The sequence below is a fragment of the Phyllobates terribilis genome, unplaced genomic scaffold, assembly GCF_046119375.1.
Source record: "Phyllobates terribilis strain yellow unplaced genomic scaffold, ASM4611937v1 Scaffold_232__1_contigs__length_3120203, whole genome shotgun sequence".
NCBI lineage: Eukaryota > Metazoa > Chordata > Amphibia > Anura > Dendrobatidae > Phyllobates > Phyllobates terribilis.
The window spans coordinates 2743955-2816043 of NW_027362992.1; positions in this window are offsets into that span (position 1 = coordinate 2743955).

Sequence of the window (72089 nt, forward strand, 5' to 3'; positions counted from 1 at the left end):
TGCTCTGCTCCTCCAAGCTAATTACTCTAAAGGCAAACCTGGGACTGAGCTTTATATTAACTCTTCTCCTCCCGCCTTCTGGATGCTACATAGCTAATCTGTTGGGTTAACCCTGTAGTGTGTAAAGTGCTGAATTATACAACAGTGATATGTCTTCTACTCACAAAAATGGTGTAAGTGTGATGAGTGTTTTTGATCAGTTTCATCACAGTTTGGTCAGGGTTCATTAGCTTTTCTCAGCTGAAAATAAAACTGATGAATGTTTCTCCCCCTTCTCATAACCAACAGTCCATTTCATGACTGGCACACAGATGACATCCAAATGCTGTCCACATTTTTTGCGGCCTAATAGACTTGCATTGGTGATACTGTATATAATTTCGTGTGGACCACTTAGGCCTCATTCAGACATCAGGTTTTTTCATGTACGAGAAAAATGGAGCGAGTTTAATCAGTGATTTTTACCTTAGGTTGGTCAGAATTACATCAGTACTTTTCCCATCGGTCAGTCAAACACAGACAAACTTCATCCGAGTTCTGGCCCATCTTTTAACAGACCCGGACACTTTCATTGATGAATTTGATCTGACACTTGAATCAATATAAAACATATCTCAATGAAAAATCATGGACATGTGAGCATCCCCATAGACTGTCATAGGTACACATGCTACCTGTGAAAAAAATAAAAAATAGCACTATACGTGATAGCACAGAAACTAACATGTGAATGAGCCCCAAGACTGTGAAAATACACTGGCATGTAAACAGGCCCATAGACATGGGTGTACATAGAAATCATGGGATCCCATAGCAGAAGGGCTAGTTGCCCCCCACCCAACAAAAAAAATAACATTCGACGGGGTCACAGAAGAGCAGATCTCACAACTTTCCAGCCTTTAGAAAGTAATTTTCCTCCTACTGAAGCCCCAGATTCCCCTTTCATTGCATGTTTAACCCCTTTCCAACCCTTGCCGTATTAGTACGCACATTTGCGTACACCCGGTTCAGTGAGGGCTCCTGCGCTGAGCCCGCACTGAACCGAGCACATGTCAGCTGATTCTTACAGCTGACATGTGCCCGCAACAGCCGCGGGTGGATCGCATGTTAAATGCCGCTGTCAATCTCCGACAGCGACATTTAACGCGCGCTTCCGGGTTGCGCGTCATAAGCCCCGCCCACCGGCGACCCCGTCACGTGATCGCGGGTCACCGATGGGCGTGCATGACAACCCAGGGTCTGCAGCAGACGCCTGTGGTTGTCATGATCTCGTCGCTATAAGCGCCACCTAGTGGTCGGCGCTCATAGCACAGGACCATTTCTGCTATATGCAGGGGATCTGCTGGTCCCCTGTATGTAGCAGAGACGATCAGACAACTGCTGCTTCTAGTCTCCTATGGAGACTATTGAAGCATGCAGTAAGTGAAAAAAAATGTTTTTAAAAATATAAAAAAAATATAAAAGTTTAAATCACCCCCCTTTCACCCCATTCAAAATAAAATATAAAAAAAAAAAAACCCACATACACATATTTGGTATCGCCGAGTTCAGAATCGCCCGATCTATCAATATAAAAAAAGAATTAATCCGATCGGTAAACAGTGTAACGAGAAAAAAATTCTAAACGCCAGAATTGCGTTTTTTGGTCGCCGCAAAATTGCAATAAAATGCAATAACGGGCGATCAAAACATCGGATCTACCCCAAAATGTTATCAATAAAAATGTCAGCCCGGTGCGCAAAAAATAAGCCCTCACCCAGCCCCAGATCCCGAAAAATGGAGACGCTACAGGTCTCGGAAAATGGCGCTATTTTTTTTTATTTTTTTTTACCAAATTTTGGAATTTTTTTTCACCACTTAAATATAAAATAACCTATACATGTTTGGTGTCTACGAACTCATAATGACCTAGAGAATAAGAATGGCAGGTCAGTTTTAGCATTCAGTGAACATGGTAAAAAAAATAAATAAAAAACAACTGTGGTATTGCACTTTTTTTGCAATTTTACCGCACTTGGAATTTTTTTACCGTTTTACCGTACACGATATGGTAAAACTAGTAGTGGCGTTGAAAAGTACAACTTGTCCCGCAAAAAATAAGCCCTCAGACGGCCATATTGTCAAAAAAATAAAGACGCTATGGCTCTGGGAACAAGGGGAGCAAAAAATGAAAAAGCAAAAACGACAAAACCCAAGGTTGCGAAGGGGTTAAAGTATGATACCAACAAAAGTGCCCAACAAACACAGTATGTGAATTCTTTCACAGTACCCTCCACATGCACATTATGATAACCCTACTGTACTCGACTTCAACTCCCCCGGCAAAGTATGGTGACCCTGACACAGTGTGATCCCCCAGCTTTGGCCCCCACACGGCCCTCTATAAAGTATAATAGGTCATCATACAGTATAATGGCCCCACACCTCATCATGCTGTATAATGGCCCCCACTAGCTCCCCAAACAGTACAACCAAACAGTGCAATGACCCCCACACTGCCCTCCACATGGTATGATGGTCCCCACTCAAACCTTCACACTGTATAATTGCTTGCATACAGTATATTGGCCCTCACATAGCCCTCCACAAAGTATAAAGGCTCGCACATAGCCCTCGAAATATTATAATAGCCCCCACATAGCCCTCTATATACTATAATGGGCCCCATATTCCTCCATATTGTATAATGCAAAATCATAATCTTTTATATAGTGTGCTGAACCCTATAGTCCTCCATATAGTATCATGCACTCCCCATAGTCTTCCATATAGTATAATGCACTCCCCATAGTCCTGCATATAGTATAATGCAATCCACATAGTCCTCCATACAGTATAATGCACTTCCCATATTCCTCCATCTACTATAATGCACTCCCCATAGTCCTCCATATAGTATAATGCACTCCCCATTGTTCTACATACAGTATAATGCACTCCCCATAGTAAAATGCATTCCTCATAGTGCTCCATACAGTATAATGCACTCCCCATAGTCCTCCATATAGTATAATGCACTCCCCATAGTCCTCCATATAGTGTAATGCACTCCTCCATATAGTATAATGCACTGCCCATAGTTCTTAATACAGTATAATGCACTCCCCATAGTTCTCTATATAGCATAATGCACTCTCCATAGTCCTCCATATAGCATAATGCACTCCTCCATATAGTAAAATGCACTCCTCATAGTGCTCCATACAGTAAGATGCACTCCTCATAGTCCTCCATATAGTATAATACACTCCCCATAGTCCTCCATACAGTATATGGCACTGCCGATAGTCCTCCATGTAGTATAATGCACTCCCCATAATCCTCCATATAGTATAATGCACTCCCATAGTCCTCCATATAGTATAACACACTCCCCATAGTCCTCCATATAGTATAATGCACTCCCCATGGTCCTATATAGTCTATACAGTATAATGCACTCCTCATAGTCCTCTATACAGTACTATGACCACCACAATGTGTTCATTGATTTAAAAAAAAAATACTCACCTCTCCTCCTTGTTCTCCGCTGCTCTGGTCTATGCAGCAAGCATTCTGAAGTGCCTGCACATCTCAGGGCGGTGGATGTCATATAATGATGTCATAGGGCCCGCTGTACTGAGACGTCAGATGCTGAGGAAGAATGACGAAGTAGGAAGTCACAGGCCCCATAGTACTCGCGTGGCCTATGTTCCAACAATGAGCTTTTGGTTTGTTTTTGACACTAATTATTTTCTGTGGCAAAAACTGAGTGTTTTACAATTCAAGCAAAGTGGATGGGATTTATAGAAACCTCATGGCCACTATGCTTTAATTTTATTCAGCGTAAACTGAGCTGCTGTGTGTGTATCAAATCCACATCATGTCAATTTCTCTTGTGAGTATGCTGAGTTTTATGTGTGGATTTTCCCCATAGATTTCCATTAGATGCCGAAAATCTGCAGGTAAAAACGCACATACATAGTCCTGCATATAGTATAATGCAATCCACATAGTCCTTCATACTGTATAATGCACTCCACATAGACCTCTATATAGTATAATGCACCCCATATTCCGCCATATAGTATAATGCACTCCCCATAGTCCTCCACATAGTATAATGCACTCCCATAGTCCTCCACGTAGCATAATGCACTCCCCATAGTCCTCAATGTAGTATAATGCACTTCCATAGTTCTCCATATAGTATAATGCACTACCCATAGCCCTCCATACAGTATAATGCACTACCCATAGTCCTCCATATAGTATAATACACTCCCCATAGTCCTTCATATAGTATAATGCACCTCCATCGTCCTCCATACAGTATAATGAATTCCCCATGGTCCTCTATACATTACTATGACTACCAAAATGTGCTCATTGATTTAAAATAAAAAATACTCACCTCTCCTCCTTGTTTCCCGCTGCTCCGGTCTATGTAGCAAGCATTCTGAAGCGCCTGCACATCTCAGGGCAGTGGGTGCCATGTAATGATGTCATCAGGCCCGCTGTGCTGAGACGTCAGACGCTGAGGAAGAATGATAGAGGAGGAAGTCACAGGCCCCATAGTACTCTTGTGGGTTATGTTCCCACAATGAGCTTTCGGTTTGTTTTTGACAATATTTATTTGCTGTGGCAAAAACAGAGTGTTTTGCAGTTCAAGCAAAGTGGATGGGATTTTATAGAAACCTCATGGCCACTGTGCTGTAAAGGGGTTGTCCACTACTTTCACATTGATGCCATATCCATAGGATAGGGCATCAATTTATGTTTGCCCGGGGTCCCGCACACAGCACCCCCGCCATCAGCTGTTTTCGGTGCTGGCGGTGGCCGCCGGCCGGAAGTGCTTACCTTCCGGTGACTGTTCGTCATGTTGTAATGGTCGGCACTTGTTAGTGCACATCTGCCTCCCATTCAATTGAATGGGAGGCGGATGTGCAGTACCCCGCGGCGGCCACTACAGATGGACGGCCAAACACCGCAGGCAAGTACTTCCGGCCGGCGGCGGCGGCCGCCGCCAGCACCGATAACTTTTGATCGGCAGGGGTGCTGCGTGCAGGACCCCGGCCGATCATACATTGATGCCCTATCTTATGGATATGACTCGCCCCCTGGGCTGTGGGGTACCCGGAACCGGGCAACAGTGCAATAATGGGGGTAGTAGTGGCAACCCGGTCCATGGCTCAGGGTGGTCATACCAAATGTTGTGGCAGTCTATTTGTAGGGTTTTAAATGTCCGACTACGCCACCCGTGGATTGCGGTCAGGGTTAACCGCCGCTGCAGTGCAGACCGCTGGGGCAGATGTTGGTGTGCAGCACTAAGTAGTATAACTCCCCACGGGAGGAGTGTGGCCCCAGGGCAGTATATAGATGGATGATGGAGGGGATGATTCTGACCGCAATAGCCAGGAAACGGAGGCCTCTTAAACAGTTCAGGGTCTTTATTAGAACAGGTGAGACGACCCAAAAACAGTCCCGGCTAGGAGGGGGCCTGATTGTCTGAGAACAAGTGGGAAGCTGGCCCTGGTCAGGGTGAGGGTGAAGGCCTACCGTGCTCTCTGCGCTCTTTCTGGCTATTTCCCTCCTTGTGGTGTAACAGCCCACGTTCCTGAGCTCACCGTGTCTTCTCGCCCGTATGGCTTGCAACTTGGGTCCCTTTCTACTCTTGGCCTGGTGAAGCTTTGCTGGTCCCTTCTGCTGTGGCGGAACCTCCGGGCTTCTTAGGCCAAGGAACATACAGTCCTCTGCGGGCTGGTTATTTGCTGTAGGACTTGGATTCCTAACAGCCTCGGACACCAAGTCCAGTAGATCAGTTTCTCTCTCAGCCAGGACAGGCTATTCTCGCCTTCCGTCACTGGCTCGTGGCTCCTCTACTGCCACAAGACCTCCTCAGCTTCAGCTGAACTGGCTCTCCCTTCTCTGGGACACCTCTCACTCCAGAGACAGGTCGTCCAGAACTCTCTAACCCTGCCCCCAGTTCCAGCTTTTATAGGGGCAGCCTGCTCCCCCTACTGGCCTGGGACAGGAGGTGCTGCATGCTAATGGTCCCTGACCAGAGAACCTCCCCTTTGCTCTCAGACACAGCTTTATTATACATTTGTGGCATCCAGGCCAGGTGACACATTCCCCCCTAGTAAAACTTAGTACTCCGGGACTAACAGGAAACACAAATACAGGTTATAAACAACAACATAACATATGTACAAGTGCATTTTGTCCTTAAGGCCACGGCGCTTCCACGACCGGGTGTCCATTTCACCCAACAAAGCGAAGTCTTTGAGCGATGTGGGGACCTGTCCAAAGCAAACCCCAAACGTTGGCCCTGGGAGTGGCTGCAAGGCAAAACTACCTACTTTGGACCACACGGGGCCACGCCAGACAGGTTTTTGTTCAGTGGCCGTCATCGCAAGAGGCACCAAGTGCAACTATCTACATGATCGTTTTGGTTATTCACCGTCCATAACCTGTCAGTCCATGAGCTAGAAAAACTAGAAAAACATAATTAATAACCAGGGTACAACATAACACATTAAATACATACATTATCCACTTAGATCTTCCAGCGAGCTGGCATTTGCCCCTTAGTGCTTCGGGTTGACCTACGTAACCCACTGTCTGGTGGTGGTCTAACCTGGTTTTTCTCACTAGCGCTCGGGGTGCAGTCACTGGCTAAACTTACAGACAGGGCAGGCAGCTGTCTGCGGGTCCTCTGGCTTACCGCAGGCATGGCAGGCTCACTGTCAGCAGAGGGTTGACTCTACCGGGCTGCTGGCACAGGCTCTTCTGCCTCTGGAACTGCTTGTTCTTCTCCATCTTCCTGCTCTGGTGTAGGTTGTTGCTGAGCCGGTTGCAGGAAATGCAGGACGGGTACCACTATGGCACCGTTTGTTCGAGTCCAGGACTGAGGGAATTCTCCGAGAACGGTGCTGATCATTTCTTCCTTGTTCTTTGCGGGTTCAAGGTCACTTTGATCCTCTTCTGCATTCCGTAGTTGCTCGGGGCACCTTTTTAGGTGGTCTCTGGAGACGGTACTAGTGGTTTCTCCTCCATCCTTAGTGACCACGCACACCTTCGGGTTGTCGTGATCAGACTGCAGTACTGTGTAGGGTTCCCTTTCCCACTGGTCGTCCAGCTTGTGTAGCCTTCTCTTTCGCTTCAGGACCTGCTCAACAGGTTCCAGGGGACCAGCAGGGGCATGTTGGTTGAAGAGTCTCTCTTGCTTTTCTCTCGCCTGAGCCAGGCTCTTCTCCACACTCTCCTGTACCTTCTTGCACTGCTGTCGCCTTTCCGTATCCCAGTCCGCATCTGGGAGGTGTCCTCGGGTGTTAGGACTCCCATCTCCAGGTCTATGGGCTGCTTACCTGGTCTGGCTCGCATCAGGTACACCTGGGTGCAGTTTGTAGCATTCACCAGGATATGGTTGTATAAGTCTATCAGGTCCGGCAGTTTTTCTGGCCACAGGCTGCGTTCCTCCAGGGGCAACGTCTTCAGGAGATCAATGACTATATTGTTCATTTTCTCACACATCCCGTTGGTTTGTGGGTGGTAAGGCGTTGTCCGAATCTTCTTACAGCCATAGAGGTTGCAGAACTCTTGGAAGATTTCGGCCTCGAATGCTGGACCTTGGTCTGTCAGGACCTGTTCCGGATATCCGTGTGGGTGGCAGAAGTTTTGCTGGAAGGCTCTGGCCGCCGTTTGAGCTGTCAAGTTTTTTACCGGGACCACCACTAGAAAACGGGAATAGTGGTCCACGATTGTCAGGGCATAAACGTATCCTAACCGGCTTGGAGCCAATTTGACGTGGTCCAGAGCTACCAGCTCAAGAGGCTGCTTGGTGATGATGGGCCTCAAGACTGTCTTCTGGCTGGTGCGGTCCTTCCTCCTTAGATTGCAAGGGCCACAGTCTCTGCACCACTTCTCTACAGCCCCTCTCATGCCGATCCAGAAGAACCGTCCTCTTAGCAGGAACTCCAGTTTCTTCCAGCCGAAGTGCCCCGCTCTGTCATGGTAAGCCTCCAGGACCATAGCTGCATCTCGCCTTGGGACCACGACTTGCCAGGTCAGCTCGTGCGTCCGGTGGTTGACGAGTCTTCTGCACAGCTTACCTTCATAGAAGAACAGCCTGCTCTTCTCTTTCCATAGCTGCTTGGCTTCCTCTGGGGCATCCGGATCTAGACGGGCGTCTTCTCGGGTCAGCAGGTCTTTCACCATGCGGACTACAGGGTCACTATCTTGGGTCTCGGCCCAGCAGTGGTGAGGTAGGGGATTGATCATGATGGTTGTTAAGTCTTCCTCCTTCACGTGGTGGGAGTATTGAGTGGCCCCATACCGGTGGAATGCAGGGAGCTCTACTTCCTCCAACTCGTCCGGATCTTCTCCCTCATCGGGTAAGTGGGGCATTCTCGAGAATGCAGATGCCCTAGCATTGGCTCGGCCTGCCCGGTACTTGATGGTGAAGTTATAATTTGCTAGCCGGGCCATCCACCGCTGCTCTAGGGCACCAAGTCTCATTGTCCAGATGCGTTAACGGATTGTTGTCCGTGTACACAGTGAACTTCACAGAATCCAGGTAATGCTTGAAACGTTCCGTTACGGCCCACACCACTGCCAAGAATTCTAGCTTGAAGGAGCTGTAATTCTCCGGGTTTCTCTCCGTGGGCCTCAGCTTCCGGCTGGCGTAAGCGATCACCCTTTCTCTGCCCTGTTGGTTCTGTGACAGTACGGCTCCCATCCCCACATTACTGGCGTCTGTGTGGAGGATAAAAGGCTGGCCATAATCGGGGTAGGCCAGGATCTCATCCCCTGTGAGGGCCATCTTCAACTGGCGGAAGGACTCCTCTTCCGGCTTGTCCCACTTGAAGGGTGGCTTTTGGCTTCTGGACTTAGACTGTCCTATCAGGAGGTCCTGCATAGGGGCTGCCATCTTAGTGAACCCGGGGATGAACCTTCGGTAGTAGCCTACCAACCCGAGGAATTGCCTCACTTCTTTGATGTTAGAGGGGCTTGGCCAGCTCTTAATGGCTGTCACTTTGTCGGGGTCGGGGGCTACTCCCTCAGCACTCACCACGTGTCCCAGGTACTGGACCTTCGGTTTCAACAGGTGACACTTTGAGGGTTTCACCTTCAGGCCATAGCCTGCCAGGGCTTCGAACACCTCGGCCAGGTGCTTTAGATGGTCCTCGTAAGTCTTCGAATAGACGATCACGTCGTCCAGGTAAAGGAGGACCGTCTCGAAGTTTCGGTGCCCTAGACAGCATTCCATCAGCCTCTGGAAGGTCCCTGGTGCGTTGCAGAGCCCAAAGGGCATACAGTTGAACTCGCTCAGTCCCATCGGGGTGGTGAAGACGGTCTTCTCCTTGTCAGCCTCTGCCACAGGAACCTGCCAGTACCCGCTAGTAAGATCCAAAGTAGAGAACAAGTTAGCTGATTTTAGGGCTGCTAAAGACTCCTCTATCCTAGGTAGCGGATAAGCGTCTTTATGAGTGATGCGATTGACCTTTCTATAGTCCACGCACATTCTCATGGTACCGTCTTTCTCTTTTACCAGAACCAAGGGGGCTGCCCAGGGGCTACAGCTATCTCTAATGACCGCAGCTTCTTTCATTTCTCTCAGCATGCCCTTTGCGTTCTGATAATGTGCAGGGGGTACAGGCCTGTGTCTCTCTTTTATTGGTGGGTGGCTCCCCGTGGGGATGTGGTGTTCTATCCCTCTTACTCTGCCGAAGTCTAGCGGGTGCTTACTAAAGATTCTCTCGTACTCCTGTACCACCCGGTAGACTCCTTGTTTTTGGTGCAGGGGAGTGGAGTCAGCACCCACATGGAGTTCCTGGCACCAGTCCTCCTTGTGTGTCTGTGAGCCATTACTCTCCACTGGGGAAGATGGAGGCAAGGGTTCCACGACCCTGATAGCATTGTGTTGGACGGCAAACAATTTGGCTAGTGTAGCGTACCGGGGCAAGTATACTTCCCTTTCCCCGATGTTTAAGATCCGGACGGGCACCCTTCCATGGTGGACATCAACCACCCCCCTGGCTGTCAAAATGGTGGGCCTGCTGTCTGAGTACACGGGTTCTACCATGGCTTGGTAGTCTCTCCCTCTTAACCCGATTGCAGTCCGACACCAGATCATCATTTCACTTTTGGGAGGCATGGCAATGGGGAACGGGTCGCTCATCCTCACGCTACCGATCTCACCACCAGACAGTTCTACCTGTTGCCGTCTCATCAGGGCTCTTATCTCTTTCTGGAGGACCCTCTGTTGGCTGGAGCCTGCATTCATCGCCACCTGCTGCAAAATCATAATTACTTCTGAAAGACAGTTTTCAATCACGTTAGTACCCACAGTTATTTTAGGGTGACTCTCACGGCGATCAATGTCCACAATGATCACTCCCTGTGCCGGCAGTTCAACTTTACCAATCTTGATGGTCATCTCTCTGAACCCCACTTGCGGCACAAGTTGGCCATTGCTGGTGATGATGCTTAAGTCATCGTCTGGATAACGGGTTATATCCGCGTCATTCCAGTACCGCTTGAAAAGTACGTAGGGGATGGTAGTCACTTGAGACCCGGTGTCCAGCACTGTACTCATGGGGATACCGTCCAGCACTACGGGTAAGACCGGGGGTCCCCCCACATACTTATCACGCCAATTAGACGGGCCTGGTGACCTTATGCCTGGGGGTTGGCCCTCTGCCCCAGGTTGGGCCCATTTAAAGTACAGTACCTTGCTAGGTGTCCTGGCTGACTGCAACGGCGGCAAATCGGCTGTCCATCCTCAGTGTAGCGGTTGGCGGGCCTCCCTCTGAATGGTGGGATCCTCCTCTGTCGACGCCACGGGACATCCTCCGGACTGGAAGCCAGCTTGATGGGTCCTGACGGGTCCACCTGTAGCGACTGTACGGTCCTGGTCAATGCAGCAACACTTCTGGTTAGTACCTGGACCTGATGGTGCAGGTCTGCAGGCGGGGATGGGCTTGAGACCTGCGCATCAGCCCCCACAAGGTCTGCAGGGTAGGGCGCCTCCCCCTGGTGGTAAGTAATGGCAGGGCGCCGGGAAGCTACAGTGCCACTTGGTGGGGGTTCTCGGAGCACCCGGGTGGCCCTATCCTTGAACTGCGCAAAAGTCAAATTGGGGTTCTGTAGGGCCATGAGGCGCAGCTAGGTCCTGTGGGCGCTGGACAGCAGACCTTTTATGAACTGGTCAGTTAAGAGCTTATCATTATCCTGCACACTACCAGGGTCAGCTTGTTTGATAGCTCTCAGGGCTTCTTGCAGGTTCAAGGCATAGTCTCTGATACTATCCTGGGCTCGCTGCTTACAGCCATAGAACCACATTTTAATTTCTGCTGAGGTACGGGTATCAAAGGTACTCCACAGCCGGGTCAGAATGTCCTTTACTGTCCTTTTCTCCTCATGTGACCATGATTTCACCTCCCGCTGTGCTGCACCGGTGAGCTGCCCCGTCAGAATGCTCACTTTCTGTTCCTCTGTCAGGGGATAAACTTTAAATAGACTGTGCAGTCTTTCTTTAAAATCAGTCAATGTGACTTCCGGGTCAGGCCCTGGCTGAGAGGCGGTAAGAAGAAATAGCTCCGCAGCCCCGGCAGATTTCACCCCCTCAAAGCAGTAAAAACTGTTAAGAAAACTTAGGATCAAAAGCACAGAACAGTGAGAAGCAGATTAACCATGGAACGTTATCTCCTCCGCAGCAGTAAAACCCCGCTGAGTGGTATGACGGGAGATTCAGGAGATATCCAAAATGGCCACCAATGAAGATTCTCAGTGTGCCTTGCCTTTATCACAGACGCCAGCACAGAAGCCAAGAAGGGAGGAACTGTGTACAGACTCCCAGCAGGAGATGGGGGTGAGAGAAGATGGGAGAGGACAGAGAGAGTCTGGCCAGCTAATGGGAGAGATGCAGGCAGACTTCAGCAGTATAAACTACAAAGAACTTACTGAATCAGTAATCGAACACCTCACCCCACAGATAAGAGTTTCCCTTGAGAATGCAATGAAACAGACACTGATGGGTCTTAAAGAAGACATCTCACAACATGAAGTGAGAATAGAGGAGGCAGAAGGCAGAATTGGGCGCCTGGAGGATATAAATAAACAGGCTGATAAAGACATCAGTTTACTGCAGAAGCAAGTTCATATTTTGGTAGATCGCATTGAAGATCTTGAAAACAGATCACGTAGGAATAATTTAAGGGTCGTTGGACTCCCGGAGACTATCAAGCCCAGACAACTTCAGAGAATATTTGAAGATGATTTACCAGAGGCTCTGGGAATAACCTCTCACAGGAGGGTAGAAAGGGCACACCGAATAGGCCCTCAAAGACCGAACAATACGCCAGAGACAAACCAGAGACCAAGGCAAGCAATAGCCAAGTACTTGGACTTTAACGATAAGGAAAACATTCTGCGAGCGTTTAGACGTCGAAGAGAGCCGTTAACTTTTCAAGGACACAAAATTATCATTTTCAATGACTATTCTGTGGAGCTTAATAAACGGCGCAGAATGTTCAGTGACTGTTGTTCTAGACTATTTAAAAATCATATACAGTTCCAATTACTGTACCCGGCCATATTGAAAGTAAGGCACACAGATGGCTCAACAAAAAGCTTTCAAAATCAGAAGGATGCAGAAGAGTACATATCGAAGCTGCTGAGGAAAAACGGACAAGATGAAACAGAGGTCGGAACATCGCCGAAGCAGGGGAGAAAAGCAGAACAAAGTACAGAGAGAGAAGAGGAATCCGAAAATTGGAGGTTGAGCCCACAGACCCAAAGGCAAAGAACACCCAGACATCACAAGATAATCCAGGAAGTGGACATTGAAGCAGATAAGTAATACACATTGGAGGGGATAAAGCAGGGAGAAGGACACTTTAATAAGACTGGCGACCCAAGGACTCTCCTATTTGTAGTCACTTGAGGGGGTGACCACTTAAAGAACTTAGAGGTGGTTTAACAAAAGAAATATTGCCGGGGAGGAGCTTGTGGGGGAATAAGCCAGAAAAAGGAAGTCACAGAAAAATGCTATTGAGTGATTGTTTGTTGTTGGTTGTTAACTTGTTTTTTGTTCAAAGGGGAGACATGCAGGAACACAATGTAAGTCAGAACAAAATTGTGATTATTTGGTGTGAGCACCCAACATATAATCAAAAATGAAAATATCATAGTATGCACATTGTATCATGGAATGTAAAGGGGCTTAGAGCCCCGACTAAAAGAATGATGGTTCTGCGACATTTAAAGAAACTAGAAGCAGATATTGCATTACTGCAGGAAACGCATTTGAGAAATGAAGATTTGTTTAGGATGAAAAAATTGTGGGTGGGAGAGGTGTATGGTTCAGAGGGGGTGGAAAGAAAGGCGGGTGTTCTAATATTGCTGCACAAAAATCTACCGTACAAAGTAACGCAGGTAGAACGGGATACAGATGGAAGGTACATAATGCTAAAGCTAGAAAGAAATGAGGAAGAAATTGGTGTAATCAATATATATGCGCCCAACACAGACCAAAAACCTTTTTTTGAACAACTACGTTTTAAGATATTACAAAACACAACAAAGAACATGATAGTAGGAGGAGATTACAACAACACACACTCTATAGAGGAAGATCGATTGAGTCACGTGAGGACAAGAGGGGAAAAAGCTAGTGGGAAATCAACTCTATTGGCAGAGTTAATAGAAGACACAGATTTGTCGGATAATTGGAGGTTGGAATCACCCAATGAACGAGAATTTACACACTTTTCCCACCCACATCAAACTTGGTCTAGAATTGACTATATATTGGTGAGTAGAGGGCTACTAGACAGATGCAAAAAGTCAAAAATTGAGGAAATGGTGATTTCGGATCATGCGCCAATCTCTCTAAATTTAATTGAGCAATATCCAAGGGGAACGGACTACATATGGAGATTCTCATCGTTTCTTCTTGGAGACGAGCGATTTAAAGTGATATTACAGCAATGGTGGGAGGAGTATTCTTACCACAATTCGGTGGATGGTCTGAAACCACAAACATACTGGGAAGCAGGAAAGGCGGTCCTGAGAGGGAAACGAATAGCGTATGTGCATACATTAAAAAAACAAACACTAAATATGAGGAATTTAGTAGGAAATGAAGGGAGAAATGCTTGCACTTTCAACAACAAAAAACAGCTAAAAATAGGGATGAATGGAGGGAGGCCAAGGGATTTTGACATATGGGCGGGAAAAAAAGAATTATTTAGAAAGACGGAAATGGAAATAGAGTTGAGGAGATACGGAGATAAAGCAGGAAAGCTATTAGCAAACTTGGCAAAGGGCAAGAAGGGAAAGAGTAATATCTTAAAGCTTAAGACTAGAGAGGGTTTAATGGTGGATAACCCTAGGGAAATAAACTCAACCCTGCGGGAGTATTATGCTACCTTATATTTAGAAGAGGCCAAGGGCACAAGTAGGGGTGAGGACTTTCTAAAAAAAATTAACATACCTTGTGTCTCAGAGCCACAGTTAAATATGCTAAAAGCTCCCATTACAGAGGAGGAAGTGAAGAGTACCATTGGGGGATTGCCAGCTGGAAAAGCACCTGGGCCGGATGGGTTCACGGGCGATTTTTATAAGGTCATGTCCCAACAAATAACCCCTACTTTGACTGCATGGTATAACGAATTGTTACAGGGGGGGGATCTGTTGGTGGGCACTAATGTGGCTCATATTAGCTTAATACCAAAAGAAGGGAAAAATGTGGAGGACCCAGCATCTTATAGACCTATATCCTCGATAAATCAAGATGTTAAAATAATATCCAAACTCATGGCAAACAGATTAGCAGAGATACTCCCAACATTAGTAACACCCGCACAGGTGGGCTTTGTGAAAGGTAGGAGTGCAGTTACAAATGTAAGACGCACATTGTTAGCCATAGATGCAATAAATAAAGAAGAAAACAGTCGAGGTAAGCCGGCTCTGGTTACACTAGACGCAGAGAAGGCCTTTGATAAGGTGAAGTGGAGCTGGGTAGGTCAAGTTTTGGACAAAATTGGGCTTGTGGGAAACTTCAGAAATTTTATAAAAGCCCTATATGCTAACCCCGCAGCAAGAATTCAAACCCCAGGTCATTTATCGGCAAATTTCCCTCTTGAAAAGGGGACACGTCAGGGATGTCCTTTTTCCCCGCTAATGTTTGATCTGGCATTAGAACCCCTTGCGCGATACCTAGAACAACATGAAGTTTATGAAGGGATACCAATAGGGGGCATGAAGCTTAAGGCCTCGTATTTCGCAGACAATATCATACTTTACATGGCTGAGGTGGCAAGAGATCTGCCAGGGGTCCTGGATCTTATGGAAAATTTTGGTAGGTATTCGGGATTCACTCTAAATAAAAGCAAATGCGAAATTCTCCACTTAACAAATAGAAACAGAAGTAGTATGGTGGAAAAGGAAATGTGCAGTATTCCAATATCCAAAACACATATAACATATCTGGGTATCAAGCTGGGGAGAAAACCAGAGTCAATATATAACTTAAACTTTCCTCCAGTCATCTCCAAAATTCAACAGGAATTAGAAAGGTGGCAAAATTTGCCTTTGAGTCTATTTGGCAGGATTCACCTTTTAAAAATGATGAGTTTTCCGAAACTCATGTATCCACTGCAGACCATTCCAGTTCTCCTAAAACATGTAGATGTGCAGAAAGTATACTCAACTATTAGGAAATTTATATGGAGAGGTCGAAGACCCCGTATAAAACTGAATACATTGATGGCTTCCAGGGAAGAGAGAGGGGTAAACTTGCCAGACATAAGAGGATATAATCTAGTGTGTATTTCCCGTCACATAGTAGATTGGTTTAAAGACACTAGTGGGTTCTCTGATACGGTCCTGGAAACATCGTATGCGTACCCGTGGAACTTAGTCGCCTTATTACACACACCACAAAGCCTAATGCCTAAAAAAATAAAAAACTCAATAGTGTATCGGGATACAATAGCTACATGGAAGGAACTTAGGAGAAAACTTAAATTATCATGGAGAATATCGAGAGATTTACCCATATGGGGAAATCCTGTGTTCCAACAAATAGCAGAGAACAAACTATTTCAGGAATGGAGGGTGAGGGGGATCCATAAAATAGCTAATCTACTACATGAAGAAGAAACTAGGTGAATGAGTAGGGAAGAGATAATATTAAAATTCAAGCTAAGTGAAGAACAATTCCTACAATTCGGACAAATAAAAGGGACAATTATGACGCATTTGATAAATGTGAGTGAAGAGAAGAGAAGGAATGCAATGGATAATCTATTATTTGACCGAACAGGTACATGCAATATATCCGCAATATACAGAAATCTGAAAGGCATCCTTGGAAAAATAGATACAGAGAAAACATTCAGATCCTGGGCCAAACAAATAGAGGGTGAGGAAATCGGGGAAAAAATGCTGGCGGGTTGGCAGGCGGTACGGAAAAACATCTTAAGTGAGGTTTGGAGAGACACACAATTTAGGATTTTGCACAGAGCTCTACTGGCCTTCAACATACCAGTATCTAGAACAATGAGGGATCGTCTGGTACATTGTCCAAAATGCAAACTCGGAAAATCTGATCTGTTACATGGACTCTGGGGATGCCCTAAAGTACAGGAATTCTGGGAAGATATAAAACATATGATGGAAAATATAGGTATGGGGAACATATCATTGCACCCATTACCGTTCCTCTTCCATTACTGGAAAGGAGAAGAAGCCCCACAACAAAAAGGAAAGGACACATTAACTCCAATGTTCCACTTAATTTGTATGATAGCCAAAAGAAGCCTATTAAAGGATTGGTTGAGCGATTCCATTCCAAATCGGAAAGTTATAATGAAAACTTTGTTTCACTTAGAATGGTTGGAAGCCGAGTGTAACAAGGAAAAGAGTATAAAATCGCTCATAATAAAATGGAAAAGCTTCTTACTTAGACATTACAGAAACAAAGAACTTCAGGAAATTATGAAACCCTTTGAACAGACCAGTTGGTACATACTGGAAGACTTGGGTGGAACATTGGGGAAGTTGAAAATAGTTTATCTGAATGTTGATGGAAAAGGTTGAAGAGAAACAGGTTAAGACGTTGTATAAAATATGGATACAGACTAAATATTCAATAATGTTTAAGGGATTAAGAAGAAGACGAAAAGAAAGGAGAGGTGCACACAAGAAATATACAAGTGTTTCCTGCAGGTTGGGGAAGAGGGAGGGCAATGGGGAGGGTTTGTTTTTCTTTTTTTTTTCTTCAATGTTTACTTTGTTCCTAGACCATACAATTAGTAAGGTGATAATCAAAACTGAAATGATGAACACTTAAGCTAAGAATAATGCATTGGAATGTACATTTACATACTTATGTTATATGTTAAAAATCAATAAAAATTATTATTTAAAAAAAAAATTATTCTCAGAAGCAGAGGTGACTCTTGGTCTTCCTTTCCTGGGGCGGTCCTCATGTGAGCCAGTTTCTTTGTAGCGCTTGATGGTTTTTGCAACTGCACTTGGGGACACTTTCAAAGTTTTCCCAATTTTTCGCACTGACTGACCTTCATTTCTTAAAGTAATGATGGACACTCGTTTTTCTTTACTTAGCGGCTTTTTTCTTGCCATAATACAAATTCTAACAGTCTATTCAGTAGGACTATCAGCTGTGTATCCAACAGACTTCTGCACAACACAACTGATGGTCCCAACACCATTTATAAGGCAAGAAATCCCACTTATTAAACCTGACAGGGCACACCTGTGAAGTGAAAACCATTTCCGGTGACTACCTCTTGAAGCTCATCAAGAGAATGCCAAGAGTGTGCAAAGCAGTCACCAAAGCAAAAGGTGGCTACTTTTAAGAACCTAGAATATAAGACATATTTTCTGTTAAGTATGTGATTCCACATGTGTTAATTCATAGTTTTGATGCCTTAAGTGCGAATGTACAATTTTCATAGTCATGAAAATACAGAAAAATCTTTAAATGAGAAGGTGTGTCCAAACTTTTGGTCTGTACTATATAATCAAAAGATGTCAGCAGAACATCGGTTGGAGTCAGTTTATTATCTGCAATGGAGCAGCTTAACATTGTATGTACCTTTCACATTGCCATGTAGTCCAAACCATCATAGCAGTTAAAGACCACACACTGCACGGCCAGCGCCTTGGCCAAATCTTTGGTGGTCTCGGTTTTTCCTGTGCCTGCCGGACCTTCTGGAGCTCCACCAAGATTTAGATAAAAAGCACCGATCTACCAATGAAACATGAAAGAACTGGTATGAAATATCAATAAACTTTCTAATAAGTTTCATGCATCATACAAAAGTCAAAAAGATTTCTGAGCATAACCCATCACCTCATACCAGAGTCCGCTAGCATCTGTCAGTGAGCGGAGTGATGACCAGGCGTGGGGAGTTGCCCAGGTACTCATAGGCGGACTTCACATTGCAGTTGATGATTCGCACTCTCGCATTCTCATTCTCCCAGTAATAGCGGAGTTGGGCAAGCCACTGGAAGTCTGTTTCATGAGAAACTCCTGAGCAATGTAGGAAAAGATAGTCAACCTCTAAGACACTGCAGAATCACAAGGGAGAGTTTCTAAAGGGAAGGCAAATGCACATACATTATAGGACAAAACTCCTAGTCACCGAATTCTGCTTTTTTCATTTAGTCCCATTGCCCACGGTGTATAACATCCGGACTCTCAGCCCCCAGTTTATAAAATCCGGCGTCTCGCCTCCCCCGGTGTATAACATCCACCCCTCGCCCCTAGTTTAGTATAACATCCATCCCCTCGCGCCCCCGCCAGTGAATAAAATCCATCCCCTCAACCCCACTGTATAACATCCAACCTCAAGCCCTCCATTGCATAACATCCGGCCCCCAGGGTATAATATCCGGCCCCCAGCCCCGGTGTATAACATCTGTCCCCTTGCTCCCTCCCCCTGGTGTATAACATCCGGCCTCTCGCCCCCCCGGTGTATAATATCCGTCCCCTCGCTCCCAGTGTATAACATCCATCCCCTTGCCCACGGTGTATAATATCCGTCCCCTCGCCCCTGGTGTATAATATCCGTCCCCTCACCCCTGGTGTATAATATCCGTCCCCTCGCCCCTGGTGTATAATATCCGTCCCCTCGCCCCTGGTGTATAATATCCGTCCCCTCGCCCCTCAGTGTATAACATTCAGCCCTCGGACTTGTATAACATCTAGCCCCTCGTATCCCCAGTGTATAACATCTGGTCCCTCGGCCTTGTTGTATAACATTAAGACTCTCGCCCACCCCACCAGTGTATAACATCAATCCCCTCGCCCCTGGTGTATAATATCCGTCCCCTCGCCCCTGGTGTATAACATCAATCCCCTCGCCCATGGTGTATAATATCCGTCCCCTCGCCCCTGGTGTATAATATCCGTCCCCTCACCCCTGGTGTATAATATCAGTCCCCTCGCCCCTGGTGTATAATATCCGTCCCCTCGCCCCTGGTGTATAATATCAGCCCCTCGCCCCGGTGTATAATATCCGTCCCCTCGCCCCTCAGTGTATAACATCCAGCCCTCGGACATGTATAACATCTAGCCCCTCGTACCCCTAGGGTATAACATCTGGCCCCTCGGCCTTGTATAACATTAAGACTCTCGCCCCCCACCAGTGTATAACATCAATCCCCACGCCCCCCGGTGTATAACATCCGCCCTCCCATGCTGTGTGCTGTTACTAACATATGACAGAACGGCTGGTGGTGCAGAGCTCTCTGATACCAGCGCGGTCCTGTAATAGGAGCCACCGGGGTAACAAGTCTGGATATTACATTTCTTCCCTCCTAAATCTTCCCCCATCACATGTGAGTGATATTATTAAGGAGTGGAAGGAACTGCAGCAACTCAGGAGACCCCGGAACATTACAGAGCAGGGTCACTGATTGCTGAGGAGCAGAGGGCAGAACGCTCTCCTGACTCCATAACTGCAGAGTCCAGATCTCCTTTGGTAACAATATCACCACAAACACTGCGCCCCCGCCAGGAGCTTTATGGCCAAGCAGCTGCATGCAGCCTTACATAATAATAATAATAATAATAATAATTTTTATTTTGATAGTGCCAACATATTCCGCAGCACTTTACAAATTTTAGGGGGGACTTATACAAACAATATAGAATAAACATAACTCAGATCGAAAGGAGTGAGGGCCCTGCTCGCAAGCTTACAGTCTATGAGGAAATGGGGGAGACACAAATAGTAGAATGTACATACTGTATATTGTATAATGCAGCCTTGATATACTACAGTATATAGGATAAATAATACATGTACTGGTCACCTGCCAGTATGTGTGCAGTCCTGACCGAGGCTATTATGTGCATGGTTGGTATGAACCTGAAATTGAAGAAGATTTTAATATGAGGGAAAACTGGGATGGACAACTGGGATGGATAGATAGTGTGTGGAGGCGATACGCCAGTCTAAAGAAATGGGTTTTTAGGGTCCGCTTGAAACTGTGGGTATTGGGAATTAATCGAACTGTCCTGGGTAATGCATGCCAAAGAATTGGCGCAGCACGCAAGAAATCTTGGAGACGAGAGTGGGAAGTTCGGATTATGGAGGATTTTAGTTTTAAGTCATTGGCAGAACGGAGGGCACGTGTAGTGTGGTAGACTGAGACAAGGGAGGAGATGTAGGGGGGTACTGAAGCATGGAGCGCTTTGTGGGTAAGTGTGATACGTTTAAATTGAACTCTATATTGGATGGGTAACCAATGCAATGACTGTAAGAGGGAAGAGGCATCGGTGTAGTGGTTGGCGAGGAATATGATCCTGGCTGCTGCGTTAAGGACGGATTGGAGAGGGGAGAGTTTAGTAAGAGGGAGCCCGATAAGTAGAGAGTTGCAGTAGTCCAGACGAGAATGAATAAGAGCGACCGTAAGAGTTTTTGCCGAGTCAAAGGTGAGAAAAGTCCTGATGTTTTTGAGGTGTAGATGACATGAACGAGCGAGTAATTTGATGTGAGGAGTGAAGGAAAGATCTGAGTCAAAAATTACCCCAAGACAGCGGGCTTGTTGCTGGGGAGTAATGATTGAGCCACAAACGGAAATGGCAATATCCGGCATAGGTAGGTTAGTGGGGGGAGGAAAGACGAGTAGTTCAGTTTTTGACAGATTCAGTTTTAGGTAGAGGGAGGACATAATGTTAGACACAGCAGAAAGACAATCACTGGTCTTTTGTAGTAATGCAGGGGTGATGTCCGGAGCAGCGGTGTATAATTGGGTGTCATCAGCATAGAGATGGTACTGAAAACCGAATCTGCTGATTGTTTGTCCAATGGGAGCGGTGTATAAGGAGAAAAGGAGGGGGCCTAGGACTGATCCTTGAGGTACCCCGACAGTAAGGGGAAGGAGAGAGGAGGAGGAGCCGGTGAAAGACACAGAGAAGGAGCGGTCAGAGAGATAGGAGGAGAACCAGGAGAGAACAGTGTCCTTGAGGCCAATAGTGCGGAGCATAGCGAGGAGGAGTACCAAGGATCTCCAAGCACGATGCCGAGCGTCGGATGGAGTGGTGTGAAGCCGCCACCACAGGACTCTGGAGGAGACCTGTTCTGTGCAGTGATGGATCACACTTCTCTATCTGGCATCTGATGACGAGTCTGGATTTGGTGAATGCCAGGAGAACGTTACCCTATTAACTGCATTGTGCCCGCTGTACAGTTTGGTGGTGGAGGTAAGGCCTTGTTTTTAGGGGTTGGTCTAGGCCCCTTAGTTCCAGTGAAAAGATATCTTAATGCTTCAGCACAAGACATTTTAAACAATTGTAGCTTCCAACCCTAAAGGAATAGAAGAGCAGAACTGTTTCACACACGTTCTCAACCTCAACCCCACTAAACACCTTTAGGATGATTAATTAGAACAAATACTGCACAATAGCAGCATAAATATGTCACCGCAACATAGGGAAGAACAATGTCAGTTACACATCAATTAAAGTGACATATGTCTGTGACGCGCCCCCTGGGCCTGTGCTGTGCAGGGGGATACCCGGAGCCGGATCGCTGGGGGTTGTAGTCCTCCGTGGCGGTGACCCGGTCCGTGCCCAGGGCGGTCAAACCAGTGGCAGTCTGAGTGTGATAATAATGTCCGACTACGCCACCCGTGGATTGCGGTCAGTGGGGACCGCCGCTGCGCTGCCGACCGCTGAGGCTGATGTTGTTTGCGCAGCCGAGTATGGGATAACTCCCCACGGGAGAAGTATTGCCTCAGGGCAGCTAATGTGGATGATGGGAGTGATGGTGTGAGCGTCCCAGTAGTAATGGTGCTGGCGCGGCAAGGAATCACAGAGGCGTGTGGTGCAGTTCAGGGTCTTTACTGATGGTATAAAGCAGACCCTCCCGGGAGTACTGGTTAGCAGTAGGGGCCTGGTCAGTCTGTGAGCAAGCAGGATCTCCCCTGGCCAGGTGGAGTTGTAGGCCTCCCCGACTATCTGCACTCTTTCCTGGCTACCTTGCTCTATGCGGGCAGAAGTAGCCCACGTCCCTGAGTATACCGTGTGGTGCTCACCCGTATGGCCGGTGACTTGGGGCCCTCCGTTAGCCTTCGCTTCACGATGGCGGTGCTGGTCCCTTGCTTGTGACCGTGCCTTCGGGTTTCTAAGGCCAGAGGACATGGAATCCCCTGCCGGTTGGATTCTGCTGCTGGACCTGGATGTCCCCACAGCCTCGGACTCCGTGTCCGGGTTAGTGTCTTCAGCCAAGGCGAGCTCTCTAGCTTCCAGCCTCTGGCACTCGCTCCTGCTCCTACAGAGCTCCTGTTGTCACTTTCCCTCTGTCTGGAACTTCACTCCAGGCTCTGACTGACTTAATCCCGCCCCAGACCCAGTTTATAAGGGCAGATTCCTCCCCTCCCAGGTCTGGGTGGGCCGTGTTGCATGCTTAGGGCTCCTGACCAGAGAAACCTCCCACTTGCTCTCAGACATAATATCTCTATTACTGTGGCAACCAGACCCCTGGGGTGTCACATTCCCCCCTAGTAAATTTTAGTACTCCGGGACTAAACACATTTACAATAACATATTTACAAGAAGCTTTAGTTCTTTAAAGGTCACGGCGTGTCCGCAACCGGGTGTCCATATCACCCAAGGTGAAGTTTTAAGCGAAGTAGGGGACCTGTCCAAAGCAAACCCCTTGCGTTGTCCTTGGGCGTGGCTGCAAGGCTGGAGCTAGCTACTTTGGGCTGCAAGTAGGCCACGCCAGACAGGTTTTCTCTTCTGCGGCCATCTTCACAAGAGGCACCAAGGTGCAACTATCTACAAAATTGTTCCTGTTATCAGCGTCCATAACCTGTTAGTCCAAATAAATCTGCAGGGTAACTGAGAAACATAATTAATAACAGGCAACAAACATAAACCATAAACAGTTAAACAGAAACAGGTAAATTTACAGTGCATTACTTTAGATTTTCCAGCGAGCGGGCATCTGACCTCTAGTGACTCTAGTGGACCTACGGAGCTCACTAACTGGTCCTGCACTACAGGGTGTAGAAGGTGTTATGGGTAAGCTGGGCAGCTGTCTGCGCACTCTTTGGCTCACTAGGGGCACGGCAGGCTCACTACTAGCAGAGAGTTGATTCTCCTGTGCTGCTGGTGTGGATTCTTCTGCCTCCTGGGCAGGCTGCTCTTCCAGCTCTACCTGGTCTTCTGTAGGCACTTGAGGGGCTGGCTGGAGAAAGGTGAGGACGGGCACCACGATAGCGTTGTTTACTTGTGTCCAGGACCGGGGAAAGTCTCCGAGTACGGTGGTGATCATTTCCTCCTTTTCCTCTACGGGTTGAGGGTCTTCCTGATCTTCATCCGTGCTTTGCAACTTCTCGGGGCACTTTTTTCAGGTGGTCTCTGGAGACAGTGGCTGTGGTCTCTCCTCCATCCTTGCTGATGACGTACACCTTTGGATTATTGTGGCTTGAGGGCAGTACGGTGTACGGGTCCTTTTCCCACTGGTCGTCCAACTTATGGAGCCGCCTTTTTCTTTTTAAGACCTGCTCTCCAGGTCCCAGGGGAACAGCGGGAGCATGTTGGTTATAAGTCCTCTCCTGCCTTTCTCTTGATTGACAGAGACTTCGCTCGACGCTCTCTTGTACTTTCCCGTACTGCTGCTGCCGTTCTGTATCCCAGTCTGTCTCTGGTGAAGTGTCCTCGGGTATCAGGACTCCCATATCCAGGTCAACAGGCAGCTTACCAGGTCTTGCTCGCATTAGGTAAGCCGGGGTACAGTTGGTGGAACCTACCGGGATGTGGTTATACAGGTCCACCAGATCGGGCAGTTTCTCAGGCCACAGACTGCGTTCTTCCAGGGGCAATGTTTTTAGCAGATCTATCACCACCTGGTTCATCTTCTCGCAGAGTCCATTGGTTTGGGGGTGATAGGGCGTTGTTTTTATCTTCTCGCAGCCATACAGGTTGCAGAACTCCTGGAAGACCTCTGCTTCGAAGGCTGGTCCTTGGTCTGTCAGCACTTGGTCCGGGTACCCGTGTGGGCGGCAGAAGTGCAGCTGGAAGGCTCTGGCTGCTGTCTGAGCCATCAGGTCTTTGACAGGGACCACCACCAGGAACCGGGAGTAGTGATCCACGATGGTTAGGGTGTAGACATACCCGCTTCTGCTTGGAGCCAGTTTAACATAGTCCAGAGCGACCAGTTCCAGCGGCTGCCTGGTGATGATGGGCTGCAGGGCAGTCCTCTGGCTGGCACGGTCCCTTCTTCTTAGATTGGACGGGCCACAGTCTCTACACCACCTCTCAATGGCTCCTCTCATGCCTATCCAGTAGAACCGTTCACGCAGCAGGAACTCCAGCTTCTTCCATCCGAAGTGCCCTGCCCCGTTGTGGTAGGCCTCCAGCACCATAGCTGCGTCCCGTCTCGGTACCACAACCTGCCAGATCAGTTCATGTGTCCGGGAATTGACCATTCTGCGGCACAACTTCTCCTTGTAGAGAAACAGTCTGCTCTTCTCTGTCCACAGTTGCTTGGTCTCTTCCGGAGCGTCTGGGTCCAGGCGGGCGTCAGCCTGGGTCAGCATCTCCTTCACCAGACGGACTGCGGGGTCACTGTCTTGCGTCTCCGCCCAGTTGTAGTGGGGTAAGGGGTTGAACGTAGCGGATCGCTGGCCCCTCACACTGTGGGAATACTGGGTAATTCCATGACGGTGGAACGCAGGGAGTTCGATCTCTTCCAATTCTTCTGGATCCTCCCCTTCGTCCGGTAGGTTTGGCATCCTGGACAGGGCGTCCGCGTTGGTATTGGAGCGTCCTGCCCGGTACTTGATCGTGAACTCAAAATTGGACAGGCGGGCCATCCATCTCTGCTCCAGGGCACCCAGTCTTGCAGTGTCCAGGTGTGTCAACGGGTTGTTGTCCGTGTACACGGTGAACCTGGAAGAGGCAAGGTAATGCTTGAAACGTTCGGTTACTGCCCACACCACTGCCAGGAACTCTAGCTTGAACGAGCTGTAATTCTCAGGGTTTATTTCTGTGGGTCGCAGTTTTCGGTTGGCGTAAGCAATTACCCGTTCTCTCCCCTGCTGGATCTGGGACAGTACGGCTCCTAGCCCGATGTTGCTTGCGTCCGTGTAGAGGATAAAGGGCTGGCTGTAATCAGGGTACGTCAGGATTTCATCCCCCGTGAGGGCCATCTTCAGCTGGCGGAAGGACTCCTCTTCCAGCTTTTCCCATTTGAAGGGTGGCTTCTGGTTTTTGGCCTTCCTGGACTGGCCTATCAGGAGGTCCTGCATAGGAGCTGCCTTCTTGGTAAAACCGGGAATGAATCTTCGGTAGTAGCCTACCAACCCGAGGAACTGCCGCACTTCCTTTATGCTGGATGGTCTTGGCCAGTCCTTAATCACGGTGATCTTGTCAGGGTCGGGAGCCACTCCGTCAGCACTCACCACGTGTCCCAGGTATTGTATCTTTGGCTTCAGTAGATGACACTTTGAGGGTTTTACCTTTAGGCCATAGTTTGCCAGGGCTTCAAACACTTCTGCCAGGTGTTCCAGATGGTCCTCATAGGTCTCGGAATAGACGATGACGTCGTCCAGGTATAATAGGACCGTCTCGAAGTTCCGGTGTCCCAGACAGCATTCCATCAACCGTTGGAAGGTTCCTGGTGCGTTGCAGAGCCCGAACGGCATACAGTTAAATTCGCTGAGTCCCATCGGGGTGGTGAATGCGGTTTTCTCCCGGTCCGCCTCTGCTACAGGAACCTGCCAGTACCCGCTAGTGAGATCCAAAGTAGAGAAGAAGTTAGCAGATTTTAATGCAGCTAAGGACTCTTCTATCCTTGGTAACGGGTACGCATCTTTGTGTGTGATACGGTTGACCTTCCTGTAGTCTACACACATTCTCATGGTGTTGTCTTTCTTTTTCACTAAGACTAGTGGAGCTGCCCAGGGGCTACAGCTGTCCCTAATTACCCCAGCCTCCTTCATGTCTTTTAGCATCCCCTTGGCGTGTTGATAGTGTGCAGGGGGTACGGGTCGGTATCTCTCCTTTATAGGAGGGTGGTCTCCCGTGGGGATGTGATGTTCTACCCCCTTTACTCGCCCGAAGTCTAGCGGGTGTTTACTAAACACTCTCTCGTACTCTTGAACCACCCGATAGACTCCCTGTTTTTGGTGTGAGGGAGTGGAGTCAGTACCCAAATGCAGTTGCTGACACCAGTCCTCCATTGGTTTCTTAGAGCCGTTACCTTCCTCTGGTTGAGATGGAGGCAAGGGTTCCACGGCCTGTACAGAGTTCTGGTTGATGGTGAACAATTTGGCTAGCGTGGCATACTGGGGCAGGTATACTTCTCTCTCCCCGATATTTATGATGCGGACGGGCACCCTCCCATGGCGTACATCGACCACCCCCCGTGCTGTCAAAATGGTGGGCCTACTGTCTGAGTAGACGGGTTCTACCATTGCTTGGTAGTCTCTACCTCTTAGACCAATAGCTGCCCGGCACCAAATCATCATCTCACTTTTTGGGGGCATGGCAATAGGGAACGGGTCACACATTCTCACGCTACCTATCTTACCACCAGATAGTTCCACCTGTTGCCGCTTCATCAGTGCCCGGATCTCTTTTTGGAGCACACGCTGCTGGCTGGAACTGGCGTTCTTGGCAACCTGCTGCAAAATAAGAATCACCTCTGCAAGACAGTTTTCAATTACATTAGTACCTAAGGTTATTTTTGGGTGACTCTCGCGACAGTCAATGTCCACAATGATAAGTCCTTGTGCTGGCAGTTCAACTTTACCGACCTTGATGGTCACCTTCTTAAATCCTATCTGTGGCACGGGCTGACCATTGCTGGCTATAATGCTCAGGTCGTCATCTGGGTAGCGGGTTATGTCCGAGTCATTCCAGTACCGCTTGAAGAGCACGTACGGGATGGTGGTGACCTGTGACCCGGTGTCTAGTAGGGCACTCATAGGAATGCCATCCAGTACCACAGGCAAGACCGGACGTCCCCCTACGTATTTGTCGCGCCAGTTCGATGGGCCTGATGATCTTAAGCCTGGGGGTTGGCCCTCTACCCCAGGTTGTGCCCGTTTAAATGACAGTACCTTGCCATATGTCCAGGTTGATTGCAGCGGCGGCAGATGGGTCGTCCGTCCTCGTTGTATCTGTCGCTGGGTCTTCCTCTGGCCGGTGGGGTCCTCCTTAGTCGGCGCCACGGGACGTCCTCCGGTCCGGATGCCAGCTGGATCTTTCCTGGAGAAGAGACCTGTAAAGACTGCACAGTTCTGGTTAGCGCGGCAACGCTCTTAGTCAGCTCTTGGACCTGATGGTGCAGGTCTGTAGCCGGGTCATTGTTCAAAGCCTGCGCATCAGCTCCCACAGGCCCTGCAGACAAGGGCGCCGCGTCCTGGTGATAAGTGATAGCAGGACGCCTGTGGGTCACAGCGCCACCTGGTGCCGGTTCTCGGAGCACCCGGATGGCTCTGTCCTTGAACTGTGCAAAGTCCAGATCAGGGTCCTGTAAGGTCATAGCCCGCAACTGGGTTCGGTGGGCATTGCACAGTAGACCCTCAATAAATTGTTCAGTCAACAGCTTGTCTTCATTTCCCACGCTGTCAGGGTCTGCCTGCTTAATGGCTCTCAGGGCCTCTTGTAGGTTTAGAGCATAGTCCCTTATACTTTCATGTGCCCGTTGTTTGCACCCGTAAAATCTTAGTTTTATCTCGGCTGAGGTTCGGGTATCAAATGTGTCTTTCAGCCGGGCTAGTATCTCTCGGACAGTCCTCTTCTTCCCAGGTGACCAGGACTTTACCTCCCTTTGGGTTGCCCCGATTAACTGGGCCACCAGAATGCTCACTTTTTGCTCTTCTGTGAGGGGGTATACCTGGAAGAGGCTATCAAGTCTTTCCCTAAAGTCACTCAGGGTATGTGACTCCCCTGAGTACTGGGGTAGCCAGGTTGCCCCCGGGATATAGGGCATGGTGAATGGCATGACCGCTGCAGCGGTTGCGCTGGCGGTGGCTGTGGCAGTGGAGCTCCCCTCGGTGTCCGACATCCTCCTTCCCCCCTAGTGGACCGTGGCCTACCTTGCGATGCTCTTCTTCCGTAGGCCGCGGCTCCGCAGTCGATCGTCGGGGTTGAGGACCTGGCGTCGCGCTCCGATGACGTCAGCGTCGCTCTTCCTTCCTTCCAGGACCTTACGCAGCGTCGGAGCGTGGGGCGGAGCGTGGGGCGGAGCTTCGGATCTCGCGCTCTTTTGGCGTCCACGCCCCTCTTCTTCCCGCGCAGCGTCCCGAAGATGGCGTCCGAAAGCGGGAAGCAGCTGCGGATGGCGGGAAGAAGGCAGAAGATAGCGGGAAACGGTCCAAGATGGCGTCTGATGGCGGGAATCGGCTCCGGATGGCGGGAAACGGCTCCGGATGGCGGGAAACGACTCCGGACGGCGGGAAACTTCACCACAGGTAAGTTTAAAAGTCTCTTTTTCAGGCACGCAGTACCCGGTGGTTGCGGTCACGAAATCCTGCCGACTACGCCAAAGTTGACGCGCCCCCTGGGCCTGTGCTGTGCAGGGGGATACCCGGAGCCGGATCGCTGGGGGTTGTAGTCCTCCGTGGCGGTGACCCGGTCCGTGCCCAGGGCGGTCAAACCAGTGGCAGTCTGAGTGTGATAATAATGTCCGACTACGCCACCCGTGGATTGCTGTCAGTGGGGACCGCCGCTGCGCTGCCGACCGCTGAGGCTGATGTTGTTTGCGCAGCCCAGTATGGGATAACTCCCCACGGGAGAAGTATTGCCTCAGGGCAGCTAATGTGGATGATGGGAGTGATGGTGTGAGCGTCCCAGTAGTAATGGTACTGGCGCGGCAAGGAATCACAGAGGCGTGTGGTGCAGTTCAGGGTCTTTACTGATGGTATAAAGCAGACCCTCCCGGGAGTACTGGTTAGCAGTAGGGGCCTGGTCAGTCTGTGAGCAAGCAGGATCTCCCCTGGCCAGGTGGAGTTGCTGGCCTCCCCGACTATCTGCACTCTTTCCTGGCTACCTTGCTCTATGCGGGTAGAAGTAGCCCACGTCCCTGAGTATACCGTGTGGTGCTCACCCGTATGGCCGGTGACTTGGGGCCCTCCGTTAGCCTTCGCTTCACGATGGCGGTGCTGGTCCCTTGCTTGTGACCGTGCCTTCGGGTTTCTAAGGCCAGAGGACATGGAATCCCCTGCCGGTTGGATTCTGCTGCTGGACCTGGATGTCCCCACAGCCTCGGACTCCGTGTCCGGGTTAGTGTCTTCAGCCAAGGCGAGCTCTCTAGCTTCCAGCCTCTGGCACTCGCTCCTGCTCCTTCAGAGCTCCTGTTGTCACTTTCCCTCTGTCTGGAACTTCACTCGAGGCTCTGACTGACTTAATCCCGCCCCAGACCCAGTTTATAAGGGCAGATTCCTCCCCTCCCAGGTCTGGGTGGGCCATGTTGCATGCTTAGGGCTCCTGACCAGAGAAACCTCCCACTTGCTCTCAGACATAATATCTCTATTACTGTGGCAACCAGACCCCTGGGGTGTCACATCTGCTCAGGCTTAGAATGGCTGACCATTCGGAGAATTACATAATACCTACAAAGAAACCGAACAAAAGGTCATTAAAGGAATTGACATAAAACCCCTTTATTAGTACATCCATGGTTATGGAAGGACACCGCACAGAGGAGGGCACACACACCATTGATAGAAAATATTACACACCGCACCTAGGCCATCCAAACCACTGACTATAAAGAATATCAATTGTGGCAATGAGTCATATACAGGGGACGCCGACACCTACAGATGCAAAAACATTCCTATATAGTGACCACCATCTCAATATGCAGAAATGACTACTGCCCCATAGACGTCATTGTAAGTACACCCCAAGATTGCTTTACTGTGACAAGATCAATTGTGTCCTATGAAAACTCAAAGAAAAGAGGGGGGAATATAACATAGATATGGAAAGAACATAGGAATGGGGTGAAATGTATGAAGGTGCTCTGCATATTGAGCTGTGATATCTGTAGAGGGACGGACTCCATATTAACATAATGGATATGGATTTAGAATAGGGGGCCATAAAAGCCCCTGTAGGTGTAATGTGGAGGGGGCACAATACCTTTCTCCATGTACTGTATGATAAATAGAACATGGTATTGGAAAGTTTGGTGTTAGCCATGATGTTTGCACAAACCTGTTTGGATCATTTCCATGCCCACGTCACGAGCGTGCCCCTCTATGGTGACGAGAGCCCCCAATGTGCTGCGAGTCTGCTGGGACAATTTGCCTCCTCGCACAAGCTCCACAATATCATTTAGCTGGAGCTGCAGATTATCATAGGAGTTTTTCAGGCCCTACAAGAAGGATGTGACGGTGAAATCATCTGCAGAAACATTCATAGAACATACATATTGCAAGGGGGCTGAAATCTATACAGATTATTAGCTGCAGAGTAGATTGAGAACTCCACAATATGCAGGCACTTTTTAATGTACACAACAATTTTACAACATATCTTTATAGAAGTTGGAGATCTGGATTGAACCCAGAGCTCCAAATACCCAGATGTACCTCTATAAAACCCTGCCACAAACAGCATGGAAAACTCAATGCAGATGGATTCATTTTATGCTGGTATTATGGGAAATCCCATACAATGTCTTCCCTTATTGGTAGATATGACGAGAGTAGAGATGAGCGAATGGATTTGCAGGACTCTGGTCCAACAGTCGGGTCAGTATTCCACGGCCGCAGGACCGGAGCCCCATGAACCGGCATCTCCGGCTCCTCTTTTGATGTCGATGTCATAGTTGTGGTGTGAGGCACAAATGACATCACGCCTGGCCGGCTAATCAAAAGAGGAGCCAGGGATGCAGGCATGTAAGAGGCGGTTAGCAAGGCTCCCATCCAACAGCCACAGACTACTAACCTGCACTCTTAGACCAAGGTCCTGCAAATTTAGTTGCTCATCTCTAGGACAAGATGCATGAATCAATGCAAAATCCCAACAATACTATGGAGCCTTTTGGGTACCTTCAAGATATTGAGCCGCTGTACAACTGCAACCCCCAGGAGAAGACCCCTGGGCAAGAACAGTACATGGGCTCTTTGCAGTCTAATAACGTACTGTGAAAGAAGCTGCTTGCATCTTTTGATGTGAATGTGGGTCCCCTTACCTCTGTTGCACCAATGGTATATCCACCCCTGGAAACTCCTATAAGCTGCGTCCCTGGGTATGACAGTCTATTAGTAGGAGAACTCATGAAGTCTGTCTATGAATGTATATATATGTATTTCTCCCAGAAAATTATTACAATTACACGTTTTGTTGTTCACATGTTTATTTAATTTGTGTGTATTGGAACAACACAAAAAGAAGATATTGGTCAACAATTTTGGTTCTCAAGTCCTCAGACAGTTCTCTTCTCCTCTTTCTGTTCTCCCTGCTTAGTGAGGCACGTAACAACGCAAAGATTGAGTCAACTTTTCCCCTTTGAATCGGGTTTCAGGTGTGATTTTCATATTGCCCACACCTTTTACTTGCCACAGGTGAGTTTGAACGAGCATCACATGCTTGAAACAAAATTGTTTACCCACAATTTTGGAAAGATGCCAACAATTTTGCCCGGTCCATTTTTGGGGTTTTGTGTGAAATTATATCCAATTTGCCTTTTTTTCTCAGTTTTTTTTGTGTTGTTCCAATACACACAAAGGAAATAAACATGTGTATAACAAAAAATACACATGCAATTGCAATAATTTTATGGAAAAATACTTCATTTTCTGGAACAACTTCAAGGGTGCCAACACTTCCGGCCATGACTATTTATAGTGAAGCAACCTTGATCAGTAAAGGAGCTTATGCCGTACCTCTGGGCCACTGCCGATAGCTTCATGCACTTCACTTGTCCAGAACATCTGAGACGCACAGAGCACGACCTGTCCCGGCCATTCCCTCACCCAGTCTTTTCTTGCAGTCTCAGGGTATGCCTTTTAAAAAACAAAGTTAAATTACGTTGACAGAAGCATTTTAGAGAGGGACAACCTTACTAGTATTATCCAGCAAATTCATTTCTACCGATTGCTGGTAGAAGATCTGCTACCTGGCTCTATAGCAAGAGATACATCATCCACAAATCATTCACTGCCGCCAAATAATCTCATACAAATATAAAAGTACTAGATTAGTTTCAATTAATGCTTTTGGTCTGTAGGTAGATCCGTACCATTCGTGACCGAGCAATAACATCATGCACGCTCCTTAACATGACATCTTCCCCTTGGATGAGCCACTTCTCCACGGCCCCCCGAGCCTCGGAGGTGGAGATGGTCTGGATGAGCTCTACGCGTTCCCCCTCGGTGCTGTACATGGCTTTGATGTCCAGGTTAGGAAGGAACTCCAGCTTTGCGATGCCTTCAAAGCCCTTCTTTAGATGTGGTTGGACCCGCAGAGGATCTTTAGTCTCAGAGAGAATTTCTAGCATTTCGTCGTTGGACAGGAAGAAAAAGCTAAAGCGAAAATGCACAATATGATAAAGATGTCATTAAAGTATTGGGTCAGGCGCCATTTGTATTAGTGTCTATGTGAGAAAATAGAAAAGCAAAGCTTTAAAGTAAAGATTCAGTCCCCATACACATTGGATTAAAATAGTTTAAACCTGACTATTGCAGCAGGACCGGCCTACCCACTGATGTGTATGGGGGTCTCCTGACTCTCCCCCGATAGAGGATGTCAGGGCCAGAAGGATCGGGCAGATGGGATTTCAATACCCGGTCTTTTGGTTCTCAGGGGAGATAACCCGCTGCCGGAGGTGTCCAGTACCGACTTTCTCCTCTCTCCCCATTAAAAACACATGACTGTTCAGCAGAATATGTGGGAGTCAGGAGAAGTAGCCAAATAACCATTCAGACCACGGGTATCTCATATCTCATGCGTATGGCTAGCTTAAAGGGGCTATCCAGTTTTGGGAACTTTTTTTATTTAACTGAAATGGGTATTCCCATCTCCAGGATTCTACCCCAATATGTAGTAGGCGTAATAATAATAATATTAGCAAATACCTCCAATTAGAAGTGTAGTATAGTTCTTCTGATTTGCTTTTTTGCTTACCCCATGTGCAGGGCATTGCAGTAGCTTAGGTTACGACCACTAGCAAATAACTGTCACTATATGAGTGGTCGTAACCATGGATACCGAAGCTGGGGAAAGCGACATAGCGAATCAGAAGAACTATACTACACTTCTAATTGGAGGTATTTGCTAATATTATTATTATTACTATACCTACTACATATTGGGATAGGATCTTGGAGATGGGAATACCCATTTAATTGCGAGTATTTGCGACAATTCAGTTTGATTAAAAATGTTGCACCGTTAGGCTTTTTGTTTCCTGCACATTCAGCTTTGATGTGATCTGTGGTCATAAATCGGCTAAGAGGAGCTGAAAAAAGACAGATTAAAAATAAGTCCAATAGCCAGCGCAACACAGAGCCAATAGAAGGCAAACAGTGCAAAATTATTAATGAAATCCAATTACAAAAATGATTTCAATGCGTTTAAATAAGAAAAAAAAAAATTTCTTTAAGTAGTATATAGAATCATTGCAACAAGTGAAAGGACTATACCGTGGGAAAAAAGCCTCTTCTCCAGATAGGCATTCAGCCCTTTCATGATTTTATCCAGAAGCACATTGCTGTCCTGAAGTTTCTCCAGAAGTCCGGTCAGAGAAGTGGCGCTTAAAGCCTAAAACAAAGTAGATAGCCCATAAGTAAGATTCCATTATATAGTTATAGAGACTGAAAAAAGGTCACATTCATTGACTATTGTGCCAATAGTTCATATTAAAAAAAATGAGAACCTATTTGGATAGAAAATAGAAGATGCGGGAGGCTGGAGTCCAGGCAGTGCGGAGCCCCATAACCCGGGATCCTTGTGATGGAAGCATCAGGACACGGACTCTTGGAAAACATCAATCCTGGATGCAAGATGACCGTGCTTTCTTGTATCAGTCCACCATGAAGCATCCATTTACCTCCGGGTCTTTAACGCAATGTTTCATGATCTCTCTCCAGTTTCTGTCCACAGTCTGGAATAAGCGTCCTTCTTCAGGCGTTTGCTGCATGATGTCCTCAGAAGAGAAGATGGGGTCTAGATAAAGCCACTGGGCCTGCACCTTCAGCCATTCATCAATGGTTTCCTGGATCCTTATCAGTCGTTCCTCCCATTGCTTAAAGGAGGAGAGCAAAAAGTTAATTACACATAAAATGAAAATGATAGAAAAAAATGCTATCATTTTAGAAGATAAATTATCAATAGATATGAATTCTGAATTGTTGGACATTTGTAGGGAAAGTTTGGTGAGACTCCTTGATACCATCCCCTTTACATGTAAGCTGGAGCCGCATGTAACTTTAGCCTCGGAGATCCTAATGAAACCTTAGCTTCTGCTAATAAGCAAGTGAACATTTTATACCTTGATTTCTTTCTCATAGGACTTGATGAAAGGCGATCCCCTCATTGTCTGAGTCTTCACAATTTGGTCATCCAGAGTGGTTTGGATTTCATCCACTGCTGATAGAATAGAAACGCCAGATTCTCGATAGGGACTGGTATTAAAGGATATGGAGTCCCACATTTCTGCCATGGTATGCATCGCTTTCTCCAGGGAAAACTCCTAATAAGAAAACACAGAAACTTTTCACTAGTAGCAGATTCCTCTTTGTTCCGATATTTGCCAACAGGGGAAAGCGAGACGGCCTTCATTCACATTAGATTGTTGGCTGATCAAGTTGACTTTTAGGTTGAGCTTTAGGTTGGTCATTAAGGCTACCCAACAGCTATCTATCCCACCCCATCTCTCAAAATATACATGCATGCCTATCTGACCTCAGCGTGCATATGTCCTGTACATGAAGAGGAGAGTAAGCGGATGTCAGTCTCTGCTAACTGGACTATTTGGCAAACAGACAGTTGAAATTCAAGTTATCACCTCCACATTTGTGATCGTCATTCCCCCATCTCAACTCCATGCACATTGGATGGTTAGTCCTGTCAAAAATGTAGGTTCGGCCAATATATCTAAAGTAAGTGGGTAAGTGACCAGTTTCATACTGTAAAAAAAGTTGAACTGGTCGCACTCTTGAGATAGCCATTGGCGAAACTGCCACACTCTTGAGAAAGCCACTGGTGAAACTGTCATACTCTTGAGAAATCCACTGGTGAAACTGTTATACCCTTGAGATAGCCACTGATGAAACTGTTATACCCTTGAGAAAGCCACAGGTGAAACTGCTATACCCTTGAGATAGCCACTGGCGAAACTGTCACACTCGAGATGGCCACTGGCGAAACTATTACACTCTTAAGATAGCCACTGGCGAAACTATTACACTCTTAAGATAGTCACTGGCGAAACTGTCACACTCTTAAGATAGCCACTAGCGAAACTGTTATACCCTTGAGATAGCCACTGGTGAAACTGTTATACCCTTGAGATAGCCACAGGTGAATCTGTTATACCCTTGAGATAGCCACAGGTGAAACTGTTATACCCTTGAGATAGCCACTGGCAAAACTGTCACACTCTTGAGATAGCCACTGGTCAAACTGTTATACCCTTGAGATAGCCACTGGCGAAACTGTTATACCCTTGAGATAGCCACTGGTGAAACTGTTATTCCCTTGACATAGCCACAGGTGAACTTGTTATACCCTTGATATAGCCACTGGCGAAACTGTTATACCCTTGAGATAGCCACTGGTGAATCTGTTATACCCTTGAGATAGCCACAGGTGAAACTTTTATACCCTTGAGATAGCTACTGGCGAAACTGTCACACTCGAGATGGCCACTGGCGAAACTGTTACACTCTTAAGATAGCCACTGGCGAAACTGTCACACTCTTAAGATAGCCACTGGTGAAACTGTCACACTCATGAGATAGCCACTGGCAAAAAATCCACTGGTGAAACTGTTATACCCTTGAGATAGCCACTGGTGAAACTGTTATACCCTTAAGATAGCCACTGGTGAAACTGTCACACTATTGAGATAGCCACTGGCAAAGTTTTAAGATAGCCACTGGCAAAACTGTCACACTCTTGAGATAGCCACTGGCGAAACTGCCACACTCTTGAGATAGCCACTGGAGAAACTGTGACACTCTTGAGATATCCACGGGCGAAACTGCCACACTCTTCAGATAGCCACTGGCGAAACTGCCACACTCTTGAGATAGCCACTGTCGAAACCATCACACTCTTGAGATAGCCACTGGCAAAACTGTCACCCTCTTGAGATAGCCACTGGTGAAACTGTTATACCCTTGAGATGGCCACTGGCAAAACTGTCACACTCTTGAGATAGTCACTGGAGAAACTACCACACTCTTGAGATAGCCACTGGCGAAACTGCCACACTCTTGAGATAGCCACTGGCGAAACTGCCACACTCTTGAGATAGCCACTGTCGAAACCATCATACTCTTAAGATAGCCACTGGCAAAACTGTCACACTCTTGAGATAGCTACTGGCGAAACTGTCACACTGTTGAGATAGCCACTGGAGAAACTGTCACACTGTTGAGATAGCCACTGGTGAAACTGTAACACTCTTGAGATAGCCACTGGTGAAACTGTCATACACTTGAGATAGTGTAGCATCGGAGTCTCTGCCCCCTGCCAGGCAGAGACGCCGCCCCTCTCACCGCCGCGCTCCTTGCCCGGCGTCCTCCAGCGCTCCTCTTCCTGCTTCTGCCGGCGCGTGCAGCTTCCCGGGCACTGTGCTTAGGGTGCAAGCGCGCTCCCTCCCTCTTAAAGGGGCCACGTGCGCCGCCCTAAGGAGTCCCCGTCCAATTGTCGGAGGTCCTCCCATATTTAAAGCACCTCCTCCAATATGGAGGTGTCCGAGCAATGGTTGATGCACAGTGTACTTACCTTTGCTTCAGCCCTCAGGTTCCGCTGCTAGCCTGACTACTAGTCCTGCCCACCAGCCTGACTATCAGTCCAATCCGCCAGCCTGACTAGTCTCCAGCCCGACAGTCTGTTTTCCGTTCAGTCCGCCAGTCTGTCTATGGGCTTTATCCGCCTGCTTACCTGGAAGCACCTGCCTGTTACCTATCAGCCTACCTGGAGGCTCCTGCCCGTCACTTGCCGTGACTACCGGTGTGCCTACCTGGAGGTTCCGGCCCATCACTTGCCGTGACCACCTGACAGCCTACCTAGAGGCTCCCGCCTGTCACTTGCCGTGACCACCTGTCTGCCTACCTGGAGGCTCCTGCCCGCCACTTGCCATGACCACCTGTCAGCCTACCTAGAGGCTCCTGCCTGTCACTTGCCGTGACCATCTGTCAGCCTACCTGGAGGCTCCCGCCTGTCACCTGCTGTCTCTGCCAGTTCATCTACCCGGACCTCTCGTCAGCCTGCCTGCTGTGCCCATCTGCAGTATCGGTCAGTCTCTGCCATCTGACCCGTGGGAGTCACCTGCTCTCTTACAAGGTCGTCCCCAGAGTAGCACCTGGTCCCTCTTTTCGGTCCCTCCCTGGTCACAGTGTCGTTAGCCGCCATACGACCTAGGTCGGTCCGAGTTGATACTTAGTTACGCCCCTCTGGGTCCCTCCTTGCACCGCAGCACAGAGGTTCCACCACCCGGATCCGTAACAGATAGCCACTGTCGAAACCATCACACTCTTGAGATAGCCACTGGCAAAACTGTCACACTCTTGAGATAGCCACTGTCTAAACCGTCACACTCTTGAGATAGCCACTGGCAAAACTGTCACACTCTTGAGATAGCCTCTGGTGAAACTGTCACACTCTAAAGATAGCCACAGGTGAAACTGTTATACCCTTAAGATAGCCACTGGAGAAACTGTCACACTCTTGAGATAGCCACGGGCAAAACTGCCACACTCTTGAGATAGCCATTGGTGAAACTGTCACACTCTTGAGATAGCCACTGTCGAAACCATCACACTCTTGAGATAGCCACTGGTGAAACTGTCACACTGTTGAGATAGCCACTGGCGAAATTGTAACACTGTTGATATAGCCACTGGCGAAACTGTCACACTCTTGAGATAGCCACTGTCGAAACCATCACACTCTTGAGATAGCCACTGGAAAAACTGTCACACTCTTGAGATAGCCACTGTCGAAACAATCACACTCTTGTGATAGCCACTGGCAAAACTGTCACACTCTTGAGATAGCCACTGGCGAAACTGTCACACTCTTGAGATAGCCACTGGCAAAAAATCCACTGGTTAAACTGTTATACCCTGGAGATAGCCACTGGTGAAACTGTCACACTCTTGAGATAGCCACTGGCAAAACTGTCACACTCTTGAGATAGCCACTGGCGAAACTGCCACACTCTTCAGATAGCCACTGGAGAAACTGTCACACTGGTGAGATAGCCACTGGAGAAACAGTCACACTGTTGAGATAACCACTGGTGAAACTGTCACATTGTTGAGATAGCCACTGGAGAAACTGTAACACTCTTGAGATAGCCACTGGCGAAACTGTCACACTCTTGAGATAGCCACTGGCAAAAAATCGACTGGTGAAACTGTTATACCCTGGAGATAGCCACTGGTGAAACTGTCACACTCTTGAGATAGCCACTGGCAAAACTGCCACACTCTTGAGATAGCCACTGGCAAAAATCCACTGGTGAAACTGTTATACCCTGGAGATATTCACTGGTGAAACTGTCACACTCTTGAGATAGCCACTGGCAAAACTGTCACACTCTTGAGATACCACTGGTGAAACTGCCACACTCTTCAGATAGCCACTGGTGAAACTGTCACACTGGTGAGATAGCCACTGGAGAAACTGTCACACTTTTGAGATAACCACTGGAGAAACTGTCACACTCTTGAGATAGCCACAGGCAAAACTGTCACACTCTTGAGATAGCCACTGGTGAAACTGTCACACTCTAAAGATAGCCACTGGTGAAACTGTTATACCCTTAAGATAGCCACTAGAGAAACTGTCACACTCTTGAGATAGCCACTGGTGAAACTGTCACACTGTTGAGATAGCCACTGGAGAAACTGTCACACTGTTGAGATAGCCACTGGAGAAACTGTCACACTGTTGAGATAGCCACTGGAGAAACTGTCACACTGTTGAGATAGCCACTGGCGAAACTGTAACACTGTTGAGATAGCCACTGGTGAAACTGTCACACTCTAAAGATAGCCACTGGTGAAACTGTTATACCCTTAAGATAGCCACTAGAGAAACTGTCACACTCTTGAGATAGCCACTGGTGAAACTGTCACACTGTTGAGATAGCCACTGGAGAAACTGTCACACTGTTGAGATAGCCACTGGAGAAACTGTCACACTGTTGAGATAGCCACTGGAGAAACTGTCACACTGTTGAGATAGCCACTGGCGAAACTGTAACACTGTTGAGATAGCCACTGGCGAAACTGTCACACTCTTGAGATAGCCACAGGCAAAACTGTCACACTCTTGAGATAGCCACTGGTGAAACTGCCACACTCTTGAGATAGCCATTGGCGAAACTGTCACACTCTTGAGATAGCCACTGTCGAAACCATCACACTCTTGAGATAGCCACTGGTGAAACTGTCACACTGTTGAGATAGCCACTGGAGAAACTGTCACACTGTTGAGATAGCCACTGGAGAAACTGTCACACTGTTGAGATAGCCACTGGAGAAACTGTCACACTGTTGAGATAGCCACTGGCGAAACTGTAACACTGTTGAGATAGCCACTGGCGAAACTGTCACACTCTTGAGATAGCCACTGGCAAAAAATCGACTGGTGAAACTGTTATACCCTGGAGATAGCCACTGGTGAAACTGTCACACTCTTGAGATAGCCACTGGTAAAACTGCCACACTCTTGAGATAGCCACTGGCAAAAATCCACTGGTGAAACTGTTATACCCTGGAGATATTCACTGGTGAAACTGTCACACTCTTGAGATAGCCACTGGCGAAACTGCCACACTCTTCAGATAGCCACTGGTGAAACTGTCACACTGGTGAGATAGCCACTGGAGAAACTGTCACACTGTTGAGATAACCACTGGAGAAACTGTCACACTCTTGAGATAGCCACAGGCAAAACTGTCACACTCTTGAGATAGCCACTGGTGAAACTGTCACACTCTAAAGATAGCCACTGGTGAAACTGTTATACCCTTAAGATAGCCACTAGAGAAACTGTCACACTCTTGAGATAGCCACGGGCAAAACTGCCACACTCTTGAGATAGCCATTGGCGAAACTGTCACACTATTGAGATAGCCACTGTCGAAACCATCACACTCTTGAGATAGCCACTGGTGAAACTGTCACACTGTTGAGATAGCCACTGGAGAAACTGTCACACTGTTGAGATAGCCACTGGAGAAACTGTCACACTGTTGAGATAGCCACTGGAGAAACTGTCACACTCTTGAGATAGCCACTGTCGAAACCATCACAATCGTGAGATAGCCACTGGAAAAACTGTCACACTCTTGAGATAGCCACTGTCGAAACCATCACACTCTTGAGATAGCCATTGGCAAAACTGTCACACTCTTGAGATAGCCACTGGCGAAACTGTCACGCTCTTGAGATAGCCACTGGCAAAAAATCCACTGGTGAAACTGTTATACCCTGGAGATAGCCACTCGTGAAACTGTCACACTCTTGAGATAGCCACTGGAGAAACTGTCACACTGGTGAGATAGCCACTGGCGAAACTGTCACACTGTTGAGATAGCCACTGGAGAAACAGTCACACTGTTGAGATAACCACTGGCGAAACTGTCACACTCTTGAGATAGCCACTGTCGAAACCATCACACTCTTGAGATAGCCACTGGAAAAACTGTCACACTCTTGAGATAGCCACTGTCGAAACCATCACACTCTTGAGATAGCCACTGGCAAAACTGTCACACTCTTGAGATAGCCACTGGCGAAACTGTCACACTCTTGAGATAGCCACTGGCAAAAAATCCACTGGTGAAACTGTTATACCCTGGAGATAGCCACTGGTGAAACTGTCACACTCTTGAGATAGCCACTGGCAAAACTGTCACACTCTTGAGATAGCCATTGGCGAAACTGCCACACTCTTCAGATAGCCACTGGAGAAACTGTCACACTGTTGAGATAGCCACTGGCGAAACTGTAACACTGTTGAGATAGCCACTGGCGAAACTGTCACACTCTTGAGATAGCCACTGGCAAAAAATCGACTGGTGAAACTGTTATACCCTGGAGATAGCCACTGGTGAAACTGTCACACTCTTGAGATAGCCACTGGTAAAACTGCCACACTCTTGAGATAGCCACTGGCAAAAATCCACTGGTGAAACTGTTATACCCTGGAGATATTCACTGGTGAAACTGTCACACTCTTGAGATAGCCACTGGCAAAACTGTCACACTCTTGAGATAGCCACTGGCGAAACTGCCACACTCTTCAGATAGCCACTGGTGAAACTGTCACACTGGTGAGATAGCCACTGGAGAAACTGTCACACTGTTGAGATAACCACTGGAGAAACTGTCACACTCTTGAGATAGCCACAGGCAAAACTGTCACACTCTTGAGATAGCCACTGGTGAAACTGTCACACTCTAAAGATAGCCACTGGTGAAACTGTTATACCCTTAAGATAGCCACTAGAGAAACTGTCACACTCTTGAGATAGCCACGGGCAAAACTGCCACACTCTTGAGATAGCCATTGGCGAAACTGTCACACTATTGAGATAGCCACTGTCGAAACCATCACACTCTTGAGATAGCCACTGGTGAAACTGTCACACTGTTGAGATAGCCACTGGAGAAACTGTCACACTGTTGAGATAGCCACTGGAGAAACTGTCACACTGTTGAGATAGCCACTGGAGAAACTGTCACACTGTTGAGATAGCCACTGGCGAAACTGTCACACTCTTGAGATAGCCACTGTCGAAACCATCACAATCTTGAGATAGCCACTGGAAAAACTGTCACACTCTTGAGATAGCCACTGTCGAAACCATCACACTCTTGAGATAGCCATTGGCAAAACTGTCACACTCTTGAGATAGCCACTGGCGAAACTGTCACGCTCTTGAGATAGCCACTGGCAAAAAATCCACTGGTGAAACTGTTATACCCTGGAGATAGCCACTCGTGAAACTGTCACACTCTTGAGATAGCCACTGGGGAAACTGTCACACTGGTGAGATAGCCACTGGCGAAACTGTCACACTGTTGAGATAGCCACTGGAGAAACAGTCACACTGTTGAGATAACCACTGGCGAAACTGTCACACTCTTGAGATAGCCACTGTCGAAACGATCACACTCTTGAGATAGCCACTGGAAAAACTGTCACACTCTTGAGATAGCCACTGTCGAAACCATCACACTCTTGAGATAGCCACTGGCAAAACTGTCACACTCTTGAGATAGCCACTGGCGAAACTGTCACACTCTTGAGATAGCCACTGGCAAAAAATCCACTGGTGAAACTGTTATACCCTGGAGATAGCCACTGGTGAAACTGTCACACTCTTGAGATAGCCACTGGCAAAACTGTCACACTCTTGAGATAGCCATTGGTGAAACTGCCACACTCTTCAGATAGCCACTGGAGAAACTGTCACACTGGTGAGATAGCCACTGGCGAAACTGTCACACTGTTGAGATAGCCACTGGAGAAACAGTCACACTGTTGAGATAACCACTGGTGAAACTGTCACATTGTTGAGATAGCCACTGGAGAAACTGTAACACTCTTGAGATAGCCACTGGCGAAACTGTCACACTCTTGAGATAGGCACTGGCAAAAAATCGACTGGTGAAACTGTTATACCCTGGAGATAGCCACTGGTGAAACTGTCACACTCTTGAGATAGCCACTGGCAAAACTGCCACACTCTTGAGATAGCCACTGGCAAAAATCCACTGGTGAAACTGTTATACCCTGGAGATATTCACTGGTGAAACTGTCACACTCTTGAGATAGCCACTGGCAAAACTGTCACACTCTTGAGATAGCCACTGGTGAAACTGCCACACTCTTCAGATAGCCACTGGTGAAACTGTCACACTGGTGAGATAGCCACTGGAGAAACTGTCACACTTTTGAGATAACCACTGGAGAAACTGTCACACTCTTGAGATAGCCACAGGCAAAACTGTCACACTCTTGAGATAGCCACTGGTGAAACTGTCACACTCTAAAGATAGCCACTGGTGAAACTGTTATACCCTTAAGATAGCCACTAGAGAAACTGTCACACTCTTGAGATAGCCACTGGTGAAACTGTCACACTGTTGAGATAGCCACTGGAGAAACTGTCACACTGTTGAGATAGCCACTGGCGAAACTGTAACACTGTTGAGATAGCCACTGGCGAAACTGTCACACTCTTGAGATAGCCACAGGCAAAACTGTCACACTCTTGAGATAGCCACTGGTGAAACTGTCACACTCTTGAGATAGCCATTGGCGAAACTGTCACACTCTTGAGATAGCCACTGTCGAAACCATCACACTCTTGAGATAGCCACTGGTGAAACTGTCACACTGTTGAGATAGCCACTGGAGAAACTGTCACACTGTTGAGATAGCCACAGGAGAAACTGTCACACTGTTGAGATAGCCACTGGAGAAACTGTCACACTGTTGAGATAGCCACTGGCGAAACTGTAACACTGTTGAGATAGCCACTGGCGAAACTGTCACACTCTTGAGATAGCCACTGGCAAAAAATCGACTGGTGAAACTGTTATACCCTGGAGATAGCCACTGGTGAAACTGTCACACTCTTGAGATAGCCACTGGTAAAACTGCCACACTCTTGAGATAGCCACTGGCAAAAATCCACTGGTGAAACTGTTATACCCTGGAGATATTCACTGGTGAAACTGTCACACTCTTGAGATAGCCACTGGCAAAACTGTCACACTCTTGAGATAGCCACTGGCGAAACTGCCACACTCTTCAGATAGCCACTGGTGAAACTGTCACACTAGTGAGATAGCCACTGGAGAAACTGTCACACTGTTGAGATAACCACTGGAGAAACTGTCACACTCTTGAGATAGCCACAGGCAAAACTGTCACACTCTTGAGATAGCCACTGGTGAAACTGTCACACTCTAAAGATAGCCACTGGTGAAACTGTTATATCCTTAAGATAGCCACTAAAGAAACTGTCACACTCTTGAGATAGCCACGGGCAAAACTGCCACACTCTTGAGATAGCCATTGGCGAAACTGTCACACTATTGAGATAGCCACTGTCGAAACCATCACACTCTTGAGATAGCCACTGGTGAAACTGTCACACTGTTGAGATAGCCACTGGAGAAACTGTCACACTGTTGAGATAGCCACTGGAGAAACTGTCACACTGTTGAGATAGCCACTGGAGAAACTGTCACACTGTTGAGATAGCCACTGGCGAAACTGTAACACTGTTGAGATAGCCACTGGCGAAACTGTCACACTCTTGAGATAGCCACTGTCGAAACCATCACACTCTTGAGATAGCCACTGGAAAAACTGTCACACTCTTGAGATAGCCACTGTCGAAACCATCACACTCTTGAGATAGCCATTGGCAAAACTGTCACACTCTTGAGATAGCCACTGGCGAAACTGTCACGCTCTTGAGATAGCCAGTGGCAAAAAATCCACTGGTGAAACTGTTATACCCTGGAGATAGCCACTCGTGAAACTGTCACACTCTTGAGATAGCCACTGGAGAAACTGTCACACTGGTAAGATAGCCACTGGCGAAACTGTCACACTGTTGAGATAGCCACTGGAGAAACAGTCACACTGTTGAGATAACCACTGGTGAAACTGGCACATTGTTGAGATAGCCACTGGCGAAACTGTCACACTCTTAAGATAGCCACTGTCGAAACCATCACACTCTTGAGATAGCCACTGGAAAAACTGTCACACTCTTGAGATAGCCACTGTCGAAACCATCACACTCTTGAGATAGCCATTGGCAAAACTGTCACACTCTTGAGATAGCCTCTGGCGAAACTGTCACACTCTTGAGATAGCCACTGGCAAAAAATCCACTGGTGAAACTGTTATACCCTGGAGATAGCCACTCGTGAAACTGTCACACTCTTGAGATAGCCACTGGAGAAACTGTCACACTGGTGAGATAGCCACTGGCGAAACTGTCACACTGTTGAGATAGCCACTGGAGAAACAGTCACACTGTTGAGATAACCACTGGTGAAACTGGCACATTGTTGAGATAGCCACTGGCAAAACTGTCACACTCTTGAGATAGCCACTGGCGAAACTGCCACACTCTTCAGATAGCCACTGGAGAAACTGTCACACTGGTGAAATAGCCACTGACGAAACTGTCACACTGTTGAGATAGCCACTGGAGAAACAGTCACACTGTTGAGATAACCACTGGTGAAACTGTCACATTGTTGAGATAGCCACTGGAGAAACTGTAACCCTCTTGAGATAGCCACTGGCGAAACTGTCACACTCTTGAGATAGCCACTGGCAAAAAATCGACTGGTTAAACTGTTATACCCTGGAGATAGCCACTGGTGAAACTGTCACACTCTTGAGATAGCCACTGGCAAAACTGCCACACTCTTCAGATAGCCACTGGCAAAAATCCACTGGTGAAACTGTTATACCCTGGAGATATTCACTGGTGAAACTGTCACACTCTTGAGATAGCCACTGGCAAAACTGTCACACTCTTGAGATAGCCACTGGCGAAACTGCCACACTCTTCAGATAGCCACTGGTGAAACTGTCACACTGGTGAGATAGCCACTGGAGAAACTGTCACACTGTTGAGATAACCACTGGAGAAACTGTCACACTCTTGAGATAGCCACAGGCAAAACTGTCACACTCTTGAGATAGCCACTGGTGAAACTGTCACACTCTAAAGATAGCCACTGGTGAAACTGTTATACCCTTAAGATAGCCACTAGAGAAACTGTCACACTCTTGAGATAGCCACGGGCAAAACTGCCACACTCTTGAGATAGCCATTGGCGAAACTGTCACACTTTTGAGATAGCCACTGTCGAAACCATCACACTCTTAAGATAGCCACTGGTGAAACTGTCACACTGTTGAGATAGCCACTGGAGAAACTGTCACACTGTTGAGATAGCCACTGGAGAAACTGTCACACTGTTGAGATAGCCACTGGAGAAACTGTTACACTGTTGAGATAGCCACTGGCGAAACTGTAACACTGTTGAGATAGCCACTGGCGAAACTGTCACACTCTTGAGATAGCCACTGTTGAAACCATCACACTCTTGAGATTGCCACTGGAAAAACTGTCACACTCTTGAGATAGCCACTGTCGAAACCATCACACTCTTGAGATAGCCATTGGCAAAACTGTCACACTCTTGAGATAGCCACTGGCGAAACTGTCACGCTCTTGAAATAGCCACTGGCAAAAAATCCACTGGTGAAACTGTTATACCCTGGAGATAGCCACTCGTGAAACTGTCACACTCTTGAGATAGCCACTGGAGAAACTGTCACACTGGTGAAATAGCCACTGGCGAAACTGTCACACTGTTGAGAGAGCCACTGGAGAAACAGTCACACTGTTGAGATAACCACTGGTGAAACTGGCACATTGTTGAGATAGCCACTGGCGAAACTGTCACACTCTTGAGATAGCCACTGTCGAAACCATCACACTCTTGAGATAGCCACTGGAAAAACTGTCACACTCTTGAGATAGCCACTGTCGAAACCATCACACTCTTGAGATAGCCATTGGCAAAACTGTCACACTCTTGAGATAGCCACTGGCGAAACTGTCACACTCTTGAGATAGCCACTGGCAAAAAATCCACTGGTGAAACTGTTATACCCTGGAGATAGCCACTCGTGAAACTGTCACACTCTTGAGATAGCCACTGGAGAAACTGTCACACTGGTGAGATAGCCACTGGCGAAACTGTCACACTGTTGAGATAGCCACTGGAGAAATAGTCACACTGTTGAGATAACCACTGGTGAAACTGGCACATTGTTGAGATAGCCACTGGCAAAACTGTCACACTCTTGAGATAGCCACTGGCGAAACTGCCACACTCTTCAGATAGCCACTGGAGAAACTGTCACACTGGTGAAATAGCCACTGACGAAACTGTCACACTGTTGAGATAGCCACTGGAGAAACAGTCACACTGTTGAGATAACCACTGGTGAAACTGTCACATTGTTGAGATAGCCACTGGAGAAACTGTAACACTCTTGAGATAGCCACTGGCGAAACTGTCACACTCTTGAGATAGCCACTGGCAAAAAATCGACTGGTGAAACTGTTATACCCTGGAGATAGCCACTGGTGAAACTGTCACACTCTTGAGATAGCCACTGGCAAAACTGCCACACTCTTGAGATAGCCACTGGCAAAAATCCACTGGTGAAACTGTTATACCCTGGAGATATTCACTGGTGAAACTGTCACACTCTTGAGATAGCCACTGGCAAAACTGTCACACTCTTGAGATAGCCACTGGCGAAACTGCCACACTCTTCAGATAGCCACTGGTGAAACTGTCACACTGGTGAGATAGCCACTGGAGAAACTGTCACACTGTTGAGATAACCACTGGAGAAACTGTCACACTCTTGAGATAGCTACAGGCAAAACTGTCACACTCTTGAGATAGCCACTGGTGAAACTGTCACACTCTAAAGATAGCCACTGGTGAAACTGTTATACCCTTAAGATAGCCACTAGAGAAACTGTCACACTCTTGAGATAGCCACTGTCGAAACCATCACACTCTTGAGATAGCCACTGGAAAAACTGTCACACTCTTGAGATAGCCACTGTCGAAACCATCACACTCTTGAGATAGCCACTGGCAAAACTGTCACACTCTTGAGATAGCCACTGGCGAAACTGTCACACTCTTGAGATAGCCACTGGCAAAAAATCCACTGGTGAAACTGTTATACCCTGGAGATAGCCACTCGTGAAAGTGTCACACTCTTGAGATAGCCACTGGAGAAACTATCACACTGGTGAGATAGCCACTGGCGAAACTGTCACACTGTTGAGATAGCCACTGGAGAAACAGTCACACTGTTGAGATAACCACTGGTGAAACTGTCACATATTTGAGATAGCCACTGGAGAAACTGTAACACTTTTGAGATAGCCACTGGCGAAACTGTCACACTCTTGAGATAGCCACTGGCAAAAAATCGACTGGTGAAACTGTCATACCCTGGAGATAGCCACTGGTGAAACTGCCACACTCTTGAGATAGCCACTGGCAAAAATCTACTGGTGAAACTGTTATACCCTGGAGATATTCACTGGTGAAACTGTCACACTCTTGAGATAGCCACTGGCAAAACTTTCACACTTTTGAGATAGCCACTGGCGAAACTGCCACACTCTTCAGATAGCCACTGGTGAAAATGTCACACTGGTGAGATAGCCACTGGAGAAACTGTCACTCTCTTGAGATAGCCACTGGCAAAACTGTCACACTCTTGAGATAGCCACTGGTGAAACTGTCACACTCTAAAGATAGCCACTGGTGAAACTGTTATACCCTTAAGATAGCCACTGGAGAAACTGTCACACTCTTGAGATAGCCACGGGCAAAACTGCCACACTCTTGAGATAGCCATTGGCGAAACTGTCACACTCTTGAGATAGCCACTGTCGAAACCATCACACTCTTGAGATAGCCACTGGTGAAACTGTCACACTGTTGAGATAGCCACTGGAGAAACTGTCATACTGTTGAGATAGCCACTGGCAAAACTGTAACACTGTTGATATAGCCACTGGCGAAACTGTCACACTCTTGAGATAGCCACTGTCGAAACCATCACACTCTTGAGATAGCCACTGGAAAAACTGTCACACTCTTGAGATAGCCACTGTCGAAACCATCACACTCTTGAGATAGCCACTGGCAAAACTGTCACACTCTTGAGATAGCCACTGGCCAAACTGTCACACTCTTGAGATAGCCAGTGGCAAAAAATCCACTGGTGAAACTGTTATACCCTGGAGATAGCCACTGGTGAAACTGTCACACTCTTGATATAGCCACTGGCAAAACTGTCACACTCTTGAGATAGCCACTGGCCAAACTGCCACACTCTTCAGATAGCCACTGGCAAAAAATTCACTGGTGAAATTGTTATACCCTGGAGATAGCCACTGGTGAAACTGTCACACTCTTGAGATAGCCACTGGCAAAACTGTCACACTCTTGAGATAGCCACTGGCGAAACTGCCACACTCTTCAGATAGCCACTGGAGAAACTGTCACACTGGTGAGATAGCCACTGGCGAAACTGTCACACTGTTGAGATAGCCACTGGAGAAACAGTCACACTGTTGAGATAACCACTGGTGAAACTGTCACATTGTTGAGATAGCCACTGGAGAAACTGTAACACTCTTTAGATAGCCACTGGCGAAACTGTCACACTCTTGATATAGCCACTGGCAAAAAGTCGACTGGTGAAATTGTTATACCCTGGAGATAGCCACTGGTGAAACTGTCACACTCTTGAGATAGCCACTGGCAAAACTGCCACACTCTTGAGATAGCCACTGGCAAAAAAATCCACTGGTGAAACTGTTATACCCTGGAGAAAGCCGCTGGTGAAACTGTCACACTCTTGAGATAGCCACTGGCAAAACTGTCACACTCTTGAGATAGCCACTGGCGAAACTGCCACACTCTTCAGATAGCCACTGGTGAAACTGTCACACTGGTGAGATAGCCACTGTCGAAACTGTCACACTGTTGAGATAGCCACTGGAGAAACTGTCACGCTGTTGAGATAACCACTGGTGAAACTGTCACACTGTTGAGATAGCCACTGGAGAAACTGTAACACTCTTGAGATAGCCATTGGCAAAACTGTCACGCTCTTGAGATAGCCACTGGAGAAACTGTCACACTGTTGAGATAACCACTGGTGAAACTGTCACACTGTTGAGATAGCCACTGGAGAAACTGTCACACTGTTGAGATAGCCACTGGCGAAACTGCCACACTCTTCAGATAGCCACTGGTGAAACTGTCACACTGGTGAGATAGCCACTGGCGAAACTGTCACACTGTTGAGATAGCCCCTGGAGAAACTGTCACGCTGTTGAGATAACCACTGGTGAAACTGTCACACTGTTGAGATAGCCACTGAAGAAACTGTAACACTCTTGAGATAGCCGTTGGCAAAACTGTCACGCTCTTGAGATAGCCACTGGAGAAACTGTCACACTGTTGAGATAACCACTGGTGAAACTGTCACACTGTTGAGATAGCCACTGGAGAAACTGTCACACTGTTGAGATAGCCACTGGCGAAACTGTCACACTGTTGAGATAGCCACTGGTGAAACTGTCACACTGTTGAGATAGCCACTGAAGAAACTGTAACACTCTTGAGATAGCCGTTGGCAAAACTGTCACGCTCTTGAGATAGCCACTGGAGAAACTGTCACACTGTTGAGATAACCACTGGTGAAACTGTCACACTGTTGAGATAGCCACTGGAGAAACTGTCACACTGTTGAGATAGCCACTGGCGAAACTGTCACACTGTTGAGATAGCCACTGGCGAAACTGTCACACTCTTGAGATAGCCACTGTCGAAACCATCACACTCTTGAGATAGCCACTGGCAAAACTGTCACACTCTTGAGATAGCTACTGTCTAAACCGTCATACTCTTGAGATAGCCACTGGCAAAACTGTCACACTCTTGAGATAGCCACTGGTGAAATTGTCACACTGTTGAGATAGCCACTGGCGAAACTGTAACACTCTTGAGATAGCCACAGGCGAAACTGTCACACTCTTGAAATAGCCACTGTCGAAACTATCACACTCTTGAGATAGCCACTGGCAAAACTGTCACACTCTTGAGATAGCCACTGTCGAAACCATCACACTCTTGAGATAGCCACTGGCCAAACTGTGATACTCTTGAGATAGCCACTGGAGAAACTGTGACATTCTTGAGATAGCCACTGGAGAAACTGTCACAATCTGGAGATAGCCACTGGCGAAACTGTCACACTGTTGAGATAGCCACTGGTGAAACTGCCCTTTGGTAGACAGCTATTTCTCCCAATACACATTCACACCCTGCTCGGCTGAGCATGCATGCTTAATTAAACAGCGAGATGAGAAAAAGTCCCTGACAAACAGTTTGCAGCAATTTATTCCTTGTGGGAACTAAATGTTGCGCTTTCTAAAATGTAAAAAGCTCCAGCACTTTCCCCTGACAGCTATCGGCTTTCTTTTAACTCAATTCTCCTTTAGTTTTTTTTCGGTTTTCCATTGTTTGTTATTCATTTCAATAACAGGATAGTATTCTCGACCACCGATACACATTTATTAGCCAGAGATGCTTACCTTACTAGCTGCCACACTAATCTGTTCACACTGGTGTAAGTGCGGATCCAAGCTCAGCTCCAGAACCTTCCTCAGGCTGGTGCCAGAATTCGGAGCGAGCTCATAGCCAACTATCTCAGACATCTCCAGCCAATGTCGGGTTCTGATTCCTGGGTTGCAAAGGATGCTCAACAAAGGGATATATTCCTGAAAAGGAGTCAATCATAATCAGTGTCCCGGGATTACGGCTACAAAAATGAATTAAAGGGTTATTCCCATCTTCATAGATATTGTAAAAACCTGCACTTTTGCAATTTACTGCTTCTTGACATTTGCAGCCGTTCTTGAGATATTAACACTTTTCTTTTGTTTACAGATCGTTGCCTAGGAGACCGACCACCGCTGTGGTCTCGATAGTAACCACTGTGCTGAAGTTGGCTGGGATTGGGAGGTAACAGCGCGCTCCAGCAAACCGGGCCCAGATTACTGATATATCCATTATTTGATGTATCTACCTTAAAAGCCTTGATTTGCTCGGTGATGGCAGAACACATGAGAACTATGCGGCTTTCCTTCTTTTCCTCGTCCACCGAATCCATATCTTCAGACAGTGTCCGGTGTTGAGCCGCCTTTTTCTTCTCCTCTTCTAACGTCTTCTGCTGAAATAGTTTCATCATCTTGTAGACCTCTTGGAAGAATTCGTCCACCTCGGCTTCCATGCTTTCTACGTTCAGGTCAAGGAAAGCGCCGTCGATCCACCTGGAAGCGTGAGATTTTTCAAGACATATTTTGATAAATCTCATGTTTTTAGCTCATCTATTACTGTTTATTCTGCTTTTTTTCTCTTCTACATCTATGGCTATGGTTGTCCCATAAATAATCTTTAATCACCTATCCACAAGGTTGTTGATAAATGTCTGATCACTGGGAGTCCGACTGCTGCAGCCCCCAGCAGTTTTGAAAGCGGTGGTCCTAGATACAGCTTTGTGAATGAAGCATGTGTGCATCTATGGGAGTGATGGTTACGCATGCGCATGACTGCTCCCACAGACATGAATGGAGCACTGGCTACGCATGCGCACGATCACTCCATTCACACAGCAGACTTTGGAACCTCTGTCCTCTGGATTACTGGAGGACCCTGTGGTTAGAGCACCCCTACCGATCATACATTTATCTCCTATTTTGCAGAAGGGATTGTCCGGCCTTGGGGTACAAGTCTACAGTCTATGTAACTACAGACTTGTAAATCCTCACATTGCACGCACTGCGAGGATTTTCCGGTGCCGGGAACGGGCTGTTATGTGACCACAAGTATGTGATTTGCATACTTCTGACCACATTCCGACTAGACGTGTCTGGCTCCACTCAATATGCTTGCATTGAGCAAGGCCGGATATGTCTAGTTGGGATGTGACCGTATGTATGCAAATCACATACTTGCTGTCACACGCCTGTGCTCCCGATGCTGGAGAATCCTTATAACGCGCACAGTACACATGCTGTGAGGATTCACATGTCTGCAGTCACATGGAGTGACTGCAGACTTGTGCCCCAAGGCCGGACAGCCCTTTAATAACACATAATCCCCTTGTAATATATGCAAGACTTTTGGCGCTTGGTTATTTCCAGGACCGAAGAACAGTGATGGGGACAGAACGATTGGTTATTAGATATACTTTGTCCCTATAACGTTACAAGGGGCAAAGTGCTGTAGATAAAGATGATTTTTGCTGCCATAAATGATTCGTTCCCGACGAATTAGTGTTTTGCTTGTTCATCGGGTGATTACTGGCACATTTACACAGGCTGATAATTGGGAATGATCATCAGCTTGTTTAAATGCGCCATTTACTCTCCACTTCAGATCACGTATGGTGTTAATAAATAACGGTATGCCAAGAGTTAACTCAGAATTCCCCAATGGGGTGCACATACTTTTTTTCAGTTTTTTGCCATTTGTAAATCAGTGCAAAAAGTTTCTGGTAAGGTTCGATGTTGAGTTTTGAAGAATCCAGCTGAGGGTATGTTGTAAGGTCCCATTTATACAGTGCTTCTTCTTTGTTAATATAAGCCACCGCCTCCTCTGCGTCTGCTATTCGCTTCTGTACAGTCCTCACATCTGTCACTTACTGAAACCAGACACAATAAACACAGATAAGTAAAGGGTTAACCGGACTGCCTCCATTAAAGAAAATGAGTTAGACATTCACAAGTTAAAGTATGAGACTGACTTCTCACCGGTGAACTTTACTTCTCGTTTGCAGAATACAGACTCCTATATGCTCCACTTTATAGACAGCTGATGTCAGAGGTGTAACTTTCAGGCCTTTCAGGTCTATTGGACACAAATCGTTTCAGGCCTATTGGACGCAACGCATTTCAAGCCTATTGGACACAACGCGTTTCAGGCCTACTGGATGTAAATCATTTCAGGCCTATTGAATACAACGCGTTTCAGGCCTATTGGACGCAATGTATTTCAGGCCTATTGGACACAACGCGTTTCAGGCCTACTGGATGTAAATCATTTCAGGCCTATTGGATACAACGCGTTTCAGGCCTATTGGACGCAATGTATTTCAGGCCTATTGGACGCAATGCGTTTCAGGCCTATTGGACGCAATGTATTTCAGGCCTATTGGACGCAATGCGTTTCAGGCCTATTGGAAGCAATGCGTTTCAGGCCTATTGGACGCAACACGTTTCAGGCCTAGTGGACGCTTTCATACGCCAGTGCTCAGGTGTGACGACTGCCTCTGACCTGCCTTTGCTTGACTGCACTTCAGGTTAAGCACTAGGGACTGGCTCTATAAAGACTGTTCTGGCTGATAATGGTGGTCAGTCGGGTTTATGTTTTTTTCATAGGTTTTTTTTGTATAGCAAAAATAATGCTGCAGTCAAGGGCGTAACTACAGTGCGTGCAGGGGTTGCAGTCGCATCTGGAGCTAAGGGGGGCCCAAAAGGTCTCTTTGACTCATATGAGAAGACCACTACTATTAAAGACCTGCAATAGTTGGGGGCCCTAATGGAGATTTTGCATTGAAGCTTCAGGTTACACTATTGGCTGTAGTCTCAATATTCTTGATTCTTGCCTTTAAAAAGGGATAGAACCTCCCCCAAAAAAACAACATAAAAAAATCCTAATGCAACTCCAAACCGGAGTTAGGGAGCATTTTATAACTACTTCCCAGGAACGCTCGTTTAAGGATAATTGTGCTGTATAAATAGGCTGCCAATCACCGCGACGAATGGCCAAACGCTTGTTCGTCGGGTGAAATGATCTTTTGTGTTGCACAAAAAAATTATCGTTCACGACAACCATGATGCGTTTTGGGTAAAAAGGATCTGTACAAATATGAAAAGAGTCTTAAAGTAATGAAAATAAGAAGATGGAAAACTATAACACAGCCTGTGACTATCATACCTGCTGCATCATATCCAGCTCAGAGTACTCTGCAAATTCTTCCATCCGACGCAAAAGTTTCTCCAGTTCCAGCACAAGCTTCTCTCTTTTCCCCAGCAGATCACCCTCTCCTTTATGCTTGGCGTTTTCAATCAGCTTTTAGAAAGGAACAGTTATCAAAAAATGCTCCCAGAGCGTTCCCTGTTTAATTACCTGGACACTGCAGGGGGCTGCTGCTTCATTGGAGCTGGCACCCGAGACCCCATTTTCAGACATGAGCCCACATACCTGGTCATTTTCATCAAACACTGGGTTGATATTTTTTGGCCACAGTGACACTGTTGAGTTCAGGATGATATCTTCAGGTACAAATAAATGAACATCTAGAAGAAAATTCATCCTCCGCTGACACTCCTAAAATTAGTAAAATGAAACTCACTATGTATTAATGGATCTAGCATCTACAATCACAGGGGTTGCACCAATTATATTTCTTCCAAAAACTTAGGTTATAAAATTATACTGATGCTCCACAACTCCAGTTCCCTCCATCGGTTTGTGTTCTTCCTGCTCTATGTGGACATGTGATTTCTGTAGCCAATCACTGGCTGTAGCAGGTTACCACCGTAGTCACTGATAGGCTGCAGCAATCACATGATCATGTTGGGGATCTGATCACTGAAACCTGGAGGGGGACTGGTAAGTATAGCTAGTATGACATGACCTATAGATGGAAAAATACATATTAACCAGGACACAAGAAATATCGGAATAATCCTATATATTATGTTTTTCACTAATTATACCCAGGGACGTACGTACAGCAATTTGGGACTTTAGCTCTACCAGGCTTTTATTCTTCGCCTGCTCCACAAGCGCAATCTCCTCTATTACATCTTCAGCAGTTTCAGGAACCTTTAACGCTTGTTCCTTGATTTTCTCAAATTCCAAGCAGATTCTAAGCGAAGCAAAGATTATTACATACAGGTGCATCTCACTAAATTAGAATATCATCAAAAAGTTCATTTATTTCAGTTTTCAGTACAAAAAGTGAAACTCCTATATTATATAGAGTCATTACACACAGAGTGATCTATTCCAAGTGTTTATTTCTGCTAATGTTGATGATTATGGCTTACAGCCAATGAAAACACAAAAGCCATTATCTCAGTAAATTAGAATACTTTATAACAGCTTGAAAAATGTTTTTAAAATCTGAAATGTCCTACTGAAATGTATGTTCAGTAAATGCTGTCAATACTTGGCCAGGGCTCCTTTTGCATCAATTACTGCATCAATGCGGCAATGTGGCCCTGCTGAGGTGTTATGCAAGCCCAGGTGGCTTTGAGCCTTCAGCTCATCTACATTGTCGGGTCTGGTGTCTCTCATCTTCCTCTTGACAATACCCTATAGATTCTCTATAATAGATTCTCTATGGGGTTAAGGTCAGGCGAGTTTGCTGCCAATCAAGTACAGTGATACTGTTGTTTGTAAACCAGGTATTGGTACTTTTGGCAGTGTGGACAGGGGCCAAGTCCTGCTGGAGAATGACATTTCCATCTCCAAAAAGCTTGTCGGCAGAGGGAAGCATGAAGTGCACTAAAATTTCCTGGTAGACGGCTGCGCTGACTTTGGTCTTGATAAAACACAGTGGACCTACACCAGCAGATGACATGGCTCCCCAAACCATCACTGATTGTGGAGACTTCACACTAGACCTCAAGCAGCTTGGATTGTGGCCTCTCCACTCTTCCTCCAGACTCTAGGACCTTGATTTCCAAATGAAAATTGGGACTCTGGGACCTTGTGGAGTGGGTCAATGACTGCCTTCTGGACATCTGTGAAGTCACCAGTCTTCCCAATGATTGTGGAGCCTACTGAAACAGACTAAGGGACCTTTTTAAAAGCTTAGGAAGCCTTTGCAGGTGTATTTGTTAATTATTTTAATTTACTGAGATAATAACTTTTGTGTTTCCATTGTAAGCCATAATCATCAACATTAACAGAAATAAACACTTGAAATAGATCACTCTGTTTGTAATGACTCTATATAATATATGAATTGAAATTTTTGTATTGAAGAACTGAAATAAATTAACTTTTTGATGATATTCTAATTTAGTGAGATGCACCTGTATATTATATACTGGAATGTGATGATATTTTATGGTATCATAAGTAAAGTAATATGAGATTCTTAACTTTTACTGTAGCATCAGCATCTATAACTCACTGTATGAAATCATAGCAGAAGTAGCACTTGACCTCGACCCCAAGGGCCCCTGAATGGCACATGGCAGGTAGAGGCCCATTACAGATTATTTTTTTCTATTGTGAAACCTCCTTGAATCCAGGATTTTACTCACTCTTCATTCTCCAATCTGTGATTTGTCACCAGTCTATCTAGTAATATATTTGCAAAACTTTTTGCTTTGTCAGCCAGGCCTTGCTTTAAGTCATCGCAGTCGAGGTGTACCATGGTGAAGTAAGCGCGGGTGGGCAGTCCCATGATATCTCTGGCCAGGGTGTGAAATTGTTCTATAAACTGGAATACAAATATAAATCAGTCTCATATACCCGTGAGATTTCTGATTTGACCCTCTATTATTATCGGATACGTTGCACCCCTCGCTCTGTAGGACTTAGGACAGTATTGATTCTAATAGGAATGGTAAGAAAATGATTCCTGCAACTTAGTCCTTGTTGCTGCGTCCATCCGACTCCAGCTGTGATCAGCTTATTGCCAAGGGACCCTTCAAACGAACCAAAGGGGGTCCTCATAAAGTGAACCTGTCAGGTCCTTCATGCATGCCAAATTCCTGCATTGACATCCACGGTATATATCTGGCAAAAATGTTTCTACCTTAAAAAACTAAACTTTTAATGTGCCGGCCGTCAAATGCAAATTGGGCATGTGAAATTAAGCATTATACACCTGTCTTGGGTATCCGAGCTCTGCTTCCTTCACTTCGGTCTGCTGCCCCGTGTTGTGCTCCACGTCAGGTTTTACAGGTTGTCCTGTGTAGCTCAGTGACATAATCTCCTAAATCCTATTTATGGACCGTTAGGACACACCTGGGTCTTAGGATTGAGTTTTTAGACTTTTGTTTGGTGTGCTCCACCTTCTGCGTTAACTTTCTTCCATTCCTACTGGGTTACGCTACATCCATCCTGCAGCTCCCAAGATTCCTGAGTGCCAATTCCTTGCTGCTCATGTACCTTCCTGCTTGCCACACCAACGCCCGGGGTCCGCGTGCCCACCCGGACCCGAGGCTTAGAAGATCCACCTCGCCAGGTGAGACTAAGATGCCATGATTTGGGTGTGATCACAGCATCTGAGGTGGGATTTGTTTGTGGGAAGTGACGTCCCGCTGGACTAGTCCTAGATAACTTTCATATGATGAACGGCGCATACGCAGTCGATTTTTACTAGAAACATCAAAGCCAGTGTTGCTGTGCAGGGATGAGTTAATTTAACATAAAGAAGGGGGCTGGAGGCATGGGAACCTAGAAGGAAGCCCCACATGACCGGGATTGGCCAGGAGGGTGCAATTTTTAAATCCCAATGGTCGGGATTGGGTATAGGTTTGGAGGGGCTGGCATTTGGATGGGGGTGGGGTAAAGGGGGGAAGAGGTATAATAGGGAAAAGTGCGGGAAAACGGGCAGTCCAGGGAAGAAGCCATTGAGAGAAGTTCTGGAGCACTGATAAAAAAAAAAAAAAAAAAAAATAATAATTTTACCTTTTAATTGCTGGGACACTCTTCTCGCTATTATGGAGTCTGTGGAGTCCCTTATCGCCAGGCTGAGGGAGACTGCCAGATCCAGGCAAGGAGGGTGGCTTGAGGCCCAGCTGGCCGGACTTCTGGGGAATGCCGGAGAGGAAGAATCCCCGTCGGGTTTGGGAAGAAGTGCCAGGAGGACGCGCCCCCCCGAGAGGCTTTCCCTGGAGATGGTTGGTACGGGCAGCAGGCGCAGGCTGCGGAGCCCCTCAGGGGACCCTGTGTCCGGGGAGCATGCCGGCGGAATCCCCTGCCGGCGTGCCCGCCGCGGCAGGAATCCGCCCAGCCGGTCTGCGGGCTCCCCCTGCATCGGGTCGCGGTCCGCGACTGAAGTTCCCCGGTCCGTCGCGGTGCAGCCTCCCCCGTCGGCGCGCCGCAGTACTAGAGCCCAGGCCACGCCGGAAGCAAGGCCCGGGCCGCAGACGCATCATCCGGGGGGCGGGGCCTCACCGGAAATGGGGACTACGTCACTTCCGGCCCCGGAGACAGACGAGAGGGACGCACAGCCAATGAGCGGCGGGCGCAGTGACACGCCCCCCGCTCCAAGATCTAGTGGCGATTCAAGACGCCGGTTATTTAAAAGAAAAAAGGGCGGCAATCCTGCAGCGGGGAACGGAGGGAACACCAGCGCGGCAGGCACACCTGGCGACGTTCCTGTCGGGGTGCCTGCCAGACAGACCAGAGGGCGCAGACAGCAGCGGAGCTACACGGGCAGGCAGCAACAATTCCAGGACCTGCTGCCTGGCTCAAGTTTCTCCAGGCAGAGGGATGGAGCGGCGGGCAGCAGCACGGATTTGCCTGGCAGTTATCCACGGACCAACACGGATCGGGCTGGTGAGTCCGGGTCTAAAAATCGCGGATGTGCACGGTCGGCGGTGAGGAGTGGAGGACGAACGGCGGGGAGGTCGGCACGGGCTCGGGTCCCCCCTGGTGACGAGGAGGCCAGGGGCGCGGGCCTTGAGCAGCAGGGGTCGGTCGGACTGGATTATGGAGAAGAACAAGACGAACCAAGGACTCATCAGGACTCGGCGAGTACGGCTGGCGGGGACACAGCACCTGCGCAGCTTCGTGAGTATGCGTCTATGTATGGTTTGTCGCCCGCGGGGTCTGTAGCGGATGGGGTAGGCGATAGGCAGGTGTCTGGGCCCAGCGGGGAAAATGTTAGGGGAGGTAGTGGGTCAGATGTAAGTGGGTTTAGGGATTTGTTGGTTAGCATGTCGCGCATTTTGGCGAGAATAGACGGCGGGGGGGCCATTCAAAGGGGGTTGTCACCGGCGGGGGCTTGGCTACCTAGTCAACCGGCGTTGTTGCAGGTGGGGAGCGAGTCGGCCAGGTCGGCGGGGTGTACAGCTGGGACACCTTCTGGGGTGTCGGTGTGTGTGCAGACAGAAAAGGATAATGCGGATAGTATAAAACTGGATGATAGGGCGAAAGGGGAGGTATACGTGTGCTTTGAGGGGCCATTGGGGGCGCATTTAAAAAAAGAGGTTAAAGAAAAAATTTGGCGGGACGAGTATGTCGAAATTTTTTCCCTTCTTCCGTTGGAAAAGTTTAACCTGGATAAGGGAAAAAAGGAAGACAGTAAAAAAGAGGAAGAAGAGAAGCGTAGGTGGAGGTTGATTCCACAGACGTTTGTCAATTGGTTGCAAGCTTTTGCAATAATGGCTAGCGTTATTGGAGAAAAAGCTCCTGATAATTGTTCGGGTTTGTTTTGCTACCTTGATGCTATTGGGGAGGCTCATAGGACTTACGGGGGTCAGACATGGTTACGTTATGACGAGCAATTTCGTCAGAGGAAGGCAGTCCGCCCTGAGATCAGATGGGATCAAAAGGACATTGGGTTGTGGCTGAAGGTTATGGCCCCAGTGAGGTATGGGCAGTCCTTTCACGGGAGCAGCAGTAGTGGTAACCAACCAGCAGGACAAGGGGGAGGTAACCAAGGGCCACAAAGCACTAAGAAGGAAGTGGGAACTTGCTGGCAATTTAATGACGGCCAATGCAAGTACGGGACCTCCTGTAAATTCAAACACGTGTGCTCCCATTGTAATGGAAACTCACACGGAGCATCAAAATGCTTTAAGAAGGGTAAGGGAAAGCCGACAGTGGGTACCGGTCAAAGGGGCGACTCCGGTGAGGGTTCACGCGATGGCCCCCTTTCTAAGTAGGTATCCTGATCAGTCGAAGGCTAAGGTCATTTTGGATGGGTTTTTGGAAGGTTTTAGAATCCCTCCTCCTGAGCACGAGGTCCCCTTTTCACTAAAAAATTTGACGTCGGCTTCCCTTCATCCGGATGTGGTTAGCGTGAAGTTGGCTAAGGAGGTGGAATTGGGCAGGATGGCGGGACCGTTTCGGGTATTACCTAGCAGCAGGGTGATTATCTCGCCACTGGGGGTTGTGCCCAAAAAAAAAAGAGCTGAATAAGTTTCGTTTGATTCAGCATTTGTCGTACCCGAAGGGGCTCTCGGTGAATGATGGCATTGCACAGGAATTATGTTCAGTTGAATATACATCATTTGATGCGGCGGTGCGATGGGTACAGCGTTATGGGTCAGGATCGTTGCTAGCCAAGACGGATATCGAGTCGGCTTTTCGGTTGCTGCCAGTTCACCCGGATAGCATCCCGTTGTTAGGTTGTTTTTGGAATGGGGCATATTACATGGATAGGTGTTTGCCAATGGGTTGTGCAATTTCGTGTTCTTTGTTTGAAACGTTTAGTACCTTTTTGGAATGGGTGGTGATGGACCTGGCATCAGTTAATTCAGTCATTCATTATTTGGATGATTTTTTGTTTATAGGCCCTCCGCAATCGTTATTGTGTAGGAATTTGTTAGGTACTATGGTGTGGGTAGCGGAGCATTTTGGTGTACCATTGGCAAAAGAAAAGACAGAAGGCCCTTGCACAATCCTAAGTTTTTTGGGCATTGTAATTGACACAGAAAGGATGGAGTGCTGGTTACCTGAAGATAAATTGTGTCTGCTCAAGCAGGAGGTCGATAGTCAGGAGGTTGCGCAAGGTGACCCTGAGGGAGCTACAATCGCTGTTGGGGCGCTTAAATTTTGCATGCAGGATTATGCCAATGGGCAGAATATTTTGTCGCAGGTTGTCAGGCGCCACAGCAGGAGTGCGTGCGGCTCATCATTTTATCCGCCTAAATAAGGAACACAAGGAGGATCTGAGGGTTTGGAAGTTGTTTTTGGAAAGCTATAATGGCAGGTCATTAATCCAGCAGGAGTTTGTAAGCAGTTTTGATTGTGAGATTTTTACAGATGCTGCGGGAGGTGCTGGATACGGGGCCTACTGGAAAGGGCGGTGGAGTGTTGGGGCATGGCCGATTGGGTGGACGGAGAGGGGACTTACGAGGAACCTGGCGTTTTTGGAATTGTTCCCTATTGTTGTTGCGGTTACTATTTGGGGGGAGTGTTTTGCCAACAGGAGAATTCGGTTTCATTGCGATAACATGGGAGTGGTGTCTGTCATCAACAGCTTGTCGGCCTCATCCCCGCCTGTGATTAGGCTACTGAGGGAACTAGTACTTTGTTGTCTTAAGCTGAACGCTTGGATTACAGCGGTCCATGTTCCAGGTGTACAAAATTCTATAGCAGATGCCTTATCTCGTTTTCAGTGGGACCGTTTTCGGGCGCTAGCACCAGAGGCCGAGGACGTGGGTCAAGAATGCCCTTCGCATTTGTGGCAACTGGTTATGGAGGAGCCGGACGGTTAATAAGGGAGTCCATTACGAGGCAGACCTGGGCATCATACGAGGCATCGTGGCGAGTATGGCGAAGTTGGATTCTGGAGTGGGGTGTGGTGGAAAGTGAAGGAGATAGAGAGATGGCGGTGCTGTTTCTTGTGGGAAGGGCAGCAGAGATTGGATGGTCTGTGTCAAAAGTTAGTAAATTTGTAGCAGGATTGGCATTCGCTTTTAAATTGCAGGGGTTTAAAGATGTTACAAAATCGTTTTTAGTGAAGCAAGCACTTAGGGGCTTTAGGAGAGGCGGTAAGGTGTTAGATAAACGAAGACCGGTGACTTTTAGTATTTTAGAGCGGTTGGGTTTAGTGTTGGATAAGATTTGTTGTTCAGTTTTTGAAGCCACACTGTTTAGGTTGGCTTTTTCATTGGCGTTCTTTGGCGCACTAAGATTAGGTGAGTTGGTGGCACCAAGTAGGAATAAGGTTGGGGGTTTGTTTGCCGAGGATGTGAACGGTCGGAAAGGGGGCATCGAATTTTGGATTAGGAGGGCGAAGACGGATCAATTGGGCAGAGGCAAGCTAGTGGTATTGGGGGAAGTTGATGGATCGTTTATGTGTCCTAGGAGATGTTTAATGGCTTACTGGCAGGTTTGGTCGGGACGTAAGGGCCCATTATTGTGTCATAAAAACGGAGAGTTTCTGTCACGTTTTCAATTTATTGCAGTATTTAAAAAAGGGATTCGGGAGTTGGGCCTTAGTCCTGAGGTGTACGGGTCGCATTCTTTCAGAATCGGTGCGGCGTCAGAAGCGGACGGTTTGGGTTTAGGAAAGGATGTGATAAAACGCAAAGGGAGGTGGAGTTCAGATCGTTATCTGTCCTATGTACAGCATTAGGTGTGCAGGCTTATGTTTTATCTGGTCAGGAGTGAATACAATTCTTTGGTTATCTTATTGCAGGTGACGTCCCGTTATTAGTCTGGATTCTTGGACACTCTTTCGTTCATTGGGGGGCGCTGCGGGCGGATGTGAGGCCAAACGGTAGGCAATTGGGTTTTAGCAGAGAGCAAGTGGTGGTCCGGTGGCTGGGTTTTAGAGGGATGGTATGGAGAAGGGTGCTTCCTGAATTCCATAAGGCGGCTCGTTTGGACCGGGCGCCGGACATTTTGGTGGTGCATATGGGGGGGAATGATTTGGGGGTTCGGCCAGTTAGGGAATTGATGAGGGATATTCGAATTGATTTTTTAAGGTTATGGACATCTTTTCCTGGGGTGTTGACGGTTTGGTCTGACATTGTGCCGAGAAAAAATTGGAGGGAGGCCAGATCAGTGAAGGGCATTAATAGGGCACGAGTAAAGTTGAATAGAGCCATAGCAGCTTTTGTTGGTAGAAATGGGGGTGTAAGTGTTCGGCATCTTGATCTTGAGGCAGGGGTTGGTGATTTTTGGGCAAAGGATGGGGTGCACCTGAACGATATTGGGATTGATTTATGGGCATTATCTATACAGGAGGGGATTGAGAGGGCTTTGGCAGTGTTGGGGCGCTCACGAGCCTGAGGTGGTCAGGGCTGTTCGTTTGTGGCGGGGGGTGGGGTTCTTGGAGTTGGCACAGAAGTGTCGGTGGGAAAGTTATTGGAAATTTACAGGCAGTGGCTTGATTAAGCGGGGTGATCTGGCATTTGGTTTTTGGGGCTCTGGACGGGGTTTTACCCTGGGAGCTTTTGGTGCCCTCGAGCTGGTGATGGACGGCTGAGGGTAATACGGTGGTTCGATTTCGGTTTAGTTATGCCAGATCTAATTTTTAACTCCAAGAACCCTCCCTTCTTATTTATTTATTTGAATAATAATGTTTATATGTTAATGTTGTTTGTTAATAAAATGGCTGCTGTGGCCAAATTTATCCAAAGAAATTACAGGTGCAGTGTTTTTATTTGTTAAGCTACTTGAGGTCGGTAAGATGGGGAGGGGTATTACGGAACTATGGAACCCGGGTTGGCCGTACACGGTCATGACGGTTCGAGATAATATGCAAGAAGGCCCAATATGTAAAAAAAAAAAACATTATGATCACACATACGTACCTCTGTGTATTCATCAAAACTGTGCTCCTCGGATAAGAAAATTTCTACTTTCTCCGCGGCTGAACCATCCACCAGCCAGCTGAAGCTTTCAACTATCAAATAATATAACACAGAATTTATAGTTGTATCTAGACTCATCTTAATGTCGGGCGGAGAAAACTCTCAAAGAGGATTATACAGCTGATCGGACATGGATTTTTGAAAGCAAGTTCTCTGGCTTCATCAGGTCTAAGAGATCAATTTGATAATCTACATTTATATGGTGAAATCTAGAGACAGATCCTCTTTGAAGTGCTTATTAGACCAATGATATATAGTATTTCTGCATGATAATGTCTGATAGATGAGGATCACACCTCTGGGAACCCCTAACACTGGGTTCAATGGCTTTTGGAAAGGTATCAGGATCAAAGCGTCCACAGGAAGATCACGCTGCAAGCGCCGGCAGGAGATTTCTGATTGTGATTGTTCCATCCCTTTAATACTAGATTCACGTCCAGCTTCCCATATGTTCCATCGCTTTAATACTTACGATTCACGTCCAGCTTACTGTATGTACCATCCTTTTAATTATTCGCGGCCAGCTTACCATATGTACCATCCCTTTAGTGACTCACGTCCAGCTTACCATATGTACCATACCTTTAATGACTCATGTCCAGCTTACCATATGTACCATCCCTTTAATGACTCACATCCTGCTTACCGTATGTACCATCCCTTTAATGACTCACATCCTGCTTACCCTATGTACCATCCCTGTAATGACTCATGTCCAGCTTACCGTATGTACCATGCCTTTAATGATTCGCAGCCAGCTTACCATATGTACCATCCCTTTAAAGACTCACGTTCTACTTACTGTATGTACCATCCCTATAATGATTCACGTCCAGCTTACAGTATGTATCATCCCTTTAATAACTCACGTCGAGCTTACCGTATGTATCATCTTTTTAAAGATTCGCAGCCAGCTTACCATATGAACCATCCCTTTAATGACTCACATCCTGCTTACCGTATGTACCATCCCTTTAATGACTCACATCCTGCTTACCCTATGTACCATCCCTGTAATGACTCATGTCCAGCTTACCGTATGTACCATGCCTTTAATGATTCGCAGCCAGCTTACCGTATGTACCATCCCTTTAAAGACTCACGTTCTACTTACTGTATGTACCATCCCTATAATGATTCACGTCCAGCTTACAGTATGTATCATCCCTTTAATAACTCACGTCGAGCTTACCGTATGTATCATCTTTTTAAAGATTCGCAGCCAGCTTACCATATGAACCATCCCTTTAATGACTCACGTCCTGCTTACTGTATGAACCATCCCTATAATGATTCACGTCCAGCTTACCGTATGTACCATGCCTTTAATGATTTGCGGCCAGCTTACCGTATGTACCATCCCTTTAATGACTCACGTCCTGCTTACTGTATGTACCATCCCTATAATGATTCACGTCCAGTTTACAGTATGTACTATCCCTTTAATAACTCACGTCGAGCTTACCGTATGTACCATCCCTTTAATGATTCACATCCAGCTTACAGTATGTACCATCCCTTTAATGACTCACGTCCAGCTTACCATATGTACCATCCCTTAAATGATTCACGTCCAGCTTACAGTATGTACCATCCCTTTAATAACTCACGTCGAGCTTACCGTATGTACCATCCCTTTAATGATTCACGTCCAGCTTACCATATGTACCATCCCTTTAATAACTCACGTCCTGCTTACTGTATGTACCATCCCTATAATGATTAACATCCAGCTTACCATATGTACCATCCCTTTAATGACTCATGTCCAGCTTTCCATATGTATCATCCTTTTAATGATTCACGTCCAGCTTACCATATGTACCATCCCTTTAATGATTCACGTCCAGCTTACAGTATGTACCATCCCTTTAATAACTCACGTCGAGCTTACCGTATGTACCATCCCTTTAATGATTCACGTCCAGCTTACCATATGTACCATCCCTTTAATGACTCATGTCCAGCTTACCGTATGCACCATCCCTTTAATGATTCATGTCCAGCTTACCGTATGCACCATCCCTTTAATGATTCATGTCCAGCTTACAGTATGTACCATCCCTGTAATGACTCATGTCCAGCTTACAGTATGTACCATCCCTGTAATGACTCATGTCCAGCTTACCATATGTACCATCCCTTTAATGACTCACATCCTGCTTACCGTATGTACCATCCCTTTAATGACTCACATCCTGCTTACCGTATGTACCATCCCTTTAATGACTCACATCCTGCTTACCCTATGTACCATCCCTGTAATGACTCATGTCCAGCTTACCGTATGTACCATGCCTTTAATGATTCGCGGCCAGCTTACCGTATGTACCATCCCTTTAAAGACTCACGTTCTACTTACTGTATGTACAATCCCTATAATGATTCACGTCCAGCTTACAGTATGTACCATCCCTTTAATGACTCACGTCGAGCTTACCGTATGTACCATCCCTTTAATGATTCACGTCCAGCTTACCATATGTACCATCCTTTTAATGACTCATGTCCAGCTTTCCGTATGTATCATTCTTTTAATGATTCACGTCCAGCTTACAGTATGTACCATCCCTTTAATAACTCACGTCGAGCTTACCGTATGTACCATCCCTTTAATGACTCACGTCCTGCTTACCGTATGTACCATCCCTTTAATGACTCACGTCCTGCTTACCGTATGTACCATCCCTATAATGATTCACGTCCAGCTTACCATATGTACCATGCCTTTAATGACTCACGTCCTGCTTACCGTATGTACCATCCCTTTAATGACTCACGTCCTGCATACCGTATGTATCATCCCTATAATGATTTGCGGCCAGCTTACCATATGTACCATCCCTTTAATGATTCACGTCCAGCTTACCATATGTACCATGCCTTTAATGACTCACGTCCTGCTTACCGTATGTACCATCCCTTTAATGACTCACGTCCTGCTTACCGTATGTATCATCCCTATAATGATTTGCGGCCAGCTTACCATATGTACCATCCCTTTAATGATTCACGTCCAGCTTACCATATGTACCATGCCTTTAATGACTCACGTCCTGCTTACCGTATGTACCATCCCTTTAATGACTCACGTCCTGCTTACCGTATGTACCATCCCTATAATGATTCACGTCCAGCTTACCATATGTACCATCCCTTTAATGATTCGCGGCCAGCTTACCATATGTACCATCCCTTTAATGACTCATGTCCACCTTACCGTATGTACCATGTCTTTAATGATTCGCGGCCAGCTTACCGTATGTACCATCCCTTTAATGACTCACGTCCTGCTTACTGTATGTACCATCCCTTTAATGACTCACATCCAGCTTACAGTATGTACCATCCCTTTAATAACTCACGTCGAGCTTACCGTATGTACCATCCCTTTAATGATTCGCGGCCAGCTTACCATATGTACCATCCCTTTAATGACTCATGTCCAGCTTTCCGTATGTACCATCCCTTTAATGATTCATGTCGAGCTTACCGTATGTATCATCCTTTTAATGATTCACGTCCAGCTTACCATATGTACCATCCCTTTAATGACTCATGTCCAGCTTTCTGTATGTACCATCCCTTTAATGATTCACGTCGAGCTTACAGTATGTATCATCCCTTTAATGATTCACGTCCAGCTTACCATATGTACCATCCCTTTAATGATTCCCGTCCAGCTTACCATATGTACCATCCCTTTAATGACTCATGTCCAGCTTTCTGTATATACCATCCCTTTAATGATTCACGTCGAGCTTACAGTATGTATCATCCCTTTAATGATTCACGTCCAGCTTACCATATGTACCATCCCTTTAATGATTCCCGTCCAGCTTACCATATGTACCATCCCTTTAATGACTCATGTCCAGCTTTCTGTATATACCATCCCTTTAATGATTCACGTCGAGCTTACAGTATGTATCATCCCTTTAATGATTCACGTCCAGCTTACCGTATGTACCATCCCTTTAATGATTCACGTCCAGCTTACCATATGTACCATCCCTTTAATGACTCATGTCCAGCTTTCCGTATGTACCATCCCTTTAATGATTCACGTCCAGCTTACCATATGTACCATCCCTTTAATGACTCATGTCCAGCTTTCCGTATGTACCATCCCTTTAATGATTCACGTCCAGCTTACCATATGTACCATCCCTTTAATGACTCATGTCCAGCTTTCCGTATGTACCATCCCTTTAATGATTCACATCCCGCTTACCGTAGGTTTGGAAATGCCTGAATGGCTGGTGTAGATTGTGGCTGACGGCCTCCTTCAGCTTCAGCGCGGCAGAATCAAAGATGTAATCAGGGAGTTTGGCCTCGATGATCTGAACCGTGTTACTACCAGAAAGCCACGGCTGCACCGTCTGAATGTTCTGGACAAGGAAGAACGTTCTATAAAGTGACATGAATACTGCAGAAGTCTCTAATATAAACCCCCTGAACATCCACCTATTATGATATAAATAAATCAAAAACTCCATACAAAGCTCCATATCCTCAGCATAGACATGGAATAAAAGCTGCCATGCTGTGTATCCTCAGTGGCCACTAAAGGGAGCTTAAAGGCCATCTGTCACCCCAAAAATTCAGAGTTAACCACTTATACATTTAAAGCGCACCTGTCAGCAGGATTGAGCTCAGTAAAACACATACATTGTCAGGTGGGTGCCACTACACTGATTAAAATGATACCTTAGTTGATTAAATCCGTTCTGTGGTTCTTGTGTAACCTTTACTTTCAGTTTGGAGATAATGATATGCTCGTGCTCCGGGGCGGCCTGTGGGGGGCGCTCTATCTGGTGCTCTGCTTACATATTCATCTGTATGCTCTTATGACAGCTCACTGTGCCTTCACTGACCTGCCTCCTATTTTACATAATGCATCTAGTAGTGCGGGGCTAGGTAAAATAGGAGGCAGGTCAGTGGACGATCAGTGAGCTGTCATAAGAGCATACACATGAATATGTAAGCAGAGCACCAGATAGAGCGCCCCCACACGCCGCCCCGGAGCATAAGCGTATCATTATTTCCAAACTGAAAGTAAAGATTACACAAGAACCACAGGACGAATTTCATCAACTAAGGTACCATTTTACTCTGTGTAATGTCGCCCTCCTGACAGTGTATGTGGTTTACTCAGCACACTCCTGCTGACAGGTGCACTTTAATGGGGGACTGGAGTGGAGAGCCATCCCTTCATGGGAGCCCACCGGAGGATTCTCCAGTTCTCCTGTTGGCCAGTCCGAGCCTGTAAAAGTGTTCATGCTATCCAACTCTTCTACTTATAATTCTCATATATTTTTGCAATGTGTATTACAAAGTCAATATACTCGTTGTCCTATCCCTGCATGGGGGCCCACCGGAGGATACTGCTGCGGACGCTCATATACTAGGTGACAGCCAATAGCAATTGTAAATCAGCCAGTACTATATTTTTTTTTTTGCTGTGATATTCCAAAATGGTGGCAGCAAATTTCCATTTTTTTTACAGCAGTTTTTACCTGTGAGCCACACATGTACCTACTATAAAAAGTAAGTTGTCAGCATTGAAAAAAATCCTGATTCCTGAAGGGGCTTGGAGATCCGAGTTAATATAAATAGTACAACTTCTTCTACGTCCTGGAAGCTTGGATAGAAATCCATTTTCTCGTCATCAAATGTAAGTTGCATTTTGAAGATTGGTAAAAATTGCAGGTCTATCAGGTCAAATAAACGGACATAAGTTTCTACAGTTTTCTGCAGAAGGTCTCTCACCTGTGGGGGGAGAAATCAGCAAGTATATATTAGTGTTTATAAGGAGAAAAAATACATGACTACGAGAGTGGTGCAGAAAACAGGGAGACGGACTGGGCCATAAGAGAAGAAAGCTGAGTGACAACATTTACTGTGGGTGGGAAATCCTTCATCCCTTCAGCACCGGATCATTTTTTGTTTTGCATTTTTTCCTTCCCTTCTTCAAAAAGCCATACATTTTTTAATTTTTCCATTGATATAGCTGCAAGAGGCTATGTAATGTGCTGTAGCTTAAACCCTTCCCAACATATGACATACTGTTATGTCATATGTCATGTTCCTGTAGATGTGCAAAATTTGGACCTGGGCCCCCACCAGCATGTTGGTCAGATGTATGGGCCCTTGTAGCGTTCTAGATCCGATAATGATGCGCGTGTTCGCCCCTGCCTTGGATGTTTCCTGTAATAATTTCCCCCATCATAGCCCCATCCTATAATAATGTCTCTCATTCTAGGCCCCTTCCTGGTACAATGTTCGCCATCCTGCGCCCCTTCCTGTTATAATATCCCCTATCCAGGGCCTCTTCCTGTTATAATATCCACCTTCTGTGTATAATACCCTCCACCCTGAGCCCCTTTCAGCAATAACGTCCCAATCCTGGGCTCTTTCCTGGTATAATGTCCTTGATCCTGGCCCCTTCCTATAACAATGTCACCCATCCTGGTACAATGTCCCCCATCCTATAACAATGTCTTCCATCCTGGTATCCTGTCCCCCATCCTAGGCCCCATTCTGGTATAATGACCTCCATCCTTGTGCCCTTCCTGGTTTAATGTCCTTCATCTTGGCCCATGTCATGGTATAATGACCCCCATTCTGGTATAATGCTCCCTATCCTGGGCCGCTTCCTTGTACAATGCCGCCCATCCTGAACACCTGCCTTGTATAATGCTCCCCATCCTTGGCCCCTTCCTTGTGACATTCTCCCCATCATGCGCCCCTTCCTTGTATAATGCTCCCCATCATGCGCCCCTTCCTTGTATAATGCTCCCCATCATGCGCCCCTTCCTTGTATAGTGCTCCCCATCCTGCGCCCCTTCCTTGTATAGTGCTCCCCATCCTGCACCCCTTCCTTGCATAGTGCTCCCCATCCTGCACCCCTTCCTTGTGTAATGCTCCCCATCTTGCGCCCCTTCCTTGTATAATGCTCCCCATCTTGCGCCCCTTCCTTGTGTAATGCTCCCCATCTTGCGCCCCTTCCTTGGGTAATGCTCCCCATCCTGCGCTCCTTCCTTGTGTAATGCACCTCATCCTAGGCTACTTCCTTGTATAATGCTCCCCATCTTGCACCCCTTCCTTGTGTAATGCTCCCCATCCTGCACCCCTTCCTTGTATAATGCTCCCCAT